The following is a 65265-nucleotide window of genomic DNA, read 5'->3' as shown; positions in this document are numbered from 1 at the left end:
CAACTTGAAGTTTTGAGAAAACTCTTACACATATTTGTGCGCATTTGAGATGTTTAGGACTGTAAGCAGTCTGTGACCGTGGCTTCAAAGTGTGACAGTCTCACACCAAAAGCAAATGGATAAAGTAAAACAAATTCCAGACACAAATTGCTGGTCCAGTTGGTTGAATGGACGTTTCAGATGATCTGCCGCCAAACCACAAGACAAAAGCCAAGCAAGCAAATTCAGCAACTTCACATCTATCTTGTGGTACATTCTAGATTTTTCTTCCTTTGGTGTTTAGTTGGTAATGCTTATGGTTATCTGGATATATTGAAAGTTTTCATCACCCAATGAAGAAAGTTTGAAGAAATGGGAAGGTACTGTTTCTATCCAGAAAATTAGTTTTTGAAATGTAAGTTTTTTGTGAAACATAATTTAAAAGCGGAGTAAACTAATCACTTGTACTCTTTGTAACAACCCTAAAATTACTTTATTTTCTTTACAGACCTTCATGTTTGTCCGCAAAAATGCGGTCAGTGCCATAAAAAGGGCAATTCCCGCTACTGCTTAATGTATACAGATGTAGGATATGTGAAATAGGCCTATTAAAGGCAGAGTCCATGATCTCTGAAAGTCAATGTTGTTATTTGAAATCACCTAAACAAACACACCCCTTTCCCAATAGAATCTGGACCTTTATTTGATAGACCTGCCCCACACATACGCAACCCAGGCAATAATGTTGGTTAGTAGACACGCCCCTTACTGCTGATTGTCCACATGTGTGTTTTGGTTGTCAGCCTGACTCTCTTTTCCAAAGCGTTTATCAGATATCGTGCGCTCCGCCTTTAATGATCTTAGATCTGATAGAAATGGGGCTAACAACCTTTGCATGTGTGTTTGCATCTCTGTTGTGATGTGCGTGGTGTCCCGTTCTCCAGAAAAACACATAGCCTATTGGGTGAAAATGACAGAATATTCAACACTCATCCTTTCACCTTATAGTTAAGACGGTTTATTACGTTGCATTGTGTCAACACACTCACATTCAAGGAATTTCTCTCTTTTCCAAGGTATCTATTAATCAGTCAAAGTCTAAGATGGTCTGAACCTGTAATGTGTCATTTATTATCAGCAATAGAAGATATGGTTTAAAAGATAAACTCAGGCACTTAACAGGAATAGAACATTGTCCCTATGACCTCGATGTTACCAGCATAAATGGATAAAAATGAGTTTTTGATTTACAGAGGATGGGAGGAAGAAAGAGGTAAAGGAAAACAAGTATGTTCAGTAAATCACGTCTTTGAAGGTACTTATTTATTAAATGCTGAGGGTTTGTTGATTATCATTATCTCAAATGAACTTTTGAATCACAGAGATCATGGGAACTGTCTCTCGGGACTGCTGCTGTCCAGAGAGATGCAGTCTGTGTAGAGTAAATTAATTATTTAACTCATGATCAGAGGTGCTTAAGAGTGAATTTAAGAGTCAATCATCACTGATATTAATTCAAAACTACAAGGGTTTAAAACATACAGACTTACTGATTAGGGCTGCACAATTAATCACATGCGATTGTCACACAGATCTCATCAGTAAAGCCGTTTCCTTGATTAGAAGTAAATTGCCATCAGCTGCTTTCAGATGGAGCGGTATTTACTATGCAGAGCCGTAGTTCCCTGAAAAGCAAGGCAATATTGCATTCATAATCACAGGTGATTCGTCCGTGTTTATGAATGCGATATTTCACAGCTTGTCAGTGAAGTACGCAGATTTAATGGAATCTTCCTGATTTAAACTTGTAATCGCCATTCTCTACCCGTACCAGTGTGTTCCACCACCATCAAAAGCCTGAAGGTAGATGTACCAGTTGCTATTCCTGCTGAATATTCCACCTTTCAAGGATGTCTTTTGTCCCAAAAGGGACTCCCAATTATCACCTCATCGGCCATAGGACTGTGTGATTGATTTCCTTCCACGTAAACCAGTGCCTTTAGGTACTATCCACTTACCATCCGTGAACAGGACCAGGAAAAGTACATCAAAGAAGCACTCAGTCAGGGATAAATCCACACTTCGACTTCCCCTGCTGCATTCCCGTTCTTTTTCGTAGCGAAGAAAGATGTCGGTCTTCGACCGTGTCGATTACCAGGCATTTAAGAAAATTATCTCTAAGTTCTGTTATTCTCTTCCTCTCATCCCAGCAGCCTTAAAACAACTACGAGGTGCCAAGATCTTCTCTAAACTTGACTTGCGAAGCGCCTACAACCTCATCAGAATCTGAAGTGGAGAAGAGTGGAAGACAGCCTTTGTGATCCCTACTGGCCATTTTGAATATTTGGTCATGCCGTATGGAATAGTCAATGCCCCCTTGATCTTTCAAGATTTCATGCACCCCTTCTTCCGAGATATGCTGAACAAGTATGTATTGATTTACATCAATGACATCCTCATCTATTCTAAAAATTGATCAAAACATCACTGGCATGTGAAAGAGGTTCTCCGACGATTACGTCAACACCACTTATATTTGAAGGCTGGAAAATGTGAGTTTCACCAATCCAACATTCAATTCCTGTGTTACAGTGTTTCTCAAGAAGGAGTGAGCATGGACGAGAGAAAGTTGGAATCCATCAAATCCTGTCCAACGAACATCACAATCAAAGATCTAAAGAGATTTCTGGGTTTTGCCAACTTCTACCGTTGTTTCATCCACCAGTATAGTGCCAATGTTCAACCTTTAACATCCCTTCTAAGAGGTAAACCAAAAACCCTGTCTTTGATCCCTGAAGCAGATTAATTATTCCAAAACCTGACAACTGCTTTCTGCTCAGCACCTATTCTCATCCATCCAGACCCCAACAAACCCTTCATAGTTGAATTTGATGCATCATCTACAGTCGTCTGAGTCATCCTTTCACAACAGCAGGGGAGTCCACCATTGCTTCATCCAAGTGCCTTCTATTCCAATAAATTCAGCCAGCAAAAGTGAACTATGACATCGGGAACAGTGACTTACTTGCCAGTAAACTAGCCCTAGAAGAATGGAGACATTGGTTAAAGGTCTGAGGCATCCCTTAACAGTACTAACAGGTTACAAAAATCTGCATTATTTACTTGAAGCCAAACGACTTATTTCCTGACAGGCACGCTGGGCTCTCTCCTTTACAAGGTAAACAAAAACTGCAAAGCTTATGCCTTATCCAGATTATTTGCCTCCAAAGAAGAGACTTATTAATCGGAAATTATCCTTCCAGATACCCTATTCCTTAGTCCCATTGAATGGAGCAAGGATGACACTATCCCGGAGACTCCCGGAGGCTGTCCATCTAATCACAAGTATGTACCACTTCATCATAGGACACCGCTTCTCATCCAGGCTCCACTGGGACTAGTCACCCCGGTGCTAATCAAACCCTCTCACTGCTAAAACATCACTTCTGGTGGCCCAATATGGCTTTAGTTGTAGTTTGAGTTAAATTACTACTCAATTTGCTCCATCTTTGTTCTTATTGTCGTAAACGGAAATACCTATGACACCGTTTTTTACCTAATGGGAGGGGGTCCGCGTAGAACTGATGCGCTGTTAAAAATTTGGTGAGGTGCACGTCAGGCTACACAGAGCTATGTAGAGGCTGCGGATAACCTACGGCGTAGACCTTGCGCACAACTATAAATTGGACTTAAATTGCCATCTGGTAAACTTCGTCCACTGCCTATACCACAGCATCCCTGGTTACATCTAGAAGTGGATTTCGCTATAGACCTCCCAGTATCTCAAGGAAACACAGTCATAGTTGTTGATCGGGTTAATAACCCTCAAAGGCTTACCTACTGCCATGCACAGTGCAGAATTACTCTTCCAGCATGTATTCAGATACAGAACAAGCTATTGGTCTTACATAATTTCAGTGTGTACTCGGGTACCAACTTCCTCTGTTTCCCTGGACTGAGGAAACTTCGGAAGTCCCCTAAGTTCAGCATTGGTACCAGAAGAGTGAGAGGGTCAGCGTACCACCACCTACAGGGTGCTGTAAGGCAACAACAATGCACAGCAGATGCCCATCATTCCGGGACATCCACTTATCAGGTCGGACAGATTGTGAGGTGGTTCTCCAGGAACATTCACCTTCGTCTCACCTGCAAAAATCCTAAGCCCCAGATACATCTGCCCTTTTAAGATTGTAAAGGAGATCAATGCAGTAGTAGCCTTTAAATTACAACTCCATCAGCACTACCACATTCATCCAGTTTTTCACATATCCCAAACTTTTCTCTAACTTAGAAGGTGATCTGTTCAAATATTTTGTTAATTCTAAAAAATGTATTGCAGATAGGGCAACAAATTGCTGTAGGCCAGATTTTGAGTCACTAATAAGACACACACCATTGATAAATCTGTTCATTTACCCAGAACCATTAAAGATTTTACTTCAGTACCACCACACATTTTATATTGACAAGCAAACATGATCTCATGGGAAAACGACGAAGTAACAATTTTACGTGGTGGCAGTTTTGTATGAATGGTGGGTTAGTCCCTGTTTGATCCAGTGCTGATGCCAAATGAACCAAAATATTACAGCATGAACTAACTAGTCTATTAACTATAATCTTCTATAAAGCTAAAGTCCTCTTATAATAAGCTCTGATACAGATGTAATAGATGTAAAACCATTTTGTGTGTCCTAAACACTAAACTAGTAGGTCAGCTGGTAGAGCATTGGACACAAATACTGATAAAATGTGCATCTTGCACTGTGAGTTGCTTAACATAGTCGACCCTTATGACACATAGTTGGTGCAAGTGCTTGATAGGAGCGTGCAGGTGTGTTTATACAATGTTTGCCTATCTCCTGGACTCATTACCTGCTTTTAATCCTGTCAGTGGGTGTAAACACGACTCAATGACCACAGTAACAGGGTCTGGGGTGACCCTCCAGCTGGAGCTGGTAATGAATCTTACAGACACAATCCCAACTATTCAAAGACTTTAATTTTGATAACATCACACCCATGATAGAGGCATCTGCTGGTGGAAACGATGACTTCATGGACACCTAAAACACATGCATGCAACACGCACGGCATGTATGGAATGGAGAGAAAAGAAAAGAGAGAGAGGGAGAGAGGAAAGAGAGATTTCTGCAACAGGACACACAATGACACTCAAGCCCCCTGTACATACGTATAACCTGTAACTTTATCAAGCCCAAGTATTTCTGTCCTGTAAACATCCAAACGTGTCCAACGTTCAAGCCGTTAATCTGGCCAGACACATAGCCCTTGCACAGAATATCAAAGTAATTCCCAAAACATTACTGTGGTGCTACCATAATACAGTAATGATATAATACAGTAACAATGCTTTGATATATGTTATGTACTATGTATTACAACGTAATTATATCCAGTTGTCGACTTGTAAAACAAAAATCAAGGTCTTTTCTGATAGTTCTGCCTGTCACTCAAAGCAACTACTACAAAATGTTGTGTGTAAACATGATAATTTATTTATCAATATCATTAAATGTATATACATAAATAGACAAATAATAAATAACTCAGTATACCAATACGTAGTGAGTTATTTTTGATATTTCTGTGTGGGCCATCTACAACAAACTATAGCTCACAAAGGTCGAATGCACTGAATAAGAAAGTAGGGTGAACTGATATAAACCCGAGAGAGGGGGGGGGGGCTGGTCTGTAATTGGAGTTGGCACTGACTTACAGAACCATAAACAGAATAAACTCCGCCCCCTTCTTTCCCAGCCTATAACAGCCCACTATGGAGCCTGAGTCCAGAAACAGAGTGCTCTACCATTCTGCCTGGACACTTTCTTTTTGTCTCTTATGGACTGCCTTTAACACCTCTGTGCTGGATACTACTTTTCTGGATACTTTATCTCACTTTATTGCATATTTGTATGGATTACTGACATAACAATGTGTTTCCAGCTGTTGTTGGATGCATTCAACCATGGTGAGTGGCACAGTCCTTCCTGTATTAACATGCAGAACATTGTAGCTAAACTTGTGACTCTTGGTGGAAGGACACTAATAAGGTGACTCTTATAAGTCCAGAACATTTCTCCTGGTGTCTTTCTCTCTTTGAGAAATATAAACTCTCGGGACGATTCGCGATGACAGGTTGGGAACGGTACCAGGAACAGGGTGCACATGGTGCACATGGACAGCTTCAGAATTTAGGAGGTGACTATGACAGGAAGGTCCTGGCATGGTTCAGTTATTCATAGCACAATGTCAAACTTTCAGAAGCAATAAGCTCTTGAATCAGCACAGTTACACATTACGCCGTTTCATCTGAACATCATTAAATGAACAGTTTTGCACTTTATGTAATTATAGTTGTGCAGTAAACAGTTATTTGGTATGAAGAGTGTTGTTTCCCTAATAAGACTCTGGAGGTTGTTTGACAGCGTGTATTCATAGACAGTAAACACAGTATGGTACACATGGCTCCTAGCAAGTTGTGAGAGGGTGTAGGAGGCTCAATGGACCATAATAACTGGATCACTGGATTATGTAAACTATAGATTATGGAAAATTCCTACATGGCTTTATTGTTTTGATCAGTAATTTCTCAGTGATGTTGCTCTCTGTCTGCAAGACGGCAGACGCTTTCATTAACAGTGCATAACAAGGTGTAATTTTTATGTGTTTCCTGGCAATCAAACCACTGAGCTTCAAAAACACATACAAAGGTTATGTGTCATCTTTCGGTTATGCAATTAATGTTGATGGTGTCAGTGTAGGCCAGGTCATGCAGTCAGCAGTACCTTGATCGCTTCAGGGAGATAACCATTAAAGCTACTGTACTGGTAGTTGTTCTGCACATGAAGCATCTTAAATGAGATACTTTGAGATTTTTGTGCAAGAGACAAGTTAAGTTCTGAAGCTTATTGCTTAGATTGTTGTGTTTGGGCAATATAAGCAATAGTAACAGTGATGGTTGCCTTAGCAACAACACTTATTTAATAATAAGATCTTTCTTTATAAATGTATAAAAAATATTACAGTTTGCCTGGTTGTATCTATTTTAAGTAAAACCCAGTATTTTCATTCAAATTACTTCACATTAAAAATTATACATCTTTGATTATGAAAGTGGATTACCTGTTTAAGGCTGTGTGATAACAGAGACAGGGCTATAAACCTGAATGCTTGACGTGTGTAAGGGAATGGCACAAATCAAGTGTTACCTAACACTCTCTGATCTCCTTCTGCATGTTACAGGTAGATACAAAGTCTGTATTATCACACCATCTGCTTGTGTTTATTTTTGTCTTCATTAAAAGTCTTCTGCAATCACAATGTTTGAGTGGGTCACACACGTGTCTTGATTTGGCACCGTTGACCTTTAAAATATTGGATGTGAACTATGACTGTGTGAAACTTCCATCATGAAATAAGGGGTAACGCTATATGAGTTACACAACATCTACTCATTACTGAGATTGGTGACATCTGAATATATCATCATATTAAAAAGTTGCAGCAAAGAATGATCAACAATCAAACAGATACAAACATATACATGCAAAAGCAGACCGAACAGGACATATGTTCTTATGATATCTCTATAAATTCGCTCAGCCAAATTGTCAACTATCAGAATTTATAGACTGCTTTTTTCCATTAAGAAAGTAAATAGGCTAACTCTTGAGTTTTGAAAATGATAGATGTGAAATCATTAGCAGAGAATAATGACATTTTGTGCTTTTTGCAAGTTAATATCCATAGTCACATCAATTTTTAATGTGTGGGAAAAGAGCAACCTGTTTTTATGTTTAAAATGAACCAAAACCTAACTATGCATAAAGTAGACAATGTATATGCTGAATTCATAAACTGAGTTTATGTCAGCGTTATAGGCATATGTACTGTATATGTGTATATTAAGAATGTTTTTATTACTTTCATTATATTTAATTGTCATTCTACTATAAACATGAATAAAAATAAAAAACTTTACAATGCGTTTTATGCACCAAAAATAAATGATGATGCAGCAAATAAATGTTAAACTTATTTATTTCATATGATGATTTGTAACAGTGATACGATGATTTGGGCTCAATTATGGCCATGCTCTGGTGTCAGTGTTACTCTAAAGCGCAGTCGTAGTGCGGCATAGACGAGCACATGGGGATTCACATGAGCGCGTAACTGATGCTGTTGCTGATGCTGCACCGCATCCACTTATTCAGCACTGGCGCAGCACATGCAGCCCTGTCCTGATACTGCTCTTCCATCTCATGCCATTTCACTTCACCAAATGTGTTAGACGTCTTTGTTACCTTATCAGCTTGTTGACATCGGATGGCGTTTAGACAGCTCGTCTGCGGTGATGTTGCAGTATCATTATGCAGTGGTGCAATGCAATCTACAGCCCACTGCTCACCTCTATATGAAGACACTCGGATAACATATAATAATAAGCATTAGGATTATTCTGGAAATAAACGAGACGTACCGGAAGGGAATATTGGGCGATTGATCAACCCTTTTGCGGTAAGTATAGATCGATCAGAACATGCAGACTATGCGATTAGTAGAATGCTAGACGATTCTCATTCATATTCAAAGCTTAATGTTGTTTCTTTTCATGTTATTGTTGTTAACATTCCAAAGGTTCTCTAAGTGACAATGTTATAGAAAAAATCTGAAAAAGTCAATGAATGCATTTATGCAACTCTTAAAATGCATGATATTTCCCAAATTAATTATATCACCGTAGACCCAGAACTATTAGGAAAGCAGTTAACTAATGTCATGTCAATAAATCTTGAATGATGGGAACATTGAGATCTGGCTTAGTCTGCCCCTACTGGCGGATTCAACGTCAGCAACAACCCATTCATTTAGAAATACAGGATGTTACAAACCGTTTTGGGACTGAACAGAACGACCCCTGCTTTATCTCTAATGAGATAAGTCAGCATCAGGAATAAGACTGAACTGCAGCTTAGGGTTCAAATATATGACACCCTGGTCATTATTTATAAAAAAAAAAAAAAATGTAAATATTTAACAGGAAGCAGACATGCGAAATAGGCTATTGCTTGACTTAGTTTAATATATTTAATTATTTATTTAATCAATGTATATCTTTAAGTTTTTATTAAATGTACAGCGACTAACCAAAGTGAGAAAGATTTTTTGTTCATTTTTATTATTTATTCTTTCATGCATTTCATGAACTCTGTGGGGCATCAAGTTGTATCTTGGGTAGTTTCAAGGGGGTTACCGAATACCGAATAAAAAGGAGTGCAACAGTGTTGCGCATGCGTGTTAACGCTTCTACAAATAGAATCGCCCTGCGCATGTGCAGCGGCGCTTTTTACCCAGGCACTTAAACATTAGAGCTGCTTCACACACAGCAGTCTGTATGGCGCGGTTGTTGCGCTCACATACCTGACCAAAAGCGGTTAGGAATAAAGCATACATGACAGACGAGAGAACAGTAAGTTTATATTTTGTGTTTTTGTTTTTATTAATAAGAGTTTCTGGTTTGAAAGTGTGTTTTATAAGGGTAAGCTGGTTATTTTTAACAGTAAAGGGTGGCGCGAGGATCAGTCGTAGGATAATAAGCTTCTTTGTTCGGGTGATGCTAAGAAGCGCCTAAAAACACGAGAGTTTAACACATAAACCCTTAAATGTCGGGTTTGTTTATTATACGAAGCTTTATTATGTGATATAAACAGCTGTATTTCAATCTTATGCGTTTTTTGTACAGTGTTTAATCTGATTTATGATGTGAATTGGTGTTGACACAAGCCCTGGTGCCGTTTGTTTTGTTTACCAGCAGTTTTATACATTGTGTATATAATATCCATTATTTTGATGTGGTTTATTGGTATTTTCACGGGATGTTTAATACAGGTCATGTTGTAATATGACCCGGCTCATGTTTAGCTTTAGCATGTAGCATAGCAGTAAAATGGAGGACAGAAACTGAAAAATCTAATTATAAAACACATCCTGACCATCTGTTAACTTTACCGCACTACCATAAAAACATCAAACTGCTATTCATTAGTTACTTTATTGTTATTGTTGTTGTTATTATTATGGTTATTGTCTCTTCTCACATACATCTGAGCCTATCATAATACTGAATTACTAATTAATCCGTGTTATAGTTTAATTTTAGTGGTTTACATTTTGTCCTAAAAATATAAGTAAATATTGTCAGTGAATGTGTTCAACGCAGTTTAAGTGTGTGGGGGACCATAACAGACTAAATCCATAACAAACACAATTATTTTGTGTTTGTTTAACACACACAAACAATATCTCTTTTATTTGTTTAAACATGACTTATAGGTGTTGTTTAAATGTCATTATATGTTTAAGTGTTTGTTGGTGGCCTCCTTTAGTTAACAAAATGGTTGGGACCCAGTCGGCCCTCATTTTCCTCACACACCGCTGCAACGTGGCTGAATCATCTGTAACCTTCAGACATAAGCTAATGTGTGCTTAGCTGGGACCTGTGTTTATCCATTACATTCATGTTACCAGCATTGTGGTGCAGTTTTTTTGTATGGGCAAACGAAATGGGAGCCCATGACATCAGATAGTTTAGAGACGTCAGAGATGGGGTACATGAACTATCACACACCAACAGAGGAAACATTGGTGAAAGGCTTACGCGGTCTTACGCAAAGCGGTTTCATTCAGAAAACCTTTTAGAAAAAATTGAGTAACATATATTTAGTGTTTCTTTGTATTTTTTTTTTTTTTAAAGTCTCAATATTCAAATAAATATTTAAAATCGTGTCAGTATTTAGTCTTGATACACTTGGGCTATGTTTACACAACTGTTATGTAGTTAAAAAAATGTTTGTGAATCATTTTACGTACACACAACAATTGTCTGCATTTATTTGAAGATGACTAAATTTGCTGTTACGTGAGCCCGGCAAAGAGATGTTGTGTAAATGAACAGTCAATTGCTTACAAGTATTCCTGTTTACGCTTGAAATTGTTAATGTTCAATAGATGAAGTCAAGTAAATTTAGGTGACGTGCACACCAAAACGTTAAAACGCGGATGAAACGCCAGGCGGATGCTGACTGTAGGCACTTGCCAGCTTTATTTTAGCTGAACGCTTTGGTAGCAATAATGTTTCTACTTTGTTTATCAGTAATTGAACGATGCCCCGTTTGGTTGTGATAGTGTCACCACTCCTCCTCCACTGTGATTGGATGGCCGAGTGAGAAGTGACATTGCTGACCTGAGCTTTTCACCCAGAGTTGAAAAATTTTAAACTCTCGGCGCTCAGCGTTGTGCACGAAAAAAAAAAGCAGAGTGCCGGCACTCAGTGTGGACAAAAACCGCCAGCTGCTGACATTTTTTTAAAGAGCAGCACTTCCATTAGAAACAATTGAAAACATATGCCGACGTAAACATTTTGTTGTGCACACTACTAGAGGTCGACCAATTTATCTTCCAGGACGATAATTTGGCAGATTTTTGGCATATTTAAAAAAATCGTCTTTGGCCAATTTTGCTGCAAAATTAGGCCGATTAATAGGCAGGCGCATCTGCGGGCACCTAAAGGGCTTGTTATAGTTGTGCTTAGGTCCTATGCCGTAGTTCCGCGTCGGTTTTCATTTATACTTTTGCGTCGTCGTCAGCTTTGACATGCAAACAAGCGCAGACCGCTGGTAGGCAGTATCTACGCGTGTAACCACAGTAGCAGTGTGACCGTCAATTACATTGGCTTAAATAGTGAAATATTTACATTTAAAATATCTGCTAATGATAAGGACATTTGATTATTATGTACAAATAGAAAATCGGCATCATATGTCAGCCATCGGCTGCCCTGATTTCTAAATATCGGAATCGGCCAGAGAAAAAAAATCATATCGGTCGACTTCTAAACACTACCTTATAAAGTACTTAAAATGAATGTAAATTCCAGTAAACTGTGCATTTTCTAAACAGTGTTTTTTCTGCTCTCTGTTGCAGGGTGTCCCAGTGTAAAATGGAGGATAGTTTTGATTGTGACTGCGGTGAGCTGGAGCCACCCGATCATTGAAAAGAAATCTTGCTGAGATCGGCTGTCCCTTCAATTTTCCCTGCATCAGGTGCTTAAAACAGGAAAAAAAGAAAAAAAAGTAGATTTATCATTTGTTTGGACCGTTAAACAATGATGCTGCTCAGGGCCAGTCATACACTGAAAATTTCTTCACTGTGACAATGGTTTTATAGGTATTGAATTACAATTTTTTTTGGTTACGTTCAGATTTTTGATTGGCCTCCAAATTCATTCCATTACGCCCCTATCAAATATTGAAATAAAGCGGAAGATCTCCCACAAACTCCGTAATAAGCTGCTAAATGTATTTTGAATGATGACATCATATTTAAGTAACATAACTAAATTGGTTCCCAACACCTCTCAGAGTACGCTGTGACAGCCAGACGGGGACACTGCAGTCCTTTAAGGCTCTTGTTTTTTTTTCTTTTCGTTAGTTTTCTCGACTAGCTATAGTAGTTGCGATCAACATCTGCTGCATATCACTTAAATCAAAAACCCTTCCTGCTATAATATCTGCACAGAGCTGCTCTGCTAGCACGAAAAATGGCCGAGAAATTTGAAAGCCTCATGAACATTCACGGCTTCGACCTGGGCCCGCGTTACATGGACTTGAGGCCGCTGGGCTACGGTGGAAACGGCCTGGTCTTCTCTGCCGTCGATACCGATTGCGACAAGCGGGTCGCTGTAAAAAAGATCGTCCTGACCGACCCTCAGAGCGTCAAACATGCGTTGCGCGAAATCAAAATCATCCGCAGACTTGACCACGACAACATTGTGAAGGTGTTCGAAACGCTGGGGCCCAGTGGTTGCCACTTGACGGAGGATGTGAGTTCCCTGACAGAGGTCAACTCCGTATACATCGTACAGGAGTACATGGAGACTGACCTCTGTAAAGTACTTGAACAGGGCTTGCTGTCTGAAGATCACGCGCGGCTGTTCATGTACCAACTGCTGCGTGGACTCAAATACATCCACTCGGCCAACGTGCTTCATCGTGACCTGAAGCCTGCCAACCTCTTCGTCAACACAGAGGACTTAGTACTGAAAATTGGGGATTTTGGACTCGCCAGAATCATGGACCCCCACTATTCCCATAAGGTATTTATTTTCCTTCTTAGTTACTTCCTTTAGTGTTAAAAATCAGTTTCTTCTTATCATTAAATAGCTTTCAAGGTGACATCTTGTGATTGTATAAGTCATCTTTGCTTTTGTTGATTTAGTGTGTTACAGGAAGTAAATCATATGACGTAGTTGCTAATAAACACTTACATTTCCTGTTACTGTGAAACCCTTTCCTGTACATTATCCTAAAGTATGTTTTCCGTATACGAAGTTGTTCCACTGTGGCAAGACTGGTTTGTGTGTTTGTGTTTACAGCAAAAAATATTAAACTATATTTTATAGTTACTTAGTCTCACATGATATTGAATCTCACAAGTGTGTTATGAGTCAAGCAGTCTGAATATAGTTTAAACTCACAGCTTTGCATACATTTTTTTTCTCTTATTTATCATTTATGTTAGTGTATGTGGTTTTTGTTGGTAGGTTGTGGGGAGTTTGTTATGGTGGTAGTTTCACTGGCTGATGTGTAGGGATTTGTGTCTTGTTTCAAGCATACACGTGTGTTACATTTTTCATCGGCTCTCTATTGTGAGGTCACGTGATCTTTATGAAAGCCAGTTTTGTACTCAGTCACCTTATTCAGAGCCAGAGCTGTTCCTGCACCATATCTATGAATAGCTGCCGTCTCTCCCCCACACATGTACCAGACTGAGTTTGTTTTACAGGGAACAAGGAAATAAAGAGACAATATCAAGCTCAGGCTTTGTAATTTCAGGGCTCTGGTCCCAGTTGCTCTACAGACTCATAAAAACGTACTTAGTTTGAAGGTCCCGTCCCATTCTGTCTGTGTTTTTGAAGCTTTGATTGTGTTTAATTTGCCCAATATAACGTGTTCATGTTTCATGTGTAAAAAACATGGTATTTTTCACACAATTTACTTATCTGTATACCGCTGTTTTCACTGTCCTAAAAACAGCTGATGTCTTCCTTGTCCTATGAAGTCCCTCCTTCAGAAATACGTATCGAGTTCTGATTGTGTAGTTTGTTTAGTGTGTTGTGAATCAATAGCAGCTTAGCTGGCTGTTAGCTTAGCTGGTGACTGATGTATTCCTGTGGGCGGAGTTTAGTCATAAAGCATTCTAGTGCCGTAATTAAAGCTGGAAGTAGAAGGCTGTAGCCAAACCGGCTGTTCACTGTAGGCTTTGAAAAACTGATTCTGTTCAAGAAAATATATGGCCTGGCAGTGAACTTTGAGCTTTATCATTTTTAGGGATGCACGATATATCGGCCGGCATATCGTTATCGGCCGATAACTGCTTATTTTTAATATTATCGGTTATCGGTCTGATAGCAAAATTAGGCCGATAAATGAAAGCCGATAAATTATGGATTATTTTGGTTTGTTGAACCACTTCACTTGCTCATTGCTGGCCATGTGGAGTTTTGATTGGTGCTTTCTGTGACATAGCACGAAGATGACACGTGTTGCGGGCTTAAGAAGAGTATGCTAGTCTAGCGCAAAGACAAGATGTCCGCGGTCTGGGAGTTTTTCATTGTGAAATTAATATGAATATTTATCGGCCTAACCGATATATATATCGGTTATCGGCCCCCAAATATAAAGAGTTATCGGTATCGGCCAATATTTCCATATCGGTGCATCCCTTATCATTTTACAGGTATTATTTATGCTATTATAGCAACATTACACACTAACTAGAGTTTAAAAAATGGTATCAGGAAGAACATGACCTTTAAGAACTAAATTGTTTTCAAATTCACATTAGCTTTTTCTTTTTAGATCAAGTACGCATAAAAGTTAAATACTTTGGGTTAGTTTTTCCAAACCTCATTGCTAGCGCTCATCAACAGTTTCTGTTGGGTTGTACTGCAAAACTGCTCTGTGCTCACTTTTGCCAACCAGTTTAAGCAGTTTTGTGCCTTGATTTATTGAGAGGGGTAATGTGTGTGTGTGTGATGTCATTTTCCTATAAAGTCAGCAGATTTAAGCCCTGGGTATGTGGGTATATAGACCGTTTCAGCAGTAACAACATAAGCAAACGTAACTTCCAGTAGACTTCCACGACTCATCAATAACAATAGAGTTGTTTTAGTGTAGTTTATTTCTGATAACAAGCAAAATACTTGTAATGCGCACGATTCTGACTCTTCCTTGCAAATGGGCTTGTAATACGTGCAGCTCTGAAATTTCCTTGTACCAGCAAGTGTGTTGTTCCCGCTTCTTGGCATGCAGGAAATTTTAGAGCGCAATGATGCGCTCGGATTAATCGCATCAGTTAAGAAGGTTGTGGTCATGATAGTGTTGCTTGTTGCCGTTGATTCTTTTTTGTCCATCAATCAAGTCACTTGTCATAAATGAGTACACTATCGTGTATCGGCAATATCAAGGGATGACGATAGGAAGATCTCAAAATGGCATATCGCCCAACACTAGTGTGTATAAAGCAAACTTCGACCTGCTGTCGCTGGTTTATATTCACAGACTTTCTGCTACTGCATTTCCTAGAATTACTTTGTTTTGAAAATCATTCAAGGAATAGTTCACTCATAACAAGTTCAACATGCCTGGCTCATGGCCTGTTTTTTTTCTAGATGCAAAGATAAACTATTCCATGGATTTAAAATGCTATAAATAAGCTATCCCCTGGCGGAGATACATTACTGTTTTCTCAGAGAGAGGGGGCTGTTTACAATTGGTATTAAGATGTGATCCGATTGATGTAAACACAAGTGGACGAGAGAGACCCATCACGTTTACACCTGGTATTTAAATCCGTCTCTTTTGTCCACTTTTGACCGCTGTCATTCAAACGCGAGCGGGAGTAATGATGAGTTTATATGGACACAAACTAATATTATGTCAGAGTCCCCTGCTTGTGTAGTAAGTAAACATGCTGTACAGTGTTTTGTACATGTTAGAGATTTCTCTGAATTTTCAGCGCAATTGGTGAAATAGGATCGCGTAACTTCACACACTTGCAAAAATGAAACTGCGGAGATCAGCCGCTTTAGTTTTATCAATGAAAGGCTAAAAATAGCGCTGTACAATGTGTTTTCTCGCCAGAAGTCAGAAAAGACATAAAACATTGTGCTTGGTACCTCAGGTTAGATAAATGGGTGGAGGGAAGGCGGTCGTGTGTGGCTGTTCGAACACATTCAACCACATGTGCATTTACACCACAAAAGCAATCCGATCGAAAGGGGTTTTGAATACCTCTGAATGTGGTTGAAAGTGGACGAGTTCAAAACGTTTTGAACACCGTTTACACCTGGCAGTAACGTAAATCACACCACCTTGCAAAGCAGTTTATTTGACAGTCTTTCAACACAAGCGCTTTGCGACAAAATCTCCTGGGCTACATACTACATTCACCTGTACGGGCAAGCACGACCTATGCGTACAAAATACACGCGGTTACAAAAATCTGCCGGTGTGCGCTGTGCGTGAAAGCTAAACTATACTTCTAGCTTTAAAGGTACAGTTGCAAAACCGCCGCAGATCAGAGTAAAGTTTTTGGTGCAAGTAAAACTTTATTATTGGACTTTAAATTGAGATGGTTCATATTTAAAAGGGAAGTTGCTTGTTTTTGGATGAACTTTGTTTTTCAAGCTTCTCTGATTTAGAAATATGACCCTGTTTGAGGTATGTGTGGTATTTACATTAGTGCCTCAACCCCTCCATTTCTCCCTCTTATTCTCTCTTTTCTTTGTCTGTGTTTGGATGCTGTTTTTCTCCGGTGTTTGATGTTTGTTGGTGTCTTTGGGTTCAGACTTGTTCTGGCTCATCTCTGCAGCCATTAAGGTTTTGTTGAGCTAGTACTCAAGGTAGTTTTCTTCAGCTGTGTGCATGTGTGTTTACTGAATGTGTCATGTGAAGACTTTGCTTTTTAAATACGGGGGACTTGTGCAGACATAAGTTGGACTGGGCATGTTTTACTCTTCAGCTCTCTCTCTCTCACATTGACCTAATTTTTTTTTTTACAGAAAATTTGTCCACAATAAGCACTAAAACCAGTCTGAATCGACTGAACTGACCCACTTTTGTGCTCTTAGAAAAACCTTAGAAATAATAATAAAAAACTGTAGTGATTTCTTATATCACAATATAGAGAAGAGAGCTACATAAGAAGGTATTATATATTTTCTGAAATAATGTGGTAATGTCACAAAGTAATAATGTTGGCAGAGCAAGTAAACTGAACTACATGCCAAGTCTTATTTTTTTTCCTTTTCTGTTAAAAGCCCCAGGTGTCGTGTGACATTTAGAGATCCCTTTTGGTTTAGTTTGAAGAGCCCCTTTTACAGTTTTTGTGAGTCATCTGCCACCTCACGCCTGTAGAGGGGCCGGATTCATTTAACATTCAAATTAGACACAGAAAATGTGTCATGACTGGTTTGGTTTTACTCGCGTGGTTAGACGGTTGTATTTCGCTGAAATGAGAGGAGTGAGAAAAGGAGGACCTCGTTGAACTTGGTGTGAGACTGCTCTCCTTTCTAAACCATGTGTTGCCCAAGTCAGCAAACACTACAGACAGAAATGTCTGGAAATAAACCCAGTTTAAACACTGCTGGTAAACATGTTCTTTAAAGTTGTGTATGAAAGACAAATTACACCAATTTCAGTGTTAAATGAAAGGTTGATGTCCGAAATGTCCCCTAGTTTTTGTGTAGGTGTTATATCATGTAATTGTTGCTGTTTGCAAGCTGTCAGTATTAAAATCCTGACACTTGTTGGTTAAGGTTTGCTTGTTGAGCAGTGTGCAAAGAGTTGCACCTTAATTTTACTATGTGGACAATAAAATGTGTACAGACGTGATTAAAATGATGTGTCTTCATTGTGGTGTAAAGCAGTGGTTCTCAAACTGGGTGCCCCTGAGATGGTGCCAGTTTAATGACATTTTATAAAATACATTAATTACACAGATTTCATAATACATTAAAGGTGGAGTCCATGATGTTTGAAAGCCATGGAAAATCTTAAATGGAATAGTAAGAAACAAAGTTGGAAGGACAGGATGCCCAGTCTATTTTATGACAAAGAATAATGTAAACATAAGTGACAAGGAAAAAATTGCTAATGAATTTAATGAGTTTTTTGTAAATGTTGGTCCCAGTCTGGCTGGGGAGATTGAAGACATTGGAAGTAGAAGTAAAACATTAAGAGAGACGGGTAAGGTGAATAAACAATCAATGTTTATAAGAGGAACAAATGGGAAAGAAATAATTGACATTGTTAAATCATTTAAAAATAAGAAGTCAACTGATTGGAACGATATGGATATGTCTGTAGTTAAACATATTATTGAGTGTATTGACAAACCACTGGAACATTTATGTAACTTGTCCCTACAAAAAGGCTTATTTCCTAAAAAAATGAAAATAGCTAAGGTTATACCCATATATAAAACTGGAGATAGACATAGTTTTTCAAATTATAGGCCTGTTTCTTTGCTTTCACAGTTTTCAAAAATATTGGAAAAGTTATTCTACATAAGATTAAATGATTTTGTTATAAAATACAACATAATAAGCAATCAACAATATGGGTTTAGAAGAAACAGAACAACCTCACATGCATTAATAGAATTGGTGGAGAAAATATCCAATGCAATAGAAAATAAACAATACACAGTTGGGGTTTTCTTAGATCTTAAAAAAGCATTCGACACTGTCGACCATGACATCTTACTAGAAAAACTACAAAAATATGGAGTAAGAGGAGTAGCTCACTCTTGGATAAGTAATTACTTAAAGGAAAGGTATCAATATGTACAAATAGACAATTGCAAGTCACAAAGGTTGCAGGTGACATGTGGGGTTCCCCAAGGCTCTGTGCTGGGCCCATTGCTTTTTTTGTTATATATTAATGATATATGTGAGGTTTCCAAAGTATTACAATTGATATTATTTGCTGATGATACAAATGTATTTTGTTCTGGTGATAATCTGAAACAACTTTTGGATACAATGAAAAAAGAAATGGTATTGCTAAAAGACTGGTTTGATTTGAATAAATTAACATTAAATACAAGCAAAACGAAATTTATTGTGTTTGGTAATCGTTTATCAAACACAATAAGTAAACTAATGATTAATGAAGTTGAAATAGAAAGGGTGTCAACAATTAAATTTCTTGGGGTGGTTATAGACAATAACCTAAATTGGAAGCCCCATATATCTTATATTAAGAATAAGATTTCAAAGTCTGTTGCAATATTATATAAAGCCAAAGATTTCTTAAATGAAAAATCATTATACACACTGTATTGTTCCCTAGTGCTTCCATACATTATTTATTGTGTGGAAGTTTGGGGAAATACTTATAAAACAAATATCAATCCAATATTTCAACTGCAAAAGAGAGCAATACGAATCGTGAAGAAAACCAACTATAGGGAGCCAACAAACTCCCTATTTATTGAATTAAAGGCTCTAAAGCTCAAAGAATTAGTAGAACTAAAAACATTACAAATCATGTATAAAGCAAAAAAACAACAATTGCCAGAAAGTATCCAAGGGTTGTTTACAGTAAGAGAATGTCAACATGACTTAAGAGGAGATTGTGTATTTAAAAAGAAACAAGTGAGGACCAACGCAAAATACCATTGCCTGTCAGTAAAAGGTGTAAATCTATGGAACAGCTGTGATGAGGAATTAAAAAAATGTGGGACACTTAGTAAATTAAAGAAATTATTTAAAAATAATGCACTGAAACTATATGAAACTAGTTAAAAAGAGATATGTGAACAAGTTGATTTTTTGAATTTTGGATTATGAAACTGTACGCATAGGCAAAATTAATGTTTACAATTTTATCAGTATTTGATTGATAACATGGTATAGGGTAATACATTTTTTTATCTTATTATTTTTATTTTATGTTGTTAAAATATGATGTTTAAAAAGGGTAGGCATTATAAGCAAGGGCTTCAGCCTACACCTGTTTCAGACTGAAGCAGATATTTGGTTGCTTGCTAGCTCAACTGTGTTAGCTCAACTGTGTGTGTTGTTGACTGTCAGTCTGAAATAAATCATTCATTCATTCATTCATTCAATGTTGATATTTGAAATCACCTAAACAAACATGCCCCTACCCCAATAGAATCTGGACCTTCTGTTGATAGACCCGCCCCACACATACGCAACCCGGCAAGTATGTGGGTTAGTAGACACACTCCTTACTGCTGATTGGCTATAAGTGTGTTTTGGTAGTCGGCCCGTCTCCTTTTCCAAAGCGTTTTTCAAACATCGTGGACTCCGCCTTTAAACATCAGAAAAATAAAACTACGTAACCAACAGCACTAGATTGTTTCAATAAATATGTTTTGTTTAATTCAAATTTTAAAGTTTTATGTCATAAATTTTCTTTGGAGGGCCATAAATGGATACACTGTACACAAGGGGTGACCTCATGCTGAAAAAGTTTGAGAACCACCAGTCTAAAGTATAAGAAATCTGCATGGGCTCTTCTGACTTGGGACAACCCAGAACAACCTATCAGCCATGTAGCAACACTCTAGTTACCTCTTTTTTTTTAATTATTCGAGAGATGATGATTTTCTCAATGGTTCAAGTCTGGTTTCTTGAAATAGGCAGAGGTCTAATTTTAGTCTTTTATCAGAATTGTCTCACGGTTATGATCTGAATGCGTGTAATCCACTTCCAGGGAATTGTGTCTCAATGCATTACGTAACCCCACACAAGACCAGTTACGCAAAAACTGTGCCGACTGTTTCATAAAGGAATAGTCTACTCATTTTCAATATTAAACTATGTTATTACCTTAACTAAGAATTGTTGATACATCCCTCTATCATCTGTGTGCGTGCACGTAACGCTGGAGTGCGCTGCGACACTTCGATAGCATTTAGCTTAGCCCCATTCATTCAATGGTATCAAACAGAGACAAAGCTAGAAGTGACCAAACACACCAACGTTTTTCCTATTTAAGACGAGTAGTTATACGAGCAAGTTTGGTTGTACAAAATAAAACGTAGCACTTTTCTAAGCGTATTTAAAAGAGGAACTATATTTTATGGCGTAATAGCACTTATGGGAGCACTTCGACTCGGCGCAGTAACACCCTCCCTCTCCCATTATGAGAGTGAGAAGGGGAGCGGACTTTTCAGGCGAGTCGAAGTACTCCCAAAAGTGCTACCACGCCACAAAATATAGTTCCTCTTTTAAATCCGCTTAGAAAAGCGCTACGTTTTATTTTGTACCACCAAACTTGTTCGTATAACTACTCGTCTTAAATAGGAAAAACGTTGATGTGTTTGGTCACTTCTAACTTTATCTCTAAATGATACCATTGAATGAATGGGGCTAAGCTAAATGCTATCGAAGCGCTCCAGCGCTTACGTGCACGCACACAGATGATAGAGGGATGTATCAACAATTCTTAGTTAAGGTAATAACATATTTTAATATTGAAAATGAGTAGACTATTCCTTTAATGTTCTTCCAAACGTCTGTGCTTGTTGTAGGTCACTGGTTGTTTGTGTGTTTGTGATGGATAGTGTGTACAATGGAGGTTATGCATCAAGCGAAAACGTGTGGATGCTGTAAGCATGTGACTCTGTTGTGTGATATGAGAATTGCGACACGTGCGTGTGTTGCTTTGTGAATTTTGTGCAGGTAGACATGTGAAAGTGGGCCATGCCTTTGTGCTAGTAGTCCTGTTTTCAGTCTCAGAAACCCTTTGGGACAGCTCTCCTGAGTGTTTTATACAGGTTATGTGGTGCCTGACCTTGTCAATGAATGAGAGAGAACATAATGAACGTGTTATGAAGTTGTTATGCAATATGGGATGTTATGTCAGGTTCATTTATGAATTATTGATTTGGCAAAGCTCTGTTTATGCAGTTACATTGTTCACTTCATATAACATCAAATATAAAATATTATGCATTTTTAATGTCATCTCATTTTTAATTTTTTAGGGGCATCTCTCTGAGGGTCTCGTCACTAAATGGTACCGTTCTCCTCGTCTGCTCCTCTCCCCAAATAACTACACCAAAGCCATCGACATGTGGGCTGCCGGGTGCATCTTTGCCGAAATGCTCACCGGAAGGACACTCTTTGCAGGTATTTAAACATTGTGTATTTAATCTTGTAGTGCTGCAGTTTGTCTCTCCTATATGTTTTTTGGTCTCTTATCTAAGCTTGCACACACCATTAAGGTAGTGGAAGGTCATTTCCTGTATTCTTGATATAAGTTTAAACTGGGCCAAGGTTTTTCAACGGTAGCAAAGAGCTTCTTATGTAAACTCAAACAAAATGGAAACTAGTGCAGGGTGATTGCATAAAGGTCTTGCTTTAGTTCCATTTGGTCAAAATTGAGTTAGGGGTTGAAATGGGCTTTGTGAGATCTGTTGTGTCTTGTGACAAAGTCTCCTGGTTCAATTTTGTCCCAATTTTGTGTGCCAAAATTGCAGTAACATGTTTGACTGGCTGGTGTAAAAAAAACTTTAAAGGGCATTTTTCTCGATTTCAGTGTTTGGTTACTGCACTTAGCCTTTGTAGGGCAGTATAGCCGTGTCCCAATTCAAGGGCTGCAACCTTATAAGCATGCGACCTTAAAAGGTGAGCACTCAGTCTTTCAAGGTGAAAGCCTCAGAGTCCGCGAAGAGAACTGAAATGAGACGGTCTAGCCTTCGGAGGACCATAATTTACACGCGTCCACCGCGCCTGTCAGCAGGACACAGCGGAGACGTTTCTGACTTAAATATGGAATCAGAAAAATATTAATTTATTTTTAGAAAATGTCACGTTGATATAGATTAAACTATTCAACAGTATATCAAATTAATCAACCTTAGAAATATACGCAACATAAAAAGAATAATATTAACACACAACATAACTTATAATACTAAAACGGTGACAAGAAAAATGTTTTCTGATAAATACACTTTTATTTAATTAAGGTTTTAATTGTTTATTTTAGAATATCCATCCATTATATGCAGCCGTTGCAGGCGCGCAATGACTCTTGGGATATCCTCTTCTGTTAAAGATCCATTCGTTCTATCCTTAACAGCGCAGAGAAATGAGGATGCATTTTGAGGCTTCATTCTAAGCATCCCTTGAATTGGGACGGCCTTACTAGCCTCAAGTCGCGCTGCTGTGACGCACTAGGCCTTAAAATACGTCCTTAGAAGGTCACAGCCTTTGAATTGGGACACAGCTTATGTCACTAATAAGAAAATAATGCAATTGTCTAAACAATAGAACAGGGTTCCCATGGGTGATAGAATTTCTGGAATATCATGGAATTTAAAAGTTCTTTTCCTGACATTAAAGTCAGGGAACTTTTTTGACGAAGTCATGGAATATCAGGGATTTTTGTTTAATGCTATACATTTTAACTTTCTGTTAAATGGGCCATGGCATGAAAATGTTAGCATTGCCACTTTGTAGGTGTGAGCAAAAAATAGGTCATTGAACTTTGGCCCTCTTTATGATGTCATAAGGAGCTCTTATTATAATAATACCGCCCCCTTAATTAAACTATTATTATTAAATTATATAAATTATTGACCGCACAGTTGATTTTGAATTGCATCAAACCACCATCATTTTGATCCGTGTTTGCACTTCATCCCATCATTGACATTTTAAATGACACACCCAAAATGACACATTTTTGCTCACAAAGTGGCAATGCTAACATTTTCATGCCATGGGCCCTTTAATCAAAATTAATCCACTTGTTACCTTGATGTAAGTAGTACCATTTCTGGTGCATGCCTCTGCTGACTACAGTTTAAACCGTTTATTCATTTCACCCATTTAGATACATTTTTATAAACTCAAAGTGTACACTACATTATCCAGGCTCATGGCATCCTGTACATAGGTCATGGACATGCAGCTTTTTAGTCAGTGAAAGTCAGTGAATTTGACTTAGAGTGGAAACCCTGAAACAATGATAAAATATATTAAGGTACTCTTTCTGGTCAATAAAGTATGTTGCAGAAAAATGTTACTTAAAGTACATTAGGGTGTGAAAATTCTATGTAAATGTACTTAAGTATAATGTGTGGAAACACTGTGGTTTATTATTAGTTGAGTGCCTCCCCCATGTTGACCAAACACAAACACGTACACCGAAATAGATCATCTTTCAATGAACTGCTGTTTAATATTGGCAGTGTTTTTGCTGTGACAGTTTTTTCTTGTTTAATAAACGTGTCTGTCTGTCTGCGTGCGTTTTCAGGCGCCCACGAGCTGGAACAGATGCAGCTGATTCTGGAATCTATTCCGGTTGTCCATGAAGAAGACAGATTGGAACTCCAAAGCGTTATACCTGTCTTTATCAAGAGTGACATGTCAGAACCACACACGCCGCTTGCCCAGTTACTGCCTGGTGTCAGCCCTGAGGGTAAGCTTTTAAACATATTCACAAAAACGACTTCAATTTTTTTTTCAGCAACATAGTCCTGAGTTTTTAATAATGATCCACCAGAGTAGCAACTTGAAAATGAGCAAAAGGAAATTTGTGTAGCAGCATAAATCACTATTGTGTATTTTCCTCTCTTTAGCCTTGGATTTCTTAGAGAAGATTTTGACCTTTAACCCCATTGACCGGCTGACCGCAGAAGAGGCCCTGGCTCACCCGTACATGAGCGATTACTCCTATCCTCTAGATGAACCCGTGTCCTTGCATCCTTTTCACATTGAAGATGAAGTTGACGACATCTTACTCATGGACGAGAGCAACAGTCATATCTACAACTGGGACAGGTGATGGGTTTATACCTGAGTTAACATTCCAACATCCATAGGGATGCATCTCTCGGTGGATGTTTTTTTAATGTTTGCGCTTCTCTTCCTACCGCAGATATCACGACAGCCAATTCTCTGATCAAGACTGGCATCTGCACAGCACCCACGAGCTGGAGGACGTACAGCGTGATCCCCGAGCCATGTCTGACGGCACAGACGACGAGGTGGTCCAGGTTGACCCGCGCAAATACATGGACGGAGAGTGCGAGAAATTCCTAGAGGATCCATCGTTCGACCTCCCGTCGGAGCACTCGTGGGAACAGGAAGATCACCATGAGAACAAGTACTGCGAGCAGGAGTGTGGCTACACATGCAACTACAAAGCCGTGTCCCCGTCCTACCTGGATAATCTTATTTGGAGAGACAGCGAGGTGAACCACTACTACGAACCAAAGCTCATCATCGACCTCTCCAACTGGAAAGAGCAACACAGCAAAGAGAAGATCGACAAAAAGGGCAAGACCAAGTGCGAGAAGAACGGCCTGGTCAAGGCCCAGATCGCTCTGCAGGAAGCGACCCAGAACCAAACCGCGGCCGAAAAGGACCGCGTGCAGGAGAAACACCAGAACCACAACCAGGGCTTTGATTTCGACTCCTTCATCGCCAGCACCATCAAACTCAGTCTGCAGCCGGAACCCGGTGACGTGGACCTCCTGAACGAGTTAAACACCTCGGTTTCTCAGCTGGACACCCGCATCCCCGGCGGCTCCTTGTCCAAGTCCGTCAGTCAGGAGAAAGAGGAGAAGTGTCTGGTGAACCTGGCTCAGCTTGGCGTCTGGTCGCCTTGTCCCTGGGACAGTTTCACGGGCGACGGCGTCAGCGAGAGCTGCCTGATCGACGAGGCCTGCTGGGATGTCCGCAAAGACGAACAGCTCCAGAAGGAGAACAGCGGCTGTCAGAGCAGTTACCTGGACCGGCTCTTTAGCAAACGCGAGGAGGTGGAGTCCGAGGTTCAGTCGGGTCCCGATGAAGTGTCCTCCCCGGAGGAAGAAGACTTCATATCACGGGGCACCGAGATCGTCCTTAACATGCAGCTAGAGTCTCTGGCCATTCCGGGGTTCGATGGAGCGGCCGACATTCCTCTGAAATCCATCCAGGCCACGCTGACGCCCTCTGCTGTTAAGCGCTCTCCTCAAATCGCCCACAAAACCTACAGCAGCATTTTCAAGCATTTGAATTAAACCCCACCCGTTCAAAGCAGAGTCCAGCTTATTTTTTATAGAGTTATGTATTTCTGTACTTGAATCATTTCATATCTTTTTACATATGGTTACTTTTTAAGGAAACGTTTATTTCTTTGTTTTTTATCTGTGGATTAAACGTAGATGAATTCAGTTTGTAAATTCGTTCAAAGTGCTGGACTGTGTTTCCACACATATTGGCCCTCTAATTTTCTGTTTCAGAAATAATCAAATAACTAATGGCATGACATTTGCACACATTGTACTGTAGATTCGGATACAGGATAGGGAAAGACAGAGGAACGACTGTTAAACAGAATTTGTTGGTTTATTTGATGTAGGCAAAGGAACAGAGGAAATGAGGGTGGGATAATGCACTAACCGTGTGGGAGACACCGTCACTGACATCATAATGTGACCTTCTGACTGACAGCCAATAGGAGACACACAAGCAGTGCATCTTTGCCTTCTCTTCCTGTCGTTTTATGACTATGGCTATTTATTTATTAGATTTTTGTTTTTCCATCTCGTTTCTATTGAAAGCAAAGCCTCTGGCCGTTTCGTTCGTAATGTGTAAACTTTCTCAAACACGATGCCAGCATGGAAAGCGTTAACCGTAGGTTTGTAAAGGCGTTATCTACCTCAAGGTAACAGCAGAAGGTTCTGTCTCCCAACTGTAGTGCTTTATTTAATGAAACACTTGCCCTCTCGTTAATGTAGTCCACTCGGCGTCTATTTTCATTTTGCATTTGCCATAGTGAAGTGTTAAGACCATTATTTATTTTTAGCAGATGTGAGATATTTATTTTAAGAACGTTGTAATTTTTTTTTATGTAAGTCATTGGACTTCCATTCTGGTCTGTCTTGGCGCTCTGTGTTTGTTTAGATGTGGGTGATCGCTCATCCTTTTGAGTTCATGATGCTCTCCCAAGTTCCAGCATTTCTTATCAAAAGGATTCACCATAAGGATTTTTTTTAACTTGTAGGTGCTCTGTACGAGTGGATGATGCTTTACGGCATTTTATGCGCCTAAAGTCTTAATTTTCCTTTTTTATATATTATAATTATTGTTAGAATTGTGTGCATGGAAGAAAACCAATGGAAGGTACATTAAAATGAAGTTAATGGTGAAGTATATTGTAAGTCATTAATTTTATTTTAATTGTATGTTTTTATTATAAAAAAATTTGTTCCAAGAAAGCATGGTTGAATTAGGTTCGGATATAGCATGTAGAGCATTTAAAGAGTTTTTTTTATTTTGCTTTTAAGTGCTGGTTTACATTATCATTTGTTCCACTGTAAAATAACATCAATAAAATGGCCAGCGAATATCTTGCTGTTGTCTTGACTGTTTTTTGGGGGGAAATCCACACGGGCAGAAATATGTTAATATTGGGTACATTTTGAGAGGGGTTTCCCTTTGTGAGTGCACATCTGTGCCAGTCATTAAACTATAAGGGAAATGTTTCACAAACATTGCATCATAATTCACTGATCTAGAACCACAAGTTCATGCTTCTGACCTTTTACAAAAACACTACAGGAATCCTGTCACATCCATGCCCAGAAACCATTGGGAACAATAAGGTTATCAACGCGGTAAAGAGCATGAGCAAGGAACAAATGCTAATAACAGAACTCACTTTTACGACTAATGCTCAATTGAACACTAGGTTACTAGTAAGATTAGTCTGTTATCTCTGTGTGTGTGTGTGTGTGTGTGTGTGCGCTTTAAAGTTTTTTCAGACACAACATATTTAATACCTAGAGTTCTCTATGAAACATAATTTATACCACAGGGCTGTTTAATACTTCATTCTGATTGGCTGACAAACGCTCTAGTGGTGTGTGTTATTTTTCAGTAAACGCACAACTTTGAAGTACAGGTCTGTCGACCGTATTAGTTCCATATCACTAAGTTTAACTGAAAAAGTAGATTATTTAATTTAATCAAATAAAGCATAAATATATGTGTGGTCGTGAAAGAAATGCATTGAAAAGAATGAAAAAATAAATGCACAAAAATAAACACTGATTACTTGTTGATTCCTGATAATATAAAACTAGAACAAATGAATACATAAGTACTGAAGAAAAGAAAATAAAGGCCTTAATATTGACAGGCCAACTTGTTCACATTGTTCTCATAACTGCAAACACAAGTTCTCTTTTGTATACAATGCACAAATTTAAGATGGGTCTGTATGCGGACTGCAAGACAGGGGTGTAACTTGATGTTGTCCAAATCACACAGAACCAAGCTAGATGTCTAATGATACAGCAAACAACATCTCTCAACATTTGGGCTTTGCTGTATCTGGGTGATTTTCACGAAAACTTGGTTTTAAAAATGTCAAGAATGAAAATGTAAAAATTGCTTAAATTTACTTTTTTCCCACCAGACATTGAAAAACAAAGTCTGGAGTAAATGGGAACATTAACTTAAAAACTTTTACTTATCATTTAACACTTTCTGTAACATAATTTAAAAAATAAGTCCTAAAAAATCTCATTACCGCAACAGTCAGAAAACATCAACACTGACATATTTTCAAAATGACATGACAAACCTGAAAGAACATAATTTGGAGATTCTGCACATGCATTTAAAATCAAAGTATTATGCTTCTATTAATTAAATTAACATTTAATAAGGTTCTGTTGCGGTAATGATAATCAAAATGTCGTGTAAGACAATATTTCAAATTAACTGTAAAAAAAATGATCTTACCTGGTAGCCATCTTGAAGTAACTGGTCCATGTGCTTGGTCACTCAAAATCAAACTTTATCAAAATTCTGTATGTGTGCTTAAACTGTTCTCAAAAAGTGTTGCGGAGGATGAGAACATCAGGCATGGACACATCATTTTCCTAATTTTACTTCATTATTATTATACATGAATATTCAGTAAATATTTTTTCTGTCATCTAAAGTAGTCTAGCAAAACATCCATTTATTTTTTTTCTTAATATTTTTGTGTTAATTTGATTAAATTACAACATAACGCATGTTCAAACACAGCCGGACACATTGCGGTAATGAGAATTTCAGCAGAAAATGAGATAAAATGTACAATTATAAATTCTTATGTTGAAATCACACATTGTGCAAGGTAGAACACAGTATTGTGTTAATTCTGATGCTTTTTAATGTTACTATATTACACATTTTAAAGCTAAAATCATAGTGCCGTGGTGTTTCAATGGTTTCGTGAGAATCACCCATCTATTCTAGGTAAAACCCTGCATGAAGTCGAGTAAATGTAAAAAGCAATGAATGTATAAGAACACTGTGGACATTTCTTTTTTTTTTAAAAAAGAGCATGACTCGTAATACACAATACAATTTCAATTAATTCATCCTTTACCAGACTTTCTTTGAGATGTGTGTAGAACATAATGGGCCAGTTTCTCTGACAGGGCTTATCCTAGTCCCAGACTAAAATACATATTTGAGCTGCCTTTATTAAAAAACATCTTGTACTAACATATCTTAACATAAATCAGTACCATTGTTTTGTCTCAAGATGCACACACGTATTGTTTTTTGTAAGGTTTGTTTGCACCTAAATGTTCTAATATAACTAAAGACTAGTCCTGGATTAATCTAAACCCCGTCTTGGAAACTGCCCCCATACACTCTAAAAATGGTTGGGTTAAAAACAACCCAATTGGCAACCCAGCGCTGGGTAAATATTGGACAGAACACATGCTGGGTTAAAGTAACCCAACACGTTGGGTAACACATTTTAACCCAGCAGGTTGGGTTGTTGAGAAAACCCAACATGTAGTCATTTTAACCATTTATGGGATTAATATTCTGGGTTTTTTGGGTTATTCTTGCTGGGTTATTTTTATCATGTGCTTTATTGTAAATCAAGACCATTGTTAACAGCAAATAAATGTTTATTTGATTGCAAAATAACTACAAACTCTTACATTTTTACAGTTGGAAGTTGCAAAATCATTTAAAGGACTGCTTACTGACCCAAGTATAAATATATTTATAAAATATCATAAATTATGCACATTGAAGTAACAATGTAACAGGTTGAATCAATTCGTTTGAATTTAAGACAGAATTTGTAATTTTACAGTATATATATGAAATACTGAAATGTACATAAACAAAACTACAGCAGTGTAAAAAAGAAACAATGTAATTGTTAAATTAAAAGTAAAATCATTCATAGATGTGTAAAGTTTTTTTAAAGAACAAATGTTTTAAGTTTCACAGAATGGAATGTATTTGACTTAAAACACTTCATTTATTAAAGTTACTTGTTGCGAACAAAGATGTACAAAGGAATCGAACAGCAGGGGATTCATCCATTTGAAAAATGACAGACTACAGGAATTCCCATAGAAGCACATTGCCTGGGGTATTTATTTTTTTAAGCACTTAAAATGCCTTTAAACCAGAGACTGTAAAAAATATGCAAGTAGTGTCCGTGACGTCACCTATTGGTTTGTGAAGAGCATTTTTGAAGCTTAAAGTAGGCGGTGCGTGCCGTCGCCATCTTGGCCGAATTGCAGTTTAAGTCACTTCCCTATTCAGAGAGACTGATTGAGAAAAAAGATTGAGAGATCTGCTGCATGTTTCCCATGGCCAGGACGAAAGGAAAGGGTTTCGAGGATTCTGTCCAGAGAAGAAATTCCACCACATTTGTTGCAATCTACAAAAGAGGAAAACACTTTTTAATGGTCTGAACTGAATGATCAGATTTAAGTATTCAGAAAACCATGTGGGCCAAGTGAATTATACATTTTATAAAAATTATAAGGGTTTCATTTGCATCCCTGGCCGCATTACCACCACGTGTGAGATTTTTTTTCCAAAAATGCAATGGCCTGTTGTCAGTTTGCATAAGAATTTGGTGTTACACTCCTTTAACTGTTGTGCCAACAACAAAGGCTGCAAACCACACAGACTGACAAATATGATGATCTGATCTGACTATAAAGAATAAAGTACTGCAGAACTAAAATGTAGCAGATAATTAAGACATTCTAAATATATTTTAAATAGGAATTATTAAATGTTATACTTACTGGCTGAAGTTGTTTGAAGGTCTTGCTAGCCTCATCAATGGATGGACGTTAAAACTCTGCACACTCTAAAAAAAAAAAGAATTGGAAAACAACATCACATCTGATCTCTGCTAAAAACATAACATCTCTGATACAGTATCAGCCACAGATCAGAGGGTTGGTCAATATACATTTGAAATCACAGGAGACAACCCAAAAATATTATGAAATGAATATAAAATAGTAACTAAATACGACTCAATAACACATCTAAATTCATATAACAGTACACATATACATGTTTGTTAACAGATTCCACGCAGCCTCCGTCTTGGTGACAAATACGTTTATGTTTTCAAGTTCATATTCAAACACTTAAATTATTGTTTCATTTTAAAAGAGAGGAACAAGCATACATATAAGACACCAGTTCTTGGAAACGCTGTTTCGTTTTAATTTATCGACGCGTTACCTGCCGTACCGACTGTGAAGTGAATGTGCTTCTTGTCTTTGCCTCAGTGACAGCGTAGACGACGGCTCCGTGATCCTCCGCCGTGGCGCCGCCGGTAAAGTTAACATGTGCTTCTGCTCGCGCCTCGCCCTTTGCGGTCTGTCTTTACATATCGAATGACAAGAAAGCAATTCGTTTGTCGCTAAATTTAATTTAACAGCGTCGCTATCGCTTGTTAAGCTGGGAAAGGGAAAACTATGCGCGTGTGTGACACAAAAAGCCGAAGTGGATTGCGGAGGTCCACTCTGTACCGGTTTTGACTCGCTTTGTTAAAGGCTTACAGAAATTGTCATGAGTTAACGTAATCAACCGTGTGATGGGGATTTTGTAACATCTGTTTTATTAATTTTATTAATATGCCATATCAAACATCTTAGAACGATTATTCAAGTCAATTTGTGTAAGTGGCGATCTGAGGTAACAGTCGTCATTCCTCTAAATTACAGCCGTCGTCTTAGTCAGTATAAATTAACCTCTTACACTCTGAGGCTATTTTGGGGATTTTCGCCTGGATTTGGCCTACCCAATTTCAAAAGCTTTTCATACCCACAAGCAGAGGTGCACATACAAAAGTTTGGTATCATTTTACAGGAAACCCTCTGAAATTACATAAAACACTGTTAAAAGTGCTCAACATGGTTGTATGTGTTGTCAGTCCTCTAATAAACACAAAAATAAATAGGCGCTTTTTGATGTTTTATTTCTAAAGTCTGTATTTAAAAGTGTATAACTCTGGCCCTGAGTGGGAACGAAACCTGCAGACAGTATTATTTGATTCCAGCAATTGCCAGCTTACAGAGGAAAAAGGAATTTTTTCTCTATCATAATAATTGCAAAAGTTATTTTACTCCAACTGATGGGAGGAATAATACGCTTATGGAGTACAATTTGTGCCAAAAAACATTTGAAGTGCTCCCATAACCACATACAGTGGAATAAATGCAATTGCTTTATATCATTTTGCAGAAAACCCTTTGAAGTTACATAAAAAGCTGCTGTTTGTGACAAATAGTGTTATTTATGTGGTTTTTCATATGATAAAATACCAAATTTTCTTTTTTTATGTTGTAAATACTGCCTCTGATAGTGTATAACTCTGGTTCTGGGTGCTCTAGCAGACTGCAGACAGTTCTGGTTGTTACCAGCAGCAGACAGTAAACACCCAAAAAAAGAATGATCTCTTTAGCATGTCGCATTCAAAAGTTATTTTTATTTTACTGAAGTGTGCGAGAATACATTTTTCATATAAATATTAATTTTTTGTTTTGCACATATAATAAAAAGCAAGGGATTATTCATGCACACAACCAAAGAAAATGCTGTGAATGGACTCATTTTTTAGAGTAGGACCTAAGAGAAAAGATGGTGTATCATTTGTGGCTATATGTGCTATCTGAGGCAGTCCACACTCAATTCTCCCATATGTTTACAAAAGACGATTTTTTACATCATTATTCATCCGACGATTGTAGGATATGTGATAATAATAGGACAAAAATAACACTGCAGCCTTATTCCTGAGAGTGAGAGCTTTCATTTGATATAAGACTTGCCCATGTTTGTCATACTTGAAAAATATGAAATATGTGAATATTAAATGATATTAAAAATTATGGGGGGGGATGATAGTGTAAATTAAGTGTAAATAACTTTCTTACAGTGAAACATATCTCAAAGTGATGCATATCTGCAGAAAGTAGACAGTCTAAGCTTTCAAACAGTATCTCATATGTGGTACTGGGTCCATGACAGACCATTAAAAATTAAAGGAATATTTTATATTAAGTCAAAATAAGATAATTCTGGACCCGGTACAGGGTCCACAGAGTCAAACAAGTTAACACGTTGCTGTCTCGCAAAATGTTATAATCTTGTTTATATTCATGAAATGTTCACAAAAACATATAAACTTACCTTGAAACAACTGCTTCAGTGACTCTGTCCTTTCACGAAGACCATTGCTGAGCACATTCAAACATCAAGGGCGCGAAGCACATGAGCCTCTTCAAACAACCCAACATAATAACCCAGCAGTTTTAACCCAACACCTACAAAACTGAAACTACCCAAAAAGTGTTTAAAATGTAAAAAAATAACCCAGCAAAACAACCCAACAGACTCAACCCAGCATTTTGGGTTAAAAAATAACCCAGCCATTTTTAGAGTGTATATTTTATATATTAACACACTTTTTAATAGATTATCAACTCCAGAAACAATAGCAACATGTGTAAGTATTGTATAAAAATGACTTGCAAAAGAAAATATCTGTGAGATCTTATGAAAAACACAATGTGAAAGGTTTAATTTTAAGGACTAGTTAAGTTGCTTGTTCGCTGTTTGTAGATCCTGCTGGGAGGTCAGGGACATGAAGTAACTATGAATAGAGATTGAAACAGACATCTCCTTGAGATTTCTGTACTTAGCAAACTAACTACCATAATATACGCTCAGGGGTTAAATTGGGATTTGTTGGGGGGGGGCTCTGCGGGGAGGGGTACTTCGAGGGGTAACATGTTTAATACTGATTACAGCAAAGCCACTGGTGTGTTTCAAAGACATTCTGGACCTCTGATAGGATTTGATAAGTTTGAGCTTTAAAGCTGTGCCAGAGGTTGACTCCAAATATTTTAAAAAGAGTGTCTGAATTTTAAATGATGCAAATCTATGAGTTTGACACCCTATATCCATTTGTTGCACATGTCATTATGCACAATTGATCAAACTTTAGTTGCGTAAAAGCCCACTGTATATTGTGCAAACATGCAATGAGCTTTTTATAATCATAATTATTTTTTTAAAGGTGACATAGAATGATTGAACGGAGTATTTATCCTTGTTCTGTGATGTGACATGTAGACAAATTTTTTTGGTTAGGGTTAGGGTGGGGGATTTTAAACAAGTGGTTTTGCACCTATTTGGCTCCCCCTACTGGCTTAACTTGCAATCTCATTACTAATTGGCTGACTTTGCTGCCACTCAAAAAATGTAGCCAATTATTTTAAAGTGGAGGGGCAGTGAGATGCCTGTGATGTCATATGCATCAGTTTTTCATATTGGGCCATTTTCTGGCTGACATTTCTAAAAGAGGAATTTCTATGAAACTGAGATGTTTAGCATGTTTGGCACTTTTTATGTTTGTGAATGTGGGTAGACTACCATTATTCAACAAAGACAAGGTAAAAATGGTTTTTCATTCTCTGTCCCCTTTAAATGATGGGAATAGGTGATAATCACCTAGTGGACAATAAAACAGGCAAACAATCCCATACATTTACACTGAAGTATTAAAGGAACAAAATATGCTCATTTTCCAGCTCCCCTAATCATTTTATTTTTACTGTTTTGGAATCCATTCAGCTGATCTTCGGGTTTGGCGCTACCACTTTTAGCATAGCTTAGCATAATCCATTGAATCTGATTAGACCATTAGCATCGGGCAAAAAAATAACCAAAGAGTTTCAATATTTTTCTTTTTAAAACTTGACTCAAGTTGTGATTTTCTAGGCAGATATGGTTAGGGACTATACTCTCATTCTGGCGTAATAATCAAAGACTTTGCTGATGTAACTGCAGCAGGCGTAGTGATATTACGCACTGACCGAAAATAGTCCCCTGGGTTACTTTCAATGGCAGGGGACTATTTTCGGGCAGTGCGTAATATCACAACTTTTCATTTTCTGTGGGTCTTAGTACACAATGTAACAGGGAGCTGGAAAATGAGCATATTTTCAAATAAAAGTGGAGTGTCGCTTTAAGGGATTAGAGCCAAGTGGAGAGACTATAAGACATGAAAGGGCAGTAAACAGCCCTTGACTCACATAACAATGTCCTTGTTATTAAGATTTTGATGTTTGTATAGACAAAGAACAATGTAAAAAATGTAAACAAGAATCTAATCGTGTTCTCGTTGTTTCATGTGGGCCAACTTCTCTGCACATTTTGTATGTTTCTTTTATCTAACAAACCGGATTCAAATCATCAGGTCATTGCATGAGAGCTCCATGAACTGAACTAAGAGTGACATACAACATGTGCAGAGCAGTGGGCCCACGGGTACAGGATTGGAAACCAAGGATTGAAAGGGAAAGTTCACCCAAATATGGAAATTCTGTCATCGTTTACTCACTTTCATGTTGTTCTGAACCTGTATGAGTTTCTTTATTCTGTTGAACACGAAATAAGATATTTGATAAATGATGATAACCACACAGTTGACGATACCCATTGGATTCCATAGTATTTGTTTTTCCTTCTATGGAAGTCAATGGTTGCCGTCAGCTGTGTGCTTACCATCATTTATCACAATATCTTCATTTGTGTTCATCAGAAAAAAGAAACTCACACAGGTCTAGAACAACACGAGAGTGAGTAAATGATGACCGAATTTAATTTTTGGTGAACTATCCCTTTAAGGTATACAGCCATGTCCTGTTAGCGTGGAAACCTATCTCTTCACGGACAGGAATTCAGGTTCAACAAAGCATCTGATTAATGTGTGTCTAAAACATGTTGCATAGCTCCCTGCAGACTATGCGAACCTGGTAACCGCAAACTTGTGTCTGATGTTCCTAAGTAACTGGGCCTGAGGATCCACACTGATCTATTCATGTGAAGCACACAGCTGGGCTGCTGGGAATTCAGTTTCCATTTAGATCAACTCAGTCACACCTGCATCCTTGAGCAACTCTACAAACACCATCACATAGCCAGTGGATTCAATATTACTAATTTATTTCATCTATGAAAAGCTTGTCACATGTTTAACTGTGAAATGACAGCGTTGCTAGGGTATTCTGGGTGGTTGCTATGCTGTTGCTAAGATGGAGCATGGAGTGTTTTGGAGGCTTTTCATCAATTTTGTTGCCCTACAGGTAAAATGAAATAAAAATATTTTTTTAGAAATAAACAATTAACAATTTTGCCCACATTACCCACCGCTACTTTGGGTTATCTAAGGTTAACAATGCCTACAAAGTGACAAGCTTAATTTCACACCCCACATACAGTCAAGTTCCTCTTCATTAGTGTTTCCTCTGTTACTTTACACACATCAACATCAACAACAGGATATAAATAGTAATGAGTAACTTGCTTCTATTTCCTGTAATGACTGCATAGGATCCATTACAGCCAATGGACAAAATTTCTGCTCCTCTGCTGTGACCTCTGGTGAACCGAGCCCATGTCTGAGAATATGACAGCACAATCTGCTTTTCATTCTCTCTGTCAAATCCAAAGCAGGTTTGTGTCATTCACACACGGACAGAGTGACCCTCAATGACAATCAAAGTCAGACTGTCAGGTGGCGTGTTAGGATAAAAACAAAAGTGGTCAAGCTGAGGGAACAAAAGGATAAGCTGCTTTTTGCATAGCCAGCTGATGGCAGCTTAACATAACACTTGATTTCACAGCCGGCCATATGGTGTGTGAGGGAGGACGCTGTTACACATCCCAAAATACTCACTGAACACAGGAAGCGCAGTCTTTTAGTAATATGTATTTATTGTGAAGTTGCTTGGCAACAATGCAAAATTGTTAAAAAAAAACCTTTAGAAATAATGTGAATTAGTAGACGCTTGCACTGATATAGACCTGTGACTAAATACACAGTCACAAAATGTGCCACTATTAATAAACAAGTTGGGAAAGGACACGGACACTTTGGATCGCTGTGTACTAGGAGTCTGTTTAAAGAGAGCGTTCCTGGTTTATATTTCCTCTGTTAAGCATTTGTTCTAGAAGTTCAGATAAAATAAGAGGCGAACCTCTTGTGATTATGTGTAACAGCTTTGAACTTTCCATCTGGAATATAATTTCCCTGCTTAATTCAAGTGTTATTATTCCTTATTAACAGATATTAAAACTGAAGCACCATGTTGAGTGGTCCTGTCGATGCAATCTGATCTTTTGTTTGGTCATGTCTAAGCACTCGCCGTTGAACATTATTATGGTACTACAGTATAACATCAAAGAGATCAAATGTAGGCTAAGTACTTGAGCAAAGATGCTCATTATTATCAAAGAGCACTTCATTACTGCACAATGCTACGTGCATGAGAACACACAGTCTTTGATTTCTTTACATTGTTATCACTCAAAGACAGATTTGTTTTACCTTCATTTAATTCATATGGAAACTATTGCATCACATACATTAGTACTGCCCACCCTGACAGGCGATAATAAGTAACAAATCATGTGATGTGTTATGTGATGTACTGTAAATAAAGCCTATTGGCCCTTTCTGAGAACCTTCACTTGTCAAGCCAGGTCATGAGGACTTTATAGGCCTCTCTTTAATTTTGTTTTTTATGAAAACATGGGACAGATTTAAAGGTTTAATGTGGGGTTTTTAAAGCCATCTAGCAGTAAGATTGCGAATGGCAACCAACCTCAATTTCAAGACGCAATGAGAAGATACGGTAGCTGCCAAAGGACAAACACTTTAAAGGCGCAATATGTAATTTCACTAAACAGCAACAATGCCATAGTTTAAAAAGCATTTTAGTCTTCCGCTTCATGGATCTATAGGAATGGATCGGACAGGACTCACAAATCATGTTGATAGATGATGTAATGAAATAAAGTTTAATAACGGTTACATTATAATGTAACAGCGTGGCTTAATAAAAGCAACAACAGAGCAGCATGCTAAACGCTAATAGCACTACTACAGGCTGCGCAGATTGACATCCAATGTAACAGTACTGCTTTAAAATCGCTCTTGTGATATTTTGCTGTCACTGATGTTAAACACATCTTTTCTTTTCTATGACAGCAGATGCAGAAACCAAGGATAACTCGGACACGACACATTAACAAGTTACCCATTGAACAGGGCTGGAGTGCTGTTTAAAACTGCAAATGATCTAAATTTACTATAAAATTTAACCACAAGAGCTGTGCAATTTATCACCAGTTGTGGGAACATCAAGAGTTTAGTGTATACTGGTTTTGGATAAGGTAGTGTTGTTGCAAGGTCTTTGTGTCAGGTTTTTCAACATTAAGCACTCAGAATAAATGGTAGAAAAGCTGTCACCATGACAATATCCTTTTTAAAGGTCTTATGTACCATTTAAGTACAGATGCACAAAGGTGTACTTTTTGAAAGGTGTACTTCAGTGAGAGTTTTTTTACGGTTATTGCTGACAGTGCGAATCTTAAATGTGCATAGGAATCAACAGTCAATATTTTACACTAGTTTTATAGACATAGTAAAAAAATATGAAATGAATGAATGTCTTAAATCAGGTGGCAGGAAATACTGTAAGCTGTAAAACAATAGAAATCAATGGAAAGTCTTTGGGGTGTTATATGTACTGTATGAGTCAGAGAGAGAGAGAGACAGAGAGAGAGAGAAAGAGAGAGAGTTGAGGTGGTATGACAGGACTTGTTCAACAGGTAGTTCAATATTCAGAGCACCTGTTATCTGTGAGTTCACTTAGATGACTCACAAATCATTCTTAGAAACTGAAGAACACACAAACCCCAACCACCACTGCCTTATACACACACACACACACACACACACACACAAATTCACTGACGCACATCCTCACACCCATCTTATTTGCATTTTAACTGGTTGCCAGTTTGAGACACTGCTCTGAAATGCTAGTCAACGTTATAGATGATACAATTTTGCACATTACACTCTAAAAACAAACGGTGCTATATAGCACCAAAAGTGGTTCTTTGCTCGTAATCATAGAAGAACCGTTTTTAGTGCCATATAGCACCGGTGAAGCACCTGTGTAGAACCATATAGTGCTATGTAGAACCAAATGTGGTGCTATAGTGGTGCTATATGGCACCTATATGGTTCTACACAGGTGCTTCACTGGTGCTTCACCGGTGCTATATGGCACTAAAAACGGTTCTTCTGTGGTTACGATTCAAATCAATAGTTTTGGTGCTATATAGCACCGTTTGTTTTTTTAGAGTGTATGCTTTGCATTGATGTCTGGATTAATGTATTGATTTCTTGGATCTGTGGACAGACTTGCAGCCAATTTATTCATTATTTCAGTCCATTTTGATTACTAAACAGCATTACAATACAGGAAAACAAATGCAGTCATTCGATGAAGGTAAAGGGGTAGCAGTGTTATCTCACAGCAAGAAGGCTCACGGTTCAAACCCTGCCTGGGTCAGAAAGCCTTTCTTTTTGGAGTTTACATGTGTCAGCGTGAATATGATCCCCCAATGAGTGTATAGATCACTTAAGGTTCCCTCAATTTATGTGAAATATCTGTGTAGATTAGCTGATAAATACAACCATAAATGCTGGAATGGTGTTACAGTAAGAATAAATACATAGATAAAGGTAAGAAACACTCTAGGCACTGTTGATTTGTTTGAAAATAATCACGTATGTGAGAAATCCAAGAGAGATGTGGATAGACAGACCAGCAAGCAATTTTGGCTAAAACAAGGCAAAATTTGCACTGCCAATGAAAGTCTAATAGACGTCTAACCGTAGCCCATGAATAGACAATGCGTGTAGGTTTAGAACATGTTAAAGAAATGAAAGCAAACACCTTGAACACCTGTTGACTTTGCTGACATGATGGAATATCGTACATCTACGAGTTATTTTGGCAAAAACAACATATAACCACATTTAAGGTTATTTAGGGCAGTGGTTTTCAAACTGGGGGCCGGGACCCCCAGGGAGGCCGCGAGATGGTGCCAGGGGGCCCCAATTTTATGAAATACATTAGTTTATCGTGAATTCTGTGTAATTAAATTAAAAAAAAATAAGGTTACTAACCAAAAGCACTATTTTTTTGTATAATTTAATGTTTTTTATTAAAATGTTGAGTTTTAGAACAGTTTTTTGTCACAAATTTTCTTTGGGGGGCCGCGAAGGAATGCACCGTACACAAGGGGGGCCGCAGGCTGAAAAAGTTTGGGAACCACTGTTTAGGGTATAAGTGGGTTACTCATAGCCGGAATATATTGGGTCTATCGTTAGCTGTCTCGGTTTTTGCATCTTAGGAAAAGCTTCATACAACAATCTTAATCCTTACTCTAAGTACCTGTCTCAGTGACTTATAATTAACCATTTGGTTACATGTGCGCCAATGTCTGTAGCAGTGTGTGATGCTAACATCTTAAAAACGGAAAACATCTCACACATAGTTTAGGGGGCAGTAAAATTTAAGGGCTTGTTTATTATTATTATTATTTTAAATAGACTAGCTATATCACGGCCACAACTATGATTTGCTATTTGCTAGTGAGTTACAGGTGGTATTACAGGACATTCTCAATCCAGACAGTATATAATGTGATGGAAGGAAGAGTCATCATAATTGTTGCTGTTGTTCTCCATTGATCTGCCTTGTCATTCTACAAATCCCATAATCCTCCACGGGAGCCATCTCATGCACTCCATCACCCCATCATAAGGCCTATTATATCGCCTGCACAAAAAAGGGAGCTCTGAAACTTCAGAGAGAGCGAAACTGAGGCCGGAATTTAAACCCCCCCCCCAACAGAACTGCACATAGGATGAAAGATTTTTATTCGTCAAATACACAATTATATAGATCATAGAGTATATAACCAGCAGTGAAATGTAAGTCATTTCTGCTTCATGGACAGTGCAATTACTAAATATAACACAAATGAAAATATAACATAAAAATAGGTATGAAAGAACGAAATAAAAGTAAACAATAAAAATATATATTAAAAGATGTATACTGTAGAATGAAATAATAATGCATAAAGGTATACTGTAGAGATGGGGAGGAGGGATGGCGGAAGAATTGCAGCTGGACCCGAAGGCCTGGAGGCTGCCTTATATACGCTCATAATGATGATTGACAGGCCTGAATGTTTAGGCTCCTCATGAACCTACATTTAGAACTACATAAAAGCACAAACCTTCCTCTTTATCAGTCTCAATGGTTAGGGGAAGGGAACAGAATATACAGTTTGTACAGTATAAAAACCATTACGTCTATGGAATGTCCCCACAAAACATGAAAACCAAAAACATTTTGATGTCCCCATGAGGAAACAAGCTTATAAATCAAACAAAATGATGTTTTCTTGAAAATGTGAAGTAGGAGAAAGGTTTCTGTGATGGTTGGGGTTAGGTAAGGGGGAATAGAATATACAGTTTGTATGGTATAAAATGTAATTATTTTAGATACAATTTTGTAATATTTATAGCTTGAATTCTCTAATTTCTTCTAAAAACATTTAAAATCATTCCGCAGATTTTTCCCAAAAATTTCCAGAGAAAAAGCAAAAAAAGTCTGCGGATTCCGTCTGGCCCTGCTTATGGTTTATTAAAATGAAATAGCTTTGGGAAAATGGTGATGACATCACTTAGGCAGTCTTTTCATCACTTTGGGTGAAGCCTTTGTGTCAGATACGGGCTGAAGATTGTGTGTACCATTGTTTCATAAGATATATAACATTAGACACAACAGCTCAAAATAGAAATAAATAATAAAAAGGTCCAAGGGGAACAAAACCAATGGAGTAAAATAACGAGAACAACCAAACCCAGAAGAGACTAAAGAAGATATGAGAAGCATTTAGTGATGCAGTAAACACAAACAGTGTTAAATGTAATATCACATAGCCTATAAATAAACAGGAAGCAGGTGAAAATGATCAGAAAGTCTCTGTAGAAATCTGCTGAAGGTGATATCTGTTGATGAAAGAGTATAACTGTACATTATAATAAAGAGGGACAGATAGACTACAGGTGGGTTATATAAACACTGTTAAACACAACATAACACTGAAATCATCATGTTAAAAATCATTGTTTATAATATTCTGTTTCTCACCCTGAAAACAAAAGAATTGCATTGTGGGACACATTATTCTGTTTTTGTAATATGTTGTAAATAAACATATTTCACATTATGCAAAAATTATGGTGCTAAAGTTTCACTTTTACTGCTGTCAAAATTCACTGTATAACAATAAAAAAAAAATCTGTATGCTAACCTCTGATTAATGAGTATTTGATTTTAAAATGTTAAAAAAGTCTTGATGTTTTGCACATAAATGTGGTATACTTCATTATGATTGGTAAAATATTTTATTGATTGATTTTAATCTGTATAAATGTTGTCTCAGCCCTATCAACTCACCTCAAAGCATGGACCAAAGTGCTTTGCTTACGTACGCTTTATAAATGAGGCCCCTGATTCCTTTGACAGGGTTTATTTTGCAAGAATGGCCAGCTGTGCATCACTTCTTGCTGAATTTCTAAACTAATTCATAATATTTGTGCATTTATCAGACTGAAGTTCCTGCATTACTGATTCATGTGTGGATATTAATACCAGCGTGAGCTGGTGGATAGATATGTGTTGCACTCTCACTATCAGTTACGAGTATATCATCTCACTTTCCTTAACATGTAAGGACAGGGGCTATTTTTAGCACGTTAACACATGGGAGTCAAACTGATAATCTGCAGAGAACAAGTGCTTGTTTAAAGCAGACAACTAATGCATGCTTTCTCTCCTCCCATAAAACTCAGCTCTCATCAGAAGACCTTGTGCTGAAACATTGTGGGGCATGTTGTCACACAACAGAATATGGGTACGGTTGGCAGAATGAGAACCTGCTATCAACACTGATTTAGAATGATTAAATACCAAACAAAAATATTTAAAGAACTATATCAAATTACTATATAGACAATATAGCATATATGTTACAGCTTATAAGCAGACATTTGTGAAAAATAGCCTTTAGAATTCAACTTTAAAGTTAACCTCTTTGTTTAAAACTAAGAAAACATAAAAAAACCTGTTGCTTGACAAACAGTGTGTGCTATTGCTTCTGAAACATTTATCCAACTATGTGATAGCTAAAAATATCTAAAAATGCAATGCATACATTAGAAAAAAATCTCATAGCCGAATTTTTTTTAACCTAATATACAGACCCCTGATACCAAGTTGAGCTTTACATCTATTAAATAATATAAGTTTATAAAGAAAAAGCGATTATAAATGAAAGTTTTGTGCCCTCTAGTGATGAACTCAAAGCATTACATCACTTGCTGACGTGTCACCCATACGTCATTATCTGTCGCAAGGGCATGATTTCATCATTAGGGTTTAAGAAATAGGCTACTGGGGCCAGTGTTTCAAAATAATCCATTTGGATTTCGGCTATCTGAGATCAACATTTTTAAAATGGGTTGTTCAAATAAAAAATGGATTCTGAATTTGGATCACCAAATCCGATCTAGGTTTTGATCTGGATCAAGTCATCACTTGTATTGTTCAAAACTTTTTAGTAAGATTATTCTGATCGCAGCAGAAGGATATAGATTTCAAGAACAAAAATGTAATAAAACAAAAAAATACAACATTTCTATCATGAAGTATTTATAAATGTATAATTTTTGCTCTTGAGTAGTTCAATCCTTTCAATGATAAATTATTTAAAGTAGGCTATAACATTGGGCTACTATTTAAACCTTCCAGTCCATATAAATCCCTCATACAGCAGTCAATAGCAAACAATAATAAAAAAATCTTTAACTTTAGCTGCACTGTATCTGTCACAATCTTTAGAGACCAAACAGTCAAAAGTAGTTTTAACAACCGGCATCTCTACAAATGTAAACTACCAGACATTTAGCCTCTTTATTACTTAAAATGCATGTGTTTGTGTATAATAATCTATATTTGTTTGTTTTTTTGGTGGCCAGAAGAACAGACATTGAAATTAAAAAGTAAGGGAAACGTGTGTTGTTTTATTGTCTCTTCACGTAAAAACACTTAGGGGTGGTTTCCCAGACAGGGTTAAGATTAATCCAGGACTAGGCCTTAGTTATATTAGGACTTTTATGTAGTTTTTACAAACATACCTTACAAATAAACAATATTGGTGTGCATCTTGACACAAAACAATGGCACTTATATATGTTCAAATATGTTAGGTGTTTTGAAATTAAGGCAACTCAAACTTGCATTTTAGTCCAGGACTAGGATTGACCCCATACTGACCATACTGACTAATATTGACATCTGATCCCATATAGAGCACTAATAATCAGTGGCAGCCGGTGACTTCTTTTTTCGAGTGCGCATGATGCAAAGTTCGTCACAACATGTATGTTGCCCATCATGTGTGTGGTTTGTAATTTCAAAATATGTGCTTGGCACGTCGAGTGAACCTATATGCATCACGAGTCTTGTCAAAATAAGTGCCTGTTGCAGACACTAGTGTTGTAGTCAAGACCACCTAAACCGAGAGCAAGTCATGACCAAGACAGGCCGAGACCAAGTCAAGACCAAGACCAGTGCAAGTCACTGCATTAAAACACTTATAAAATGTGGAATATGCATATGATTAGGCACTTCGTGTGTGTGTGTGTGTGTGTGTGTGTGTGTGTGTGTGTGTGTGTGTGTGTGTGTGTGTGTGTGTGTGTGCCATCAGAGAAGTTGATAAATTAATCAAAGGTATTGCAGATATGTGAGAATTTATCTTTGTCTATAAGCAAATAAAAGTGAACAAACACTAAAGAGCTGAAATCAACCATTTATTCTGAACTGTCTATCCATGGCTTGCCATCCACTAAATACAATACAGGTGTTTTTAGTAATAAAATTAGAAAAATTGTCATTGGGAGAAACTTAAACAACGCTTAAACAATGCCAACATCATATGCCAAACCTGAATAAACTGCATAAAATGGTCGGAGCCGATGGTGTAGTGGGCAGCGCTCCGACATATGGTGCAAATGCACTTCCAGCGACCCGAGTTTGAATCCCGGCTAGAGGTCCTTTGCCGATCCCATACCTCTCTCTCCACCCTCTACTTTCCTGTCGTCTCTAAAATCTACTGTCTATCAATAAAGGCAAAATGACCCAAAAAAAACTGCATAAAGTGAATGATAAATAAATTTGTGATGTGCCATCAGTTGTGGTCTTGACCGGTCTTGAAATAAAATTCCGAGTCCTCTTTGTCTGAGACTGAGAGACGAGACCGAGTAAAAATGCGGTTGATTCCGAGACGAGACCAAGACCTTTAAAAAGTGGTCTTGAGACCGGTCTCGAGAACTACAACACTAGCAGACGCGTCTAAAGGGTTTATGCTCGTGTTTGTCAGATACTCACATAATCTCATGCTGTAATCTGTCCAATTTAAACATTGGAATAAACAAAATTGTAAGATTTTTAAAAGTCATGTGCATAAAGTAAATAAATATTTGAGATTTAACATTATCAAATGTTTATTTGTAATACTGACCATGCTATCATCTGTATGAAAGGTCAGATTTCCCTGCTTGCGCACAATATGCTCTTTGAAACGTTCTTAAATCATGCTGGGGTCACATGAACACCATCAGGATTTACACAAACATGAGCGTCAGCCTCCATGTGGCGTGAAATATCAAATACAAAGAAGTTCATGTGCATTGCTTTTCTTTAAATTATTAGGATCAATATGTTTTAAATGATAAAAACATAACTAAAACTAACAGAAGTATTTTCTCAGACACTGTTGTACTTTTTATTGTCAGGTGTGTTTATAAGACATCATAGCAAAATATCATGTAGTTCTGTCTCATCCACTGTGATGTCTATCCAAAAGAAGACAATAGACAGTAGTAATATAACAGATGTTGTATATCAGATACAGAATCTGCATTTATTACAAAGAGAGAGAAAAGTAGACACCAAAACATGCTGAAGCATGGCTGGCCTACATACCATTTGTATTGTAAAGATCAGACAGATGAGATATCATCAGAAAGAAATCCCTTCTGTGATGTTCATCTTATCCCAACCCTTAAATATCCCAACACCTGATATCATATCTGATCAAAGACTTGTAAACCTAAGGGCATGAAAAGAGTTGATGCCAGACTTTCAGTCTCAACACTTTCTTACCTTCATAGAAGTTTGTCGAACATGTTTGTGCAACAGAAAGAGTTGTGTGGATGTTAAAGGATCATTATTGAACCACACAGTCTGATAAACAACAACACATTGCATGATGACATTTCTTTAAAGTTTATCAGCACAATGCACTCTTCAGTATAATTTCATTTATTCATGACACCGCCAAAACAAATATTAAACAACTCATGATTCATTTGTTTTCTTGATACTGAGATGCACAAATGTGGACACACAGGTTTGACTTTGAACATTCTGATCTGTAAACACAGTCATTGACAGAAATTGCAGATAGTTGTAACATAATAACAGTCTTTATTTTGTTTTTAATGCACATTGGCAGTTTTCTATGTAACTTAACATACAAATGCATAATTCACCCAAACAGACAAATTTATTTTCATCATCAGGTTAATAACGTAGATGATTACTAATTTTCATTATCGTATGACTTGTGCTTTTAAATTCAGAGGACTTCCATTTTTTGTTTCTCATTAATGTTGTTGTTATTTTTTTAAAGGATTATGATGGGAATAGCGCAGGGATCTTCCATTAATAACACATTATAGGAATCAAAGTCCATGACACTCACTGTTGTTTTTATTTCACAGATGTTGTCAGGCAGTTTGTAGATTTACGGTTCACAGCTGGAAAACACCATCAGCCGTTGCAGTGAGCTCATTGGGAGGAGCATAAGTGATGATGTCACAAAGGAACGTCCTGTTTGGGCTTGTCATAATGTCAGGTTTGTCTCTCCGAATCCTCCCTTTCCTAGCACAGTGATAATAATTCCCTCCCAGTAACCCCAGTGAGACAGCTGACTACAGCGTCTCTTAAAATCACGCTTGTGCGTTTCCGCTGCTGGACAAATCTGCTGAATTTGAACATCTAACCACTCACTGACAGTAAAGCTTTATAGAAATCTTGCAATTTTCCATTTCGGTAATCTCTGTAGTCCCAAAGACAAACATTTGGTTTAAATGTCTATGTTGATGAAATATAGACATGAATAAGAACATTGTGGTGTTGTGGGTTGGTTAGTATTTTGTTAGTATGAACAATGTCATTAGTAACAATACTCTATTTATAAAAACTGCAACAGGAAATGATATCACTGGTATTCACTATTATAGATGCTTACAGAATTAGCAACACTTAAGCGTCTTTGTTTAAAAAAAGAGTTCACACAAACACAAAGAGTTAGAGAGACAATGTGTGCCAACGCTTAACATAACTCATGATGTTAGGGAGAATGAAAGGATTTGGCTTGCAACTCACTTCCAAACCAAAAATGCTTTTAATATACTTGTTTGTTTTTGTCTGTTGCTTTGTTGTCATTTAGGAAGCGGTTAACGTTTCTGAATAAAAAATTTACCACTTGAACAATTTGCACCATAATAATTGTTTTGTAAGAGCATGTATGAAGACAAACTCAAGTGTATCGGTTAAAAATGTTTTTTTTTAAAGAGCGTTTTACGTTTTGTGAATAAAATCTGAGTGAAAGTTGCTCATTCATCCATAATGTTAAGATGTGGGCAATGCAATGTGATTGTAATGCATTGCAACAGTAGTGTTGCTTACCGGCTCAAGTAAATAAAGCCCAGCTTTAATAATACTCACTACATGGCAATAATAATAACAAGTGATGCTTTGCCTTAGCTGGATGTTCAGCACCCCCCCCCCCCCTCTTCATAATGCAACATCTGTTGTTTGTGATAATGTGAATGAGGTCAATGAATTTTTAACCATCCCCCCATTAAACAACTTGTTTGTATGAAAAATACTCAGAGATTCTGTTCTGAAACCAAGTGAGCAAAATACTGACATTTAAGTGTATTAAGAAATTGTGTTTTGGACAGATATTGGTATTAAAAGTATGCTAAATTAATGGGGAATCGTAAAAAAAATCCATTTAAGATGACAAACAAACGGATAACTTATGAAAACTTTCTTTTATTTAATACTAAAATACTAGAAGTATACTCTTTTTTTGGTATTTTGATACAAATATTCAAAATATTCATTTATAATAAGATTGAGGTATTTCTGTGTGCTATGTAATGTCTGTACACTGTTTTACTTGATTTGTTTTGCAAATCTTAGTTCATTTAACCTTTAAGTGTATAAAATCCATTAAACCAAAACATTCAAGTGAAATGAACTTACAACATGTCCTGATAATTTTAAGGAATACCCATAATCCCATGTGCTTGAATATTTGATTATTTAAGCTTTTTCACAGAAAAGGAACTGAACTTTAACTAAATATTTGTTAATAAAATTTCATAGAGGTTTAAGCTCTTATATTGTTGTTGTTGATGTTGTTTTGTTGTAAATAATAATTTTGTGAATTCATCGTTCAGGTGATCAGTGTTTACTTACATGGACATGTACTGACAGTTTTGTGTGTGTTTATGTGGAGAATCAAGTTTATTTTGAGTTATATTGCTATTTATAACATTAAAAGTAACTTGGTTAAATAAATTGAGATGTTGAACAGATCAATTTATATTACAAATTATTTAAAGTTAAATCAATTTAAAATTTAAAGTATCTCCAACTTAATTCAGCAAGTAGGGCCCTATTTTAATGATTTAAAGCAGGGGTGGTAATTCCTGGTCCGGGAGGGCCGCTGTCCTGCAAAGTTTAGCTCCAACCCTTATCAACCATACCTGATTGTCATTTCCAAGTCATACTGAAGCCTTTGATTAGGATTTCAGGTGTGTTTGATTAGGGTTGGAGCTAAACTTTGCAGGACAGTGGCCCTCCAGGACCAGGAATGACCACCCCTGATCTAGAGACATTGTGCTATATTATCCATCTTATGCGCGACGCAAGTGTCTTTTGCTAGTTTCCACCCTGTGCAATTATAATTTTCACGTTTAGCGCCGCGTTGTTTAAATGGCAAATGCGTTTGCGCCCCCTTTTGCGCCCATGGGTGTTCTGGTCTGAAAAGGAGGTGTGTTCAGGCGCATTGTTGGCGCGTTGCTATTTTGAGGCAACTAAAATAGACTACACCATTAACCAACAAAAACCTGCTCTAAAGTCTAAAGTCCATGGCGCAATATATATATATTTTTATTTAAAGAGCCCTAAACGGGACGACAACGCGGGTTTGCTTAACACGAATGCGCAGCAGCACAAAAACGCTTTTAAATATGAAAGATTAAAGGATTGAATGTAAAAGATTATTATTGAGTCTCTTGGACATAAATGAGGATTGATTATGAGATGTTAGAAGGCACAAAGAGCTGCTTCACCTGCACCCTGGTAAGTAAATAAATGCTTTGCTTTAAATAAATGGATCTGTTTTTAAATGTTTAAAATGCTACCTCACGGATTTATTGTATATGATGACTCTGTACCTGTGTATATGGTGAGATGAGAAACATTTTTAAGTAATGCTTAAAAAAAACCTGACGCTGTCCAAGTGCTGAACCTTGCAGAGAGCCGTTTGTAAATTCTTTATCTCCTGTTTGTTACAAATAAAGTATTTTTACAGTACAAACCTTTTCTTACATACTTGTAAATTATGTTTTGATGATATTGGATAGCTATACATTTAAAGCAATTACAAGCCTGCTTTTTACTTCCATGACTAAAAGAAAATGGCTTTTAAAGGTTTTAATGAAAAAATAACAATTTCAATACAAGTGAAAAACAACACAATTATTTAACATTAATCTTAAACTGGGGATCTTCTACCTCCACTTAGTTTTTCAGTTTTCCACAAAGTCCGTCATCTAAATAGGGATTAGACATAGCGCCAGCGCAACTGGCTTGTAAAGGGGATGAGAGCTGAGACTCTCATTGGTTTATTGCATGTTACGCCCAAAATACTCCCATTACTCATTAAAAAAAAGGAACAACCCTTTTCGACCATGTGCTCGGCGCACAAACCAAATTAAAACTTTTAATTTAACGACGGAAAAAATGGTTTGTGCGCCGAGACACGCCCATTTAGACGTTGCGCTGTGCGCTTTAGACAATGCGCTTAGATCGTTAAAATAGGGCCCTTTGTCTAAAGCGCACGCCGCACATTCTGAAAGGGTGTGTCCGAATTCACCTTTGCTAATTTAACAAATGGTCTATGCACCAAGCACAGTCTAAAAGGGTTGTTCCTATTCTCCTAATGAGTAATGGGTGTGTTTTGGGCGTAGCGTGCAATAAACCAAGTCTAAGCTCTCTTTAAAAGCCCCCTTTAAAAGCCAGTTGGCTCGCCCCAGTTTAAGATTGATATTAAAAAATTTGTGTTGTTTTTATTTGTATTAACATTTTTATTTTTTTGTATTAAAATCTTTGGTTCTCTTTAAAAGTCGTTTTCTTTCAGTCATAAAAGTAAAAATAGCAGTGATCAATGATCAGTGTAATCTCAAAGAATAATTTACAAATATGCAAGAAAAGGTTTCTAAAAATACTTTATTGTAACAAACAGGAGATAAAGAATTTACAAACTTGTGGAGAGCCGAAACAGCGCCCTGATTCTTTTTTTTAAAAAAGCATTACTTAATAATTACTTCTCATCTCACTATATCCACAGATACAAAGTCATCATAAAAAATAAATCCGTGGGGTAGCATAAAAAAACATTTAATAAAAGATGCAATATTTGCATTTGTTTGAAGCAAAACATTTAATTACTTACCAGTATTCTAACATCTCATAATCAATCCTCATTTATGTCAAAGAGACTCAATAATAATCTTTCACATTCAATCCTTTAATTTTTCATATTTAAAAATGTGTGTGTGTTGCTGCGCATCCATGTGCACTCTAAATTCTGCTGGGTTATTTTTGACCTAACACTGGGTAGATATTGGGCAGAACAGATGTTGGGTTAATACATAAACCTATACCCAGCATTGCATTGCAATAGTTCATGCATAGGTTTATGAATTAACCCAACATGTGTTCAATCCAATATCTACCCAGTGTTAGGTTAAAAATAACCCAGTGTGTAATAAGCAAGAGTGTGTGCATATTATTAACGCGCTCTTTAAATAGCAAAAGCAAATATTGCGCCATTGACTTTAGACCAGGTTATAGTTGGTCAATGGTGTAGTCTATTTTAGTTGCCTCAAAATAGCAATGCGCAAACAATGCGCCTGAACACACCTCATTTTCAAGACCAGAAAGCCCAACAATGGGTTAAAATAACAAAGCATAGGTTAAATTACAACCCAATTGGTTTGGTTCGTCCCTTTTTGTCTCAATGCTGAGTTGAAAATAACCCAGCATTTTTAGAGTAGGCCTACACTTGAGATGCAAAATCCAGTCTGTTTTCTGGAAAAAAAACTTCAAGTAGGTAATTCAAGTTTCTGAACTAAACTTTTAGAAAACTTAATATCTTTAGGCCAAAGTACATATATCTTGATTTAGGAACTTGGAACTGGAAAACAAAAATCAATTTCATTTTAATTTTTGTATGAAAATCCAAGTTGTGTATGCACTGTAAAGTGTGTCAGATTGTACAGGTTCAGTTGTCTATGTAGGCAGGCGAAGTCTCTATGGGTTTTGGAGAAGATCCAGCTGGTCTATAGCAGACACCCTGTACTAAAGTGGATGAGGAAAATGTTTTATCAATGAGAAGCATCCCACGAGTCGTATCATGAGTTCAGCCTGACACAAACTCTATATCAATGACACGGGGACTCTTTGGTAACCGCATGGCTTGAAGGACACCGTGGACGAATGAGACATCTCACCTGCGTTGTTTGAACACATGCAGAACACAATTTTCCAAGACGCCGAGTATCAAATGATTATCAGCTCCATCATATTTGGCTATCATTTCAGTGCGTGACAGAGATCAGTGGATGAAAAGCGTGGCGTCCGTATCTCTGTTACAGGCTCTTGCTTGCGGACAGCTGATAGTTGTAACACTATAGGCAACGTGACACTGTGGTGTGAAGCACCTCTAAGAGACGACCAGAGTGTCCCAGACAAGTAGCCTACAACGGGCTTAATGATGCTTAATATTTAAAGGAACACTGGAAACAATGCCGCCTCGGGGGAGACGCTTCTTTTCACAACTTACCGTGGGACCTTACAGACCCCATCTGCATGAGATATTTAAAAAAATGAAAAACACAGAAATTATAGCTAGAATTGAATTTCGTTAAATATTTTTTGTCTAATATATCTTAGATAATATATTTTATTTTATTCTATTATTATAAATCAAGGTAACAACTTACAAGTTAATAATAATTTTGGACCAGCGGCGGCTCTTGACTGCTCATCCGAGGGGCGCAAATTCAAAATAAGTGTTTGGAGTGTCATGTGTGTTGCTTGTGTTTTCAAAATATGTGTCATGTGAACCATGTACATGACGTGTTTTGTCAAAATAAGTGCCTGCTGCACACGCGTCAAAACCGTTTATGATAAAAGAGATGTCATGTTCACAAGATACACGCAAGACACTAACTTAACAGCAAACTTTGATTATGCATGAGATTATGCGAGTATCTGGCAAACGCGAGCGTCTCTTTTATCATAAACCCGTTTAGACGCGTCTGCAGCAGGCACTTATTTTGACACCTAATGCACATAGGATTACTTGATGCGTAGAACACATATTTTGAAATTACGAACCACACACATGACGGGCTATACACATGTTGTGACGAAATTTGCATTGTGTGCCCTCGAAAAAAGATGTCACCAGCCACCCCTGTTTTGGACTAAATAAAACCTTGGCTAATAAACATTAAAGATGCAGTGTTTAAATTTTAGCGGCATCCGGTGGTGAGGTTGCGAATCGCAACCAGTGGCTCAGTCCACTGCTCACCCCTCGCTTTTGAAACACATAGAGAAGCTACGGTACCAAACAGGTCATCGTCGGAGACAGTTTAGTAAAAAAAAGTTTGTCCATTAAGGGCTTCTGTAGAAACATGGCGGCACAAAATGGCGGCTTCCATGTAAGAGGACCATCTATGTATGTGATAAAAACGTCTCATAAAAACATAACGGTTCATTATAAAAAGGTTTTTATACACCACTGATAATATAGTTTTGTTTATTATTTAGCATTTCTGTCAAGAGATCCTTCAAAAAAATTACACACTGCACCTTTAAAAAGCTCTGAAAATCTTTTATATTTTGCATGGAGTCTTCTGTTGATTTTGTTTGTCTGTGCATAATAGGACATGCAGAATGTTATAATGTTATTGATGGGTGAACTTTTGCTTTCCTTCCACTAGAAGACACCGTCTCTAACACGTTGGGTAAAACACAGTGATGTTTTACACCAACGTGGTTGCTATATCATATTAGCATGGCTGTATTGAGACTATTGAACAGTGTTTTGACTAACCAACATTACTCATCAGAATGCATTTATACCCATTTTAAGTTTTGAGAAACATGGCATTGCTCAGATATGGTTTGCAACATTTACTGCAGAATTGCCTAATGAGGTTTCGGTGCAAAACCAAGAATAATGTTGGGCAAGACTCAAGCTGTTTTTACAGATTCCCACACCGTCTCATAGCTTTGTCCTCTCTCATGCTGTTTCCAGCAGTTTGACCCCACATGTCCAAATTGTTCCAGTCACAGAAATACAACAGGAATGTCGGTCAGGATAAACACACACCCAGACTTCTAAGATAAGACCAGCAGTCTGTAAAATACATAACACAGCAGACGAACAGGACACATTTATGAGTCATATTGTTCAGTTTTTAGTCCTTTTGGTTTTCCCCTCCCATTCTATAACTAAACACCCATTACACGCCTAAAATCTATCCAAATCTTAAGGGCATTATTATTATTATTATATGTCAAACATTTCCGGAGTATAATGCATGTGTGTTAGTCTAAATGTATCTGTGACATCAGAAACATGCACAGGATACAGCTCAGCGCTTTCAATGGTACAAATTCTCAGAATGTAACAGGAAAAAGCGCTTTAGCCGAGACCAAAAAGATAGCAGTGTTCATCTCAGTAGATGCTCTGTCTGTCAGATCTGCAGGCCAAAAAAATAGTTGTGTTTACATTCATGTCATCCAGGATTGTTTGTGATCATTTTTTGCATTAAAATGTGTTCATTTTCAACAGGTTTGTGTAAGCTACTTAAACTTATTGGCCCCTCCTGGCACCATTCTGTGCCCCCCAGTTTGAAAAAAAAATTCTCCCCACACATACTCAATTCTGACACCATCAAAGGCATTGTGCAATGTTTAGACGTCAATGGCGAGACATGCAAGAACATTTCAAAAGGATACTTCAAGTTAAAATGTACAGATAAGTCACAAATAAGATCCATGTTGTCTCTCAGAGCAATGATATGAAATGGTGAGCTGTAGCTGAAGTCTTCTGCTTCTCATTATTTTCCTCAGAATAAGATCCCAGATATCAAACATCCTCTAAAGTTTCTGAAGAAACCCTGCATCTCATCTCAAACCGTGTGCTGTTTTGATAACACAGCGAGCAAATAATTCAGAGAATTCGATATAAACGAGAATGATTCATCATAATCTGAGCTACACTTTTATAGCCCTGTAACTTGCACTGTATGTCAACAATTGACTCATCTTTCTCTATTTTTAATTCTTCCGACTACTTCAAAGAGGAACATGTGAGACATGAGCAGTAACATTTTCCTCGTGTGACCAAATACCAAAATAGAAACAGAATGCATGTTTCTTTCTTTATGTTTCTTTACGACATGTCTTTGCATAACCTGCTACTTACAATACAATCAAAGGCAGCAGACGCTTTCACTTTCATGCTGGTTTCTGCATAATTGTGCATTAGAATCAACAGAGAAAACATCAAAGAGACAACCGATGTTATGATTTCAACCATGATGAGAGAAGATGAAAGAAACAGGATTGAAGAAAGATGAAAGTTATGATGGGGGAGTTCTGCTGAAAGAAAACACACACTTGCACACAAGTTATAGCACAAAATATCGATCTGTTCATTTGCAATGCTGTCTGGAAAGTAACTGATGGCTTATGTACAGCATCAGTGTGGTTTGGAGAATAAGCCCGAAGAGAACTGTAACGTTATTAAACATCCAAATCTTCTGTGTTGGAGCCCAGCTGACAGTTTGCATGATAGTTTGGTTAAAACTTGCAGATGGGACCCAAATGAGACAAAGAGGAGGATAAAGAAGTCCAGCTGTGAATGGAGAAAATAGATCCTTGCTTTAAAAGCCATATCGGAGACTCTGATAAGGGCCAGAACGGAAGAGAGCATGCAAAGCACTGACAAATTCAGTCCATCAATGCAAACTAAAAGGTGCAAGATAAAGTTTTCACAAGTCAGTTAGTGTGGAGCTCCATTCAGAACTCAATAATGCCTTAAAAATCTGTTTTGGAGGTGGCAACAAGACTCTAAGACTTTAAGAAAGTGAATTTAAACGAAACTGATATAGTCGCTGTTTACTTTTAAAGAGCGACACAGATCCAAAATCGAAACTGGCCTGTATTGCAGTGTGTCATGTAGCTGTCCATCAATGTAAACAATATGCAAAGTAGTTGAACCAAAAAGTGCACGATTAATAAAGTTATTGGCTTCTAAGGTAGGCAGTCGACTCTGAATCGCTGAAATGAGTCGTCATATGGATTGAATCTCCTGCCTGACTTTATCCACGTCACACAAACGCTTCCACGTAGGGTGGCCATTCGTGTCAGTTCCGCAGAACATGTTTTCGGGTTCGTTCTCCAGAAGTCGCGTTGCTCGACCGCATACGTCATCGAGGTTCTCACATTTCAGATAAAATACATTAGAAAATTAAGATTTATTTTTTTTAAGACATACAATCATTGTAGTTTCATTCTTACCTTGAAATGTAACTGTTGCTTTTCTGAAATTAAACCCGAAATATTAAACCTTGATGACGTATGCGGTCGACCATCGTGACTTCTGGAGAACGTACCCAAAAACATGTTCAGGACGTGTCCGGCGGAACCGGCACGAATGGCCACCCTACTTCCACGTCACACGAGATAATAATCTCCGCCTACAGCCTTGCCCGCGGGAGAAACGAAAACTATGACCTGCCCACAGCTAGTTAGTGTGTAAACATCACATCACGCTGTGTTTTCAGTTTGTGTTGTTTTCACTACCAAAGGATGAAGATTTATGAAGAATCTGTTGTTAAAATTACTTTTTCAAGGAGGGATTTACTAAACATTTGGCTGTGAAGAATCAGTGGTTAAAATGATTTTTTAATGGAGGGATTTAGACGTTTGGCAATGAAAGATGGTTCAGTACTCACTTTATTTGGAACAACATGCGTCTCCTAACCACAACCTGTAAGTATGATTATAGCTACATACTTGCTTAAATGAGTGTAAAATGTCTATCATGATGTCGTTGTCAGAGAGTCACGTTAGCAAGCGGTTAACGCATGCTCACTTACGGTTTTGCTATGACCCGGTTATTTTACATAAATGCTTAAATGAGTGTAAAATTGTTTGTATCTATTGTCGTTTTTATTGCGTGGATTAATGATTAATTATTTCATTGTTTAAACTCTTAATTTACTGTCAGAGAGTCACGTTAGCAAGCGTTTAACGCATGCTCACTTACGGTTTTGCTACGACCCGGTTAGTTTACATAAAAGCTTAGATGAGTGTAAAATGTTAGTTTTTTGTCGTCGTTTTTATTGCTTGGATTAATGATGAATGATGTGTATTGATGTGGATAATGTCTGCTCAGTAAATCATGTTAGCACTAGGTCAATCCATGTTGCACTATTGTTGGTCTGTGCCACTGATCTGTGGTCTGTGCGGAGACTCTGTCTGTTGACCAATCAGAGCAGAGCAGGCTACTGAAGGGTGGGGTTTAGGCAGACCGAGTTATTGAACGGCTTCACACGAATCGTTTGGGGATCTCTGAGAAATGGGGTAATTTTAAATTTATATTTTGAGAAAATTACAGTGTTTTTTGACCTTGCATGCATTTAAACCTGTTGTCCGGGACTTATAAACAGTGACAGGACGCTTAAAATTGGCATCTTACTGGCTCTTTAAATTTCATTTATCAGTATAAATTAGCTTCCTGTCGTCTAAAAAAATTCCATTTAAGATCTGATTGATAAATAAATTTATGTCATGCAATCCTTAAATAGTGAAAGAAATGTCTTTCACTGTTTCAAGTCTGTAACATCAGCATTTGGTAAAACCCATAATGAAAATGCTTATGCAAGGAAAAAACTGAGGAATCATGACTACAACACTGACACCACCTGATATGTGGTCAGCTTCTTGACAGATTTTAATTCTCCATAAAAGGTTCTGAATGTCCCTAACCTATCATCACTTGATCCCCAAAAACAGAAGTGAAAACATAAGTAAGACCATATAGAGAGCAAATGAATATGTTTGCTGAAGACCTAGGACACACTAGATGATTTCAAATACATGAGGCTGAGTGACTACAGATGTAAATGATTTTTAACTACATAATCCTTAGAACACACGCTCTGGATTCGACCAGACAGTGAGGCCACACACGTGATGACTGTAGTAAATTATTTTAAAGTGATGCAAGATCTCACAGAAACGCAAGAAAAACACATGTTGTGGTAGTTCTTTGCAATGTTGCCATAGTTGTACAAGTTGGTATTCTTTCTCAATACTCTTCTTTCATGTCATGTTTGTGGGTGTCTGTTTCAGCTATAAAAGCATGCAGTATGCAGTTGAAGCTTGCACGCTCCCATTGGCTATTGCAGCAGTCATGTCAGAGGCAGCATGATCAAGAGTCGTACACAGGTTTCTGGGATCAGAAAGTCCTCCAACGCAATCGGAACCAGCAAAATAATGACTATATTATAATTTTTTGGGGACAAAAAACCGCAGCTGCAGTAAAACACTTGATTGATCGCCAAGGGTGCAAATCTGGCTTAAAATCTTCATGTGTGGCCAAGCCTTATCCAACGATCTTATGTTTTTGTAACATCAACAAACCTCAACTCACTAAAGTTGTTGGGGACGGGGATATTTAAAGCATCTTATTAAAGCAGTTCAAGGTTTTTATTCCTCATGCTAAACAAATGTAAAAAAACAGATGAGTGCGTTACAGAGTATTTCTGGGCCGAACTCACTCCTTTTTCCTACAACTTAAAAAAAATCGAACATGGTTAACTGTTACGTATCATGGACCCCTTATTCCTTTTATGGGCACGTCCCCCGGAAAAGCACGCCTACATGTCAATCAGAGTGAGAACGTTCATAATAAGCATTGTTCCTTTGAGTAGAAGTCACTGGCATCACTGCACACGACAATTTTCGGGTGTTTGTTGTGTCACCACCCACCTCTATAATGGCTGTATAGGTGCACTGAAACAATCGTTCCTAACATGCATTAAACTTTTGTTTATAAAGACGTGAAACTCATCGAGTGGTCAGGGGTGTTCACTGATATGCTCACACAAAAATCGCTGCAAAAGACGCCCTCCAACAGGTTTTATGGTAGTTTTTGTCCAACTCCATTGACTTGTATTAGATGTGCTGTGAGGTACGGTATTACTCCGCGCCGGGAACCTTGTTTGTATTCTTGCAATTGGCAAAGGCGGATTATCTCCACCCACCGAGCTGAAGTGTCTATTATTTAGGCTCTCAGCGGAAGAATGTACGGGTGTGAGGCGTTTGGAAAAATAGGTCCACAAGTTTACAACGAAGGCTAAAACACCTGTTGGAAAGCATCTTTTGCAGCGATTTTTGTGTGAACATATCAGTGAACACCCCTGACCACTCGGTGAGTTTCACATCTTTGAAAAATGAAAGTTTAATGCATTTTAGTAAGGATTGTTCCAGTGCACCATTAAACCCATTGTAGAGGTGGGAGCTGAAACAACAAATACCCGAAAATTCTCGGGCCAGCATCATATGTCCAAATTTCAGTCAAAACCGTTCTATTTCATCATAAACAATCTGAAAACAGGGCTTTAAGTGTAAAATACCCAACTTGTCCTTTAACATCAGCTACAGCCACTCTTGCGACAGCACTAATAATACAGCCATAGACTTAAAAAAGATGGACGTCGGGAGGTCGCCTGCCTCCATTGTAATGAATTGAAGCCAAACGTGTCCCACTACGGTCGGTGCCATGTTTCGTAAAAACGTCAGTTTGAAGCCAAGGCATGCGCAGAAGGAATCGTCCGTGGAGCCAGAGGCAGAGCCGCGGTATCAAACTTCCGCCAAAATGCTTGCGCGACCAATTCAACAACGCTAATCATAACGACACGCCCTGTTTCTATAGCATCAAATTACTAGCTTAAATGAAACTTATCACAATAATGAACACTTGAACATATATCAGCATGATAACAACTACTTGAAAGGACCAAAACCATATTTCTGAAACTTTTATTGGAAGTGTAAATATTTTTTTATTTAGAGCAGAGTCCCGTTTGTTTGAATGGAGAGAGCGGGGTTTATGACTTGTACTGCAGCCAGCCACCAGGGGGCGATCAAAGAGCCAGCGGCTTCACTTTTGAAGACTAATGCTGCATTTACACCAGCCGCGGTAGAGGCGTCAAGCGCAAGTAATTTCAATATTAAGTCAATGTGAAGACGCTGGAGGTCTCACGGCGCGTGTTAACCGATCAGAAGCCTGCTTGCTGCTGTGGCGGCAGTCCGGCCCGGAGTCACTCATTCAACATGAAGGAACGCTTGATATTGTCCGTGAACAGTCACCCGGAGCTATACGACACAAGTTCTTATTTCTATAGAGACAGAAATAAAAAGGACCTCGCTTGGAAGAGTGTCAGTGAGGACATTGGGCAACATGGTAAGTTGTAAATCACATTTCACTTTTGAGTCACGTGACATTTATCGACACGCAGCACTTCCGCAGTTTTTTTAAACTATTTTCCCCTTATAGCAAGGTTACCAAATACAAACCATTAACTCTCTTGATAAATGCACAATCAACATCAGCCATCTTGCAAACGGATAACCGCATAGCACTTGCCCCTCCCACAAGAAGCGGATTTTGCCTCTGACGCGCGTCAAACTGTTCAAGTGGCAAACTAGGCGCCGAACCATCAGCATTCACATAACTCAAAAATAAAACACTGTATGTCAAGCCCAGATAAACAACACAAGGAAACAAGATCTGATATTTACAGTAAAATTATTTTATTAAGAAAGAAGTTAATAAATAAAACAATGCAAAAATATAATGTTTTGTCAATTGTTGGGAATTGCCTAAATAGTAATAATTTGTTCTTACAAGGTAAATAAATAAATTTACAAAGTAAACTTGTCACTTACAAGTGGGCAGAATAATCACAAAATCTCTTATACTAGAAGCTACAAGGTAGCACCTTTAAAACAAATGACCTTTAGGACGAAACCAAGAGAGACGTCCCAAAAGCGTAAATATCAATTGTAAACCACAAGTGAAGGCGAACAGTGGTCTGATGAGGAACATAATGTGGTATATGATGATATAAAATATATGCACACTCGAATGGGTTAACATAATATCAGAGAAGCCACATGAAGCGACATTGTATTGTTTCCAAGTTAATCCTCGACATTATTAACAAACTGTCGTTTCATTCCTCTCTTATGGAAAATACTATCTAAACTAACAATATTTACAAAGGGACGAGTGACAAGAGAAATGACAAAATAAAAGCACCATGTTAGATATGTAAAGACTTGAAACTGAAATCTTTTATCCTAAAGGCCATGTCCAGAATGTACAATCATCATGAATTACCAGATGTGGATGTGGAGAAAACATTCGATTGAGAACTTAAAGATCGTTTTCTCAATAAAAGCCATTTTTTAAACAAAGGTCAGATGCTTATGTGTGTTAAAGAAAACCTAAATTGTTTAGCGGACTAAAAGAAACGTTAAACCGGCTAAACCAACTCCTGCTGCGGCGAACAGTGCTGTCTTCATTGAGGACTCTTGGTTTAGCTGTCTGGCGCTGTGAAAAAACCTGCAGAAACCCTCCTGAAAAAAAAAACAGAAGAAATCAAGTTTAAGCTTTTATACACACATATACAGCATGATGCAGCTGATGACAAATGCATTATTGTTTATTTAGTTTCTTATAAAACACTTCATAAAATATGTTTTAACAGTAAGCATGATATTGCATAATTTAATTGCATTAAATCTCTGGGTAGGAAGCTCACTATTGTATGCATTTAACTCTTTAATAACCATCCCAGACAGCAGATGACTCATGACCTGATCGGCACCGGATCCACCCCAAAGTCAGCAACTCCAGTGCAGCTCCGGCCCGGAGTCGACTGCTGGCTAGGATGGATATTAAAGCGTTAAATACATGTGCTTCACATTTTATTAAATACTACAGTAGTAAGCTTCCTACCCATTACGAAAAGAACTTGCAGTAACACTATAATGATAAACTGCCTTATTTTTAATCATTTATCAAGAACATATGCATGCATCCTTGTCAAAACATGTTTCGTGGCGCTCTCATGGGAGCAGCCTGACCTGTTTCATGTCTCGATTGCATTTCCAGTCTCCTCTCTACTTTGTCTATCGATAAAAATAAATAAGCCCAAAGTCCCGGAAATTGCAAGCTTTTGATATGTTCAAGTAAACATTTAAGAATTCCACGTAGATATGGCATCAGGTCTAAAGAGCAGACAGGTGCGCAAGTAACTTCTGTTTGTAACCGTCTAACAAACAGAAGTCTGGAGGAGTCGGTCTGAGCAGCTGTCTTCAGACAGACACCTGCTTTACTGGTCAGAGTCGGTCCAGGTGCACAGCTCATAATCATACACCACACAACTCACAGATCAACACAATAGACTACATGCATGACGGGCCTTTGGCTCTGCTCTCAACAGCTGCCAAATAAAGCGAAAGACAAAACAGAGCAGAGGGAAAGAAAGGACTGAGCCAAGCCCCACAAACTATTCATTCATGCAAATTCAAGCGGCCATTTACCTTTCGACAGAAGTGTCGGATTCGACTGCTGTAAACTCAACCAAGATACATGAAAGCTTTGTTTGATAATGTTTAGTTGCCAATTCACTGGAAATCGTAGCTTGCGTTACAGCTGTCAAATAAAGTCCCTTTAGGGAAGTCGCTCCACCAGGCGGCCATGTTTGCAACGCCTCCAGGCAGTTATTCAGTCATGCAAGACTAAAGTCCTATCTACTTGAATGGGAAAAGACAGATATCTCTAAAATTGCATGCTAAAATTACAATTTTCTCACCAAGAATAACACCTGACATCAACAGTACCATAACTTTTGTTCCTCAAGCCCCTCCCACAGAGAATCATCAGAGTCTTTATTGATTAAGGACTGGTTCAGGTGGGACATCTGTCACCACAGCGGCCATATTGAGAGTTGCATTGTCCCCTATTCGTAGTAATAGGAGTGCACATCTTGTTATATCCGATATCTTGGTCTCAAATCTTATTGATGTAGCCAATACAGAAGTGACTTAAACTGCAATTCATCGACTGGCAGCTAGAGGCAGGCTCCAAAAGGGAATGTTAAAATGTTAAAACTTTACAGTAGAAAATATGTTTAAGTATTTTTGGTCTGTATAGCCAACTTTGCCCTTTATGACAACTGTGAGGGGGGGGGCGAATTTTTTGGAACTCATCCGTTTAAATTATATTACGCTTTAAAGTTCTGCATAATTAAGGGCGTGGCCACTTGAGTGACGGATGAACAGCCATTGCTGTCACTAGAATCGAGCTAGGCGGGTGTGGTTTCAGCAACCAGCCACCTCAGCTTCACCAATGTCCCGCCTCTTAACCCATTTTCAGTTATCCACGAGTGACATGCGGCCAAGATGCCGACGGCAAGCAACGCCTACTTTAAGCTTCAAAAACGATCTTCACAAACCAATGGATGACGTCATGGACACTACGTCCATATTTTTTAACAGTCTATGGTATACTCACATAAAATATGACACACAACATTAAGACAAATGAGATTTGAGAGCATTAAGGGAAAAACTTTCATTGAATAGCAACCTTGTTTCTCAGACAAAGCTATCATATGACATCAGAAGTTGATCATTTTATTCTTTAAAATTCATATTTCAGCATCAAAACAGCATATGTAAAAGTTTTTCCTGTGATGATAATTTCTTCATGCCACAAAAGAGCTCTATAACTCTACACCTACCCATGAATATGTAAATAAGTCTCCGCCTCCACTCGATTGCACCAGCTCGGACCATAATAAATATAAATATGTGAATTAGCTCTGACCATATATGAACTATTCAATTAATCTCAAAATAAGATATTGCTCAAAAAACTATAGCCCGACCATTTGCAGGGAGTGGGGGAGTGGTTGGGCCGATGCCGATATTATGAAGTAAAAAAAACGACTGAGAATAAAGTGATATTGGATTTATATTGAAAAGTGAAACTGATGGTGTCATTGTTTATTAGCTCTACAGTAATTTATGTACTTAACAAATTAGTTAGCAACTTCCGTTAAGACGACAATGCTTGACTAAGAACATACTGATCTAATGTGTAATGTGTGCTGCACAACATTTTTATAACACGAACCCTCTTTTATAAAACTAAAGCGTTTGCTCTCCGCCCCTTTCATTTTGCAAGGTGTGAAAGTTGCGCGAGCTTATTTAATCAATTGCTCTGAAATGAGCATGTTCAGTTAAAACACAACTAGTGATGGGAAGTCTGAATCTTTTTCGTGAATCGGTTCTTCCAGACCGTTTGTTTCAAAGAACCAGTTCAAAAAACTGATTCACTAGTTCTTTAACGTCCTCGTGTAATGATGTCATTCACATCTAATTCTATCATCCAGAAGGGTAAAATACACTAAAACATGTTCAAGTGAAGTCGTGTATGATTGATTTATGTGTTATTCTATTAAATCATCTATCATCATTTATGTGTCCGACTAAAACACCTTCAAAAACTATTAACAAAAATCATGGTCTTAAACTTAAAATATAATCTGCATGCACCTAACATAAACAGATTTTAGTCAAAACGCTGTTTAATATAATTAGCTGTACCACACATATTTACTGTATGCTTTATGGGAATAATAAATACATTTATATCTGTCAATCATCTCATCAGTTCACAAATGTTTATAGTATTAGCACAGCAACATATTGATGTCCAACATGTGTACTGTTTGGCTAACGGATGCAGTTCTTTGATTCTTAGTTCTGCTGACGCATCCGATAGAAACTGTTCTCAATTCAGTGAACTAGTGACTCCATAAATCTATTCCTGACTCGAGAATCACTGTATCGTCCTTTTCAGTAAACACATCCGCAGTATTAACGGCTCATCAAGTCAGACGTGTCCGGTAGAAACCATTCTTGATTTCAGTATGTTTGCTGCGCATAATCAGAATCAACAAAGTTCACCAGGTCTCGGTTCAGTCCGTGTAGTGTTGGGGAGAGCTCCTGTGAAGAGTCGATACATTATATACAGATTAGTCTCTCTTATTTTGAATCGGAATGATTGTCGAGCACTTCTGAAAGTAACTTGTGGATCATTGCGGTCTCAAGACAAACTCTCATGTAATAAAGTAAGGCTTACTGGTCTGAAACGACACAAACGCTTATTAAATGATGACCATTTTGGGGTGAACTACCCTATTTTTAAACCGGAGAAAGATATTAATCTACCTACCATGATGGAAATGGTGCCATTACGATGTGGCATGTGACATACACCAAAAATGTTTCCCTGCCCTCTCATTGTACTGTTGACAGACATGTCACATGTCATTACAGCTGATG

The 65265-nt window shown here is 37.7% G+C and overlaps 2 protein-coding genes and 2 long non-coding RNA genes across 8 annotated transcripts in view; 2 read left to right on the top strand and 2 right to left on the bottom strand.

Annotated features, from left to right (window-relative positions):
• The first annotated feature begins 5797 nt into the window (after positions 1-5797).
• On the top strand, positions 5798-27446 carry mapk6 (mitogen-activated protein kinase 6). 3 transcript variants are annotated; one of them, XM_055173735.2, is made up of 6 exons: positions 5798-5971; positions 11989-13159; positions 22087-22231; positions 24366-24530; positions 24691-24892; positions 24990-27446. In XM_055173735.2, exons 2-6 carry the CDS (start codon positions 12605-12607, stop codon positions 26113-26115), a joined length of 2193 nt encoding a protein of 730 aa, XP_055029710.1. In that variant the 5' UTR covers positions 5798-5971; positions 11989-12604; the 3' UTR covers positions 26116-27446. The 3 variants fall into 3 exon arrangements, with proteins under 3 accessions (XP_055029710.1, XP_055029711.1, XP_055029709.1); XM_055173736.2 differs by lacking the exon at positions 5798-5971 and adding an exon at positions 8238-8523; XM_055173734.2 differs by lacking the exon at positions 5798-5971 and adding an exon at positions 9322-9475.
• Positions 27447-28391: 945 nt separating this feature from the next.
• LOC129450771 (uncharacterized) lies at positions 28392-34117 on the bottom strand. 3 transcript variants are annotated; one of them, XR_012357623.1, is made up of 4 exons: positions 33500-34117; positions 31563-32130; positions 31168-31232; positions 28392-30791 (listed from the first exon to the last, which is right to left on the bottom strand). It is a non-coding gene; the product is annotated as an uncharacterized lncRNA (long non-coding RNA). The 3 variants fall into 3 exon arrangements; XR_012357624.1 differs by having other exon boundaries at positions 28393-30791; positions 31628-32130; XR_012357622.1 differs by lacking the exon at positions 31563-32130 and having other exon boundaries at positions 28393-30791; positions 33572-33858.
• Positions 34118-36037: 1920 nt separating this feature from the next.
• LOC141349675 (uncharacterized) lies at positions 36038-38773 on the top strand. The gene is made up of 3 exons (XR_012357621.1): positions 36038-36531; positions 36779-36901; positions 38439-38773. It is a non-coding gene; the product is annotated as an uncharacterized lncRNA (long non-coding RNA).
• A 21862-nt stretch (positions 38774-60635) lies between these two features.
• Positions 60636-65265, bottom strand: part of bcl2l10 (BCL2 like 10) — a 6925-nt gene continuing 2295 nt past the window's right edge. The window contains exon 3 of the mRNA XM_055174198.2: positions 60636-61485. Coding sequence (XP_055030173.1) covers positions 61363-61485 — 123 coding nt within the window. The 3' untranslated portion in view covers positions 60636-61362. The remainder of the gene's footprint in view (positions 61486-65265) is intronic.

The sequence above is a fragment of the Misgurnus anguillicaudatus genome, chromosome 15, assembly GCF_027580225.2.
Source record: "Misgurnus anguillicaudatus chromosome 15, ASM2758022v2, whole genome shotgun sequence".
Taxonomy (NCBI): domain Eukaryota; kingdom Metazoa; phylum Chordata; class Actinopteri; order Cypriniformes; family Cobitidae; genus Misgurnus; species Misgurnus anguillicaudatus.
The sequence above is the reverse complement of the archived record's forward strand: the minus strand, read 5'-3'. Positions and strand labels throughout refer to the sequence as shown.

Coding starts and splice junctions, on each gene's coding strand:
- mapk6 (XM_055173735.2), top strand. CDS start 12,605: ATGGCCGAGAAATTTGAAAGCCTCATGAACATTCACGGCTTCGACCTG. Junction 24,531..24,690: donor GCCTGGTGTCAGCCCTGAGG/GTAAGCTTTTAA, acceptor TCCTCTCTTTAG/CCTTGGATTTCTTAGAGAAG. Junction 24,893..24,989: donor CATATCTACAACTGGGACAG/GTGATGGGTTTA, acceptor TTCCTACCGCAG/ATATCACGACAGCCAATTCT.